The sequence below is a fragment of the Triticum aestivum genome, chromosome 2B, assembly GCF_018294505.1.
Source record: "Triticum aestivum cultivar Chinese Spring chromosome 2B, IWGSC CS RefSeq v2.1, whole genome shotgun sequence".
NCBI lineage: Eukaryota > Viridiplantae > Streptophyta > Magnoliopsida > Poales > Poaceae > Triticum > Triticum aestivum.
Window position 1 is genome coordinate 22,997,794 of NC_057798.1, and position 72,089 is coordinate 23,069,882.

At 42.7% G+C, this 72,089-nt stretch overlaps 1 protein-coding gene across 3 annotated transcripts; it reads right to left on the reverse strand.

Annotated features, from left to right (window-relative positions):
• Positions 1 to 52,088: 52,088 nt before the first annotated feature.
• On the reverse strand, positions 52,089 to 53,210 carry LOC123040076 (uncharacterized). Of its 3 annotated transcripts, XM_044463017.1 has the most exons (3): positions 52,669 to 53,166; positions 52,490 to 52,542; positions 52,089 to 52,381 (listed from the first exon to the last, which is right to left on the reverse strand). In XM_044463017.1, exons 1-3 carry the CDS (start codon positions 53,099 to 53,101, stop codon positions 52,346 to 52,348), a joined length of 522 nt encoding a protein of 173 aa, XP_044318952.1. In that variant the 5' UTR covers positions 53,102 to 53,166; the 3' UTR covers positions 52,089 to 52,345. The 3 variants fall into 3 exon arrangements, with proteins under 3 accessions (XP_044318952.1, XP_044318950.1, XP_044318951.1); XM_044463015.1 differs by lacking the exon at positions 52,490 to 52,542 and having other exon boundaries at positions 52,669 to 53,210; XM_044463016.1 differs by lacking the exon at positions 52,089 to 52,381 and having other exon boundaries at positions 52,393 to 52,542; positions 52,669 to 53,172.
• Between the last annotated feature and the right edge of the window lie 18,879 nt (positions 53,211 to 72,089).

Genomic DNA, 72,089 nt, shown 5'->3' on the forward strand with positions numbered 1-72,089 from the left:
ACTTCATCTAGAGATGGTCGTCGACAAAGTCACCTATGTTAGAGTATATTGACTTAGGAGTCAAGTGAGATCACTGTTGGGGAACATTGCAGAAAATTAAAAAATTTCCTACGGTTTCACCAAGATCCATCTATGAGTTCATCTAAGCAACGAGTCAAGGGAGTGAGTTTGCATCTACATACCACTTGTAGATCGCGTGCGGAAGCTTTCAAGGGGATGGTGATGATGGAGTCGTACTCGACGTGATTCAGATCACCGATGTCCAAGTGCTGAACGGACAGCACCTCCGCGTTCAACACACGTACAGGACGGGAGACGTCTCCTCCTTCTTGATCCAGCAAGGGGGGAGGAGAGGTTGATAATGATCCAGCAGCACGATGGCGTGGTGGTGGATGCAGCAGAACTCCAGCAGGGCTTCGCCAAGCGACTACGGGAGGAGGACGAGGTGTAGCAGGGGGAGGGAGGCGCCAAGCACAAGGGTGCAGCTGCCCTCCCCCCTGCCCTCCTTTATATAGGCCCCCAAGGGGGGGCGCCAGCCCTGGGAGATTGAATCTCCCAAGGGGGCGGCGGCCAAGGGGGGAGGAGTGCCCCCCAAGGCATGTGGTGCGCCCCCCCCCCCCACCCTAGGGTTTCAACCCTAGGCGCAGGGGGTGGGCCTAGGGGGGCGCACCAGCCCACTATAGGCTGGATCCCCTCCCACTTCAGCCCATGGGGCCCTCCGGGATGGGTGGCCCCACCCGGTGGACCCCCGGGACCCTTCCGGTGGTCCCGGTACATTACCGGGTGACCCCGAAACTTTCCCGATGGCCGTAATACCACTTCCTATATATTATTCTTTACCTCCGGACCATTCCGAAACTCCTCGTGACGTCCGGGATCTCATCCGGGACTCCGAACAACATTCGGTATGCTGCATACTCATATTCATACAACCCTAGCGTCACCGAACCTTAAGTGTGTAGACCCTAAGGGTTCGGGAGACACGCAGACATGACCGAGACGACTCCGAACAACATTCGGTATGCTGGATACCCATGTTGGCTCCCACATGCTCCTCGATGATTTCATCAGTTGAACCACGATGTCGAGGATTCGATCAAACCCCGTATACAATTCCCTTTGTCAATCGGTACGTTACTTGCCCGAGACTCGATCGTCGGTATCCCAATACCTTGTTCAGTCTCGTTACCGGCAAGTCACTTTACTCGTACCATAATGCATGATCCTGTGACCAACCACTTGGTCACTTTGAGCTCATTATGATGATGCATTACCGAGTGGGCCCAGAGATACCTCTCCGTCATACGGAGTGACAAATCCCAGTCTTGATCCGTGTCAACCCAACAGACACTTTCGGAGATACCTGTAGTGCACCTTTATAGTCACCTAGTTACGTTGTGACGTTTGATACACACAAAGCACTCCTACGGTATCCGGGAGTTACACGATCTCATGGTCTAAGGAAGAGATACTTGACATTGGAAAAGCTCTAGCAAACGAACTACACGATCTTAGTGCTATGCTTAGGATTGGGTCTTGTCCATCACATCATTCTCCTAATGATGTGATCCCGTTATCAACGACATCCAATGTCCATAGCCAGGAAACCATGACTATCTGTTGATCACAACGAGCTAGTCAACTAGAGGCTCACTAGGGACATATTGTGGTCTATGTATTCACATGTGTATTACGATTTCCAGATAATACAGTTATAGCATGAATGAAAGACAATTATCATGAACAATGAAATATAATAATACTTTTATTATTGCCTCTAGGGCATATTTCCAACAGTCTCCCACTTGCACTAGAGTCACCAATCTAGTTACATTGTGATGAATCGAACACCCATAGAGTTCTGGTGTTGATCATGTTTTGCTCGCGAGAGAGGTTTAGTCAACGGATCTGCGACATTCAGATCCGTATGCACTTTGCAAATATCTATGTCTCCATCTTGAACATTTTCACGGATGGAGTTGAAACGACGCTTGATGTGCCTGGTCTTCTTGTGAAACCTGGGCTCCTTGGCAAGGGCAATAGCTCCAGTGTTGTCACAGAAGAGTTTGATCGGCCCCGACGCATTGGGTATGACTCCTAGGTCGGTGATGAACTCCTTCACCCAAATCGCTTCATGCGCTACCTCCGAGGCTGCCATGAACTCTGCTTCACACGTAGATCCCGCCACGACGCTCTGCTTGCAGCTGCACCAGCTTACTGCTCCACCATTCAACATATACACGTATCCGGTTTGTGACTTAGAGTCATCCAGATCTGAGTCGAAGCTAGCGTCGACGTAACCCTTTACGACGAGCTCTTTGTCTCCTCCATAAACGAGAAACATGTCCTTTGTCCTTTTCAGGTACTTCAGGATATTCTTGACCGCTGTCCAGTGTTCCTTGCCGGGATTACTTTGGTATCTTGCTACCAAACTTACGGCAAGGTTTACATCAGGCCTGGTACACAGCATGGCATACATAATAGATCCTATGGCTGAAGCATAGGGGATGACACTCATCCCTTCTTTATCTTTTGCCGTGGTCGGGGACTGAGCCGAGCTCAATCTCACACCTTGTAACATAGGCAAGAACCCCTTCTTGGACTGATCCATTTTGAACTTCTTCAAAATCTTATCAAGGTATGTGCTTTGTGAAAGACCTATGAGGCGTCTCGATCTATCTCTATAGATCTTGATGCCTAATATATAAGCAGCTTCTCCAAGGTCCTTCATTGAAAAACACTTATTCAAGTAGGCCTTAATGTTGTCTAGAAGTTCTATATCATTTCCCATCAAGAGTATGTCATCTACATATAATATGAGAAATGCTATAGAGCTCCCACTCACTTTCTTGTAAACGCAGGCTTCTCCATAAGTCTGCATAAACCCAAATGCTTTGATCATCTCATCAAAGGGAATGTTCCAACTCCGAGACGCTTGCACCAGTCCATAAATGGATCGCTGGAGCTTGCATACTTTGTTAGCGTTCTTAGGATCGACAAAACCTTCCGGCTGCATCATATACAGCTCTTCCTTAAGATGTTCGTTAAGGAATGCCGTTTTGACGTCCATCTGCCATATCTCATAATCATAGTATGCGGCAATTGCTAACATGATTCGGACGGACTTCAGCTTCGCTACGGGAGAGAATGTCTCGTCGTAGTCAATCCCTTGAACTTGTCGATAACCCTTAGCGATAAGTCGAGCTTTATAGATGGTAACATTACCATCCGCGTCCGTCTTCTTCTTAAAAATCCATTTGTTTTCTATTGCTCGCCGATCATCGGGCAAGTCTGTCAAAGTCCATACTTTGTTTTCATACATGGATTCTATCTCGGATTTCATGGCTTCAAGCCATTTGTTGGAATCTGGGCCCGCCATCGCTTCTTCATAGTTCGAAGGTTCACCGTTGTCTAACAACATGATTTCCAGGACAGGGTTGTCGTACCACTCTGGTGCGGAACGTGTCCTTGTGGACCTACGAAGTTCAGTATCAACTTGATCCAAAGTACCTTGATCATCATCATTGTTTTCCTCTTCAGTTGGTGTGGGCATCAGAGGAACATTTTCCTGAGCTGCACCACTTTCCCGTTCGAGAGGTAGTACTTCATCGAGTTCTACTTTCCTCCCACTTACTTCTTTCGAGAGAAACTCTCTTTCCAGAAAGCATCCGTTCTTGGCAACAAAGATCTTGCCCTCGGATCTTAAGTAGAAGGTATACCCAACAGTTTCCTTAGGGTATCCTATGAAGACGCATTTTTCCGACTTGGGTTCGAGCTTTTCAGGTTGAAGTTTCTTGACATAAGCATCGCATCCCCAAACTTTTAGAAACGACAGCTTAGGTTTCTTCCCAAACCATAATTCATACGGTGTCGTCTCAACGGATTTAGACGGTGCCCTATTTAAAGTGAATGTAGCTGTCTCTAGAGCGTATCCCCAAAATGATAGCGGTAAATCGGTAAGAGACATCATAGACCGCACCATATCCAATAGAGTGCGATTACGACGTTCAGACACACCGTTACGCTGAGGTGTCCCAGGCGGCGTGAGTTGTGAAATGATTCCACATTTCCTTAAGTGTGTACCAAATTCATGACTTAAGTATTCTCCTCCACGATCTGATCGTAGGAACTTTATCTTTCGGTCACGTTGATTCTCTACCTCATTCTGAAATTCCTTGAACTTTTCGAAGGTCTCAGACTTGTGTTTCATTAAGTCGACATACCCATATCTACTTAAGTCATCAGTGAGAGTGAGAACATAATGATATCCTCTGCGAGCCTCAACGCTCATTGGACCGCACACATCGGTATGTATGATTTCCAACAAGTTGGTTGCTCGCTCCATTGTTCTGGAGAACGGAGTCTTGGTCATTTTGCCCATGAGGCATGGTTCGCATATGTCAAATGATTCATAATCAAGAGACTCTAAAAGTCCATCAGCATGGAGCTTCTTCATACGCTTGACACCAATGTGACCAAGGCGGCAGTGCCACAAGTATGTGGGACTATCGTTATCAACTTTACATCTTTTGGCATCCACACTATGAATATGTGTAATATTACGCTCGAGATTCATTAAGAATAAACCATTGACCATCATAGCATGACCATAAAACATATCTCTCATATAAATAGAACAACCATTATTCTCGGATTTAAATGAGTAGCCATCTCGTATTAAACGAGATCCTGATACAATGTTCATGCTCAAACTTGGCACTAAATAACAATTATTAAGGTTCAAAACTAATCCCGTAGGTAAATGTAGAGGCAGCGTGCCGGCGGCGATCACATCGACTCTGGAACCATTCCCGACGCACATCGTCACCTCGTCCTTCGCCAGTCTCCATTTATTTCGCAGCTCCTGCTGTGAGTTACAAATATGAGCAACGGCACCGGTATCAAATACCCAGGAGTTACCACGAGTACTGGTAAGGTACACATCAATTACATGTATATCAAATATACCTTTGGTGTTGCCGGCCTTCTTATCCGCTAAGTATTTGGGGCAGTTCTGCTTCCAGTGACCCTTCCCCTTGCAATAAAAGCACTCAGTCTCAGGCTTGGGTCCATTCTTTGACTTCTTCCCGGTAACTGGCTTACCGGGCGCGGCAACATCCTTGCCGTCCTTCTTGAAGTTCTTCTTGCCCTTGCCCTTCTTGAACTTAGTGGTCTTATTGACCATCAACACTTGATGTTCTTTCTTGATTTCAGCCTTTGCTGACTTCAGCATTGAGAACACTTCAGGAATGGTCTTCACCATCCCCTGCATGTTGTAGTTCATCACAAAGCTCTTGTAGCTTGGTGGGAGCGACTGGAGGATTCTGTCAATGACCGCCTCATTTGGGAGGTTAATGTTCAGCTGGGTCATACGGTTGTGCAACCCAGACATCTTGAGTATGTGCTCACTGACAGAACTGTTTTCCTCCATCTTACAACTATAGAACTTGTCGGAGACATCATATCTCTCGACCCGGGCATGAGCTTGGAAAACTAGTTTCAGCTCTTCGAACATCTCATATGCTCTGTGATGCTCAAAACGCTTTTGGAGCCCCGGTTCTAAGCTGTAAAGCATGCCACACTGAACGAGGGAGTAATCATCAACACGAGTTTGCCAAGCATTCATAACGTCTTGGTTCTCTGGGACGGGAGCGTCACATAGCGGTCCTTCTAGGACATATTGCTTCTTGGCAGCTATGAGGATGATCCTCAGGTTCCGGACCCAGTCCGTATAGTTGCTGCCATCATCTTCAGCTTGGTTTCTCTAGGAACGCGTTGAAGTTCATGTTGACATGAGCGTTGGCCATTTGATCTAAAAGACATATTTGCAAAGGTTTTAGACTAAGTTCATGATAATTAAGTTCATCTAATAAATTATGAAACTCCCACTCAGATTAGACATCCTCTAGTCATCTAAGTGTTACACGATCCGAGTCGACTGGGACGTGTCCGATCATCACGTGAGACGGACTAGTCATCGTCGGTGAACATCTTCATGTTGGTCGTATCTTCCATACGACTCGTGTCGACCTTTCGGTCTCCGTGTTCCGAGGCCATGTCTGTACATGCTAAGGGCTCGTCAAGTTTAACCCTAAGTGTTTTGCTGTGTAAAGACTGTCTTACACCCATTGTATGTGAACCGTAGGAATCTTATCACACCCGATCATCCACGTGGTGCTTCGAAACAACGAACTGTAGCAACGGGTGCCACAGTTAGGGGAGAACACTTCTTGAAATTGTTGTAAGGGATCATCTTATTTACTACCGTCGTTCTAAGTAAACAAGATGCTGCCGGGGAAAATTGATCCACGGACACCTATGGGACCGGCGGACTGGGCCCCTTTCGATTCGGCGGGGGGCGGAGATCGCGCGAAGAGCAGATCAAGGCGAAGCACACGAGCGGTTTACCCAGCTTCGGAGCTCTCCGGAGAGATAATACTCCTACTGTTGCATGTCTGATTGTATTGAGTTCTTGCTCGGGAGCGAAGAGTGCTACAGTACACTCTAGCTGCTAACAAGACCGAGCGTGAGTGTTTTCTGCCTTCGAACCCCCCCTCCTCTACGTTGCGCATGGGCCTTCTTTTATATGCTCAAGGGGTCACCGACAGGTGGCAACATAGACAAGGGTAAAAATGGAAAAGAGTTGCGGTTGGTACAACTACTTGTATAGTGTATCATACCTAACCCTGACGGCAGGGGACAAAGGCATTAAATGCCCGTCTGCGTCGCCCAAACAGTGCAAAAAGGGACCGTCAGGGGCGCCACTGCTTGCCACGATGGCAATCTTGCCAGTGTCGCTTGCCACCTCGCACCGCTGGCTGCACGGCCTCTTGCCACGCACACCTGGAAAGTTCCCAGGGCGACACGTTGGTGGATGTGCTGGAGCGCGGGTACAGAGTGGTAGCTTGCCGCGGCAAGTGCCTTGCCGCGGTCGTTGTCTTGTCGCGTCTGGAAGCTTGTCACCCACCGGGCCTTGCCGGGACGCATGGCGCGTCGCGGCAAGTTCCTTGAGATGCCTCGGTTGGCCTTCCCGGCAAGCTCCTCTTGCCGGGGTCTTGTCTTCTTGGCTTGAATACTTTGTTCTTGAATGGCTCCAAAGGAACCACGGAGGACCTTGGCGGTCACCCGGCAAGCCTTGCCGCGGGGTGCTACGACTGCCCGTGCACAAGTTCGGGATACTAGGGTACCCCTACTCTAGTACACCGACAGGAGCCCCCGGGCCTGGGCCACACACGATGCCGAGCGCTGTTGGGCCAGGCCCAAAACAGGGCACAGGCACGCGCGGCCTGGGTTACGCCGTATCTTACTCCGTATCCACCGCGCCCTCCCCGAACGGCACGTGTTGAATGCGGCGTCGTGGGAGAGATCGTGGGTGGTTTCTTTATTCGGAAAAACGGAACGTCCGCTCCCTCCCTCTTTATAAGCAGAGGAAACAGGGGTGGTTCGCCCATCTTGCCAGTTGTTGTTCCAATCTCAGAAATCTCCACCACTCCCCCCTTTCTTCCCAAAGCAGGAAGAGAGCGGCGCTCCGCCCCCCGTCGCCATCAGCACCACCAACACCGTCGATCTCCCCCACCACCTCCGCCATGGCTCCGAAAGCCGGCAAGGGGAAAGCCGTGAAGTCGACCGAGGCGCAGCAGCTCGCGGCGCTGCGAAGGGAGCGGACAACCTTCCCCCCCCCCCAGCTCGCCGCGAAGGAGCTAAGGGAGTACTACTACCTCTTCTGGTCGACGGAGACGCGAGTGAATCCGTGCAAGAAGGTACTCTCCGCCGCCGCTTCGGAACGGGCTCCGAATGCATATCCCTTCTTTGCGTTGTTCTTCTACTGCGGGCTCTGCCCGCCTTTCTCTGAATTTTTCTGCGACATTATGAACACCTACGGGTTCCACCTCCTTGACTTCACCCCCAATGCCGTTCTGACCATGGCAGTTTTCGCACATCTCTGCGAAAACTTTGTCGGAGTCCACCCAAATGTAGCTCTTTTCCGCCACTTCTTTATGCCCCGAGTTGAGAGAGGGGAGCCTTTATCTGGCGGAATCGCCTGGATCTCGAGAGCCGGCAAGAAGGAAGCTTATCTGGAGGGAGAGCTCCGCGGCAAGTGGGAGGAATGGAGAGCAGACTGGTGCTAGATTGTTGAGGAGAACCCACAGCCATTTACCGCCCAGCGCCAAGCTCCAGTAGCGTGCGGAAATGATTGGAGCAGCGTGGCCCCGGAAGACGATAGGTTGAAGATTGCCATCACCCGGATCCTACGCCTTAGGCTTGCCGGGCTTACTGTAGGCGCCGTTGGCGCAGATTTTCTTCGCCGCAGCATCGCCCCCCTGCAGGAGAGGAGGAGACCCGCCTGGGAGTTCGGGGGTGCGGCGGACATCATGAGGCTGCGCCCGGGCCTCAACTTCAACTTCACTGTCCTGGAACTGGACGCGATGCTCAAGGAACTGTTCAAACACGACCCTCAACATCCCGAATGGTTCAGGCTGCCGAAGGGTGTCGTTTCGCTGTGCAACAACTCCTCGCTCGACCGCATCCGTGCAATGATGCCGCTGTGCGATTCGCATGGAATTGTCCCAACTTGGCAAGAGCCTGCAGACGACGTCGTGCAGGAGTTCTTCGATGGCTTGGTAGAAGTGCTGGTCCGCTCCGATGAGCAGAAAAGCCTCACCCGCGACACCACCGATGCGGAGATGCAGCGCATCGCCACTAGGGCGGAAGAGGCGGCGGCAACCGCTGCCGCGGGCGAGTTTGGATTCACCTTGGAGGAGGCAGAGGCAGCAGAGGCGGCAAGCCTTGCCGAGTGAGATGAGCTTGCCGGCGAGGGAGAGCTTGCCGGCGAGAAGTCGAGTCGAGCGAGCCCGCCGAGGGTGCGAGCGGCTCGTTGGAGACCGACTCCTCTTCCTCCTCATCTTTAGATAGCCCGCCGCAAGCAGAGCCCCCAGCTCCACCAAGAAGGCGTCTCCGCAAGGCCAGGGACGTAGCGGGGCGGCAGACGAGTCAACAGCCGCCGCGCCGCGCGACATGCTCCACCGTGACAAGCACTGTTGCCACGGGAGCGCCTCACGCCGCTGCGGCAACTGGAGCGGGGTCCTCCCGGACCGCCGCTTCTGCTTCTGCCGCTGCCCCCGCCAAGCGGTTAAGGGAACCCACTCCTCCGCCTCGTCGCGCCGAAGGTGGGCCGGACTTCGACCTCTCCGCGCTTAGCTCCGACGAGGAAGAAGAAGAGTAAGATTCTTTGTTGTACTTGTAGTTCTTCAATTCTTGCTGTTTTGTCTTGTATCTGACTTGCTTTACTCTGAACCCATTCCTTTTCAGGACTCTGGCCCAGAGAGCGGCAGAGAGAGCCAAGGTCCCGGTGATTGTCATCGAGGACGAACCCACCGCGACAACGGGGGGTGTGTGCGAGACCATCTTGCCGGACCCGACAACTATTCCCCAGCGCAGCCCCCAGCGTAAGCATATGGTTTACTTCGCGCTGTTAGGCGCGCATGGGTGCCCTTCCTTTGCTGATATCTGGCTATTGGTTTGTGTAGGAGCAGAGCAGCCTCACCAGGAGCGCTCGGAAGCCGCCCCCGACATGACATCTGCTTCGACTACACCGCCAAGGGAGGATTCCCCGGCAAGGGAGCATTCTCCGGCAAGGGAGAAGTCTCCGGCAAGGGGGAGTTCTCCGGCAAGGGACAGCATCAGCGACCCCCCGATGGCGGAGACCACGACCACGGAGCCCAGTACAGGTAATCCTCTTACTTGAAAACTTCCCTTGAGTTCTTCTTCTTCTGATCTTCTTTTTGGATATTTGCTTGACTTTTCTCCCTCTTCCGGCCTTCAGATCCACCTATCACGGAGCCGATGGAGACCGAGGTCGCCGGCGAGGAGGACGCGCGCGGCAACACCGACAACGCCGCTGCCACCGAAGAAGCAGTTGGCGCTGATGAGCCCGCCGGCGAAGAGGCCACCAAAGCTGCCGCCGCAGAAGCTGGTGAAGGATCTGGCGATCGAACTGACGGCCCTGAGGCCGTAGGAGCGACAGGCGCTACACCGACCGCCGATCCCTCCGCCGCTGCCGCAGCGTCAGGCTCCGAAGAGCCCCAGCCCGGCGCCTACTTGAAGGCCGGCGACGGCGTCTTCATCAAGCTCCCCTGGGTGTCAAGCTCCAGGGCGCCGGTCGAAGGAGAAACCTTTGATGGAGAGGTGCTCGCCTCCGCTGGGCTAACGCTGGTTGATGCACCGAGCAGCAGCGGCGGCGAGTCTGAGGAGGAGCAGCTGCTGCGGAAGCTAGTGTCGCTCTACCGCGCTCGACAGGCCAAGCCGGAATCCCGAGAAGCGCTTGTCGCGAAGGCGGGAGTGGACATCGAGAAGCACGCGGAGGAGCTCCGGGGCCGCAACCAGGAAGCTCTCCGGTCCCTTGCAGAGGAGCGGGTGCAACTCGCCGAGGCGCGGAAAGCCTTCCTCCTTGAGAAGGCCGAAGCTGAAGAGCAACAGCGGCTTGCCGCCGAGGAGCTGTTTGCGCGGGAGGGCGAGTTGGCGCAGCGGAAGGTCAACCTTGACAGCCACGAGGAGGAGCTTGCTGCGCGCGAGCAGACATTTGGCGGGGCTCTCAAGGAAGCAGAGGACGCGGCCGCAGCTGCCGAGGCCGCCAAGAAGGAGTTGGAGACGAAGGTGGCGCAGCTGGAGGCCGATCTCAAGACGAGCGGTGAAGAGCTTGCCGCGCTCAAGCGTGAGCGCGAGAAGGACGCCTACACTCTTGGCGAACTACAGGGTCGTCTCGTCGAGAAGGACAAGGAGCTTAGCGCCGCCAAGGACTCCAACGCAGATCTTGAGTTGAAGCTGGCTACTTTGACCAAGACGCTGGACGGCGCCAGGGAGCAGGAGGTGGCCTTGAAGAAGTAGATCAAGGCCGACGAGGCGCTGCTGGCGAGTGCTGCTGCCACCCAGAACACCTTTAGGGAGAATGTGGAGCACTAGACGGAGGGTCTCATGGACGTTGCTGCAGCCATCGACAGGGAGCTGGCGTAGCTGGGGATGGAGGATTTCGGGTATCCCTCCGATGAGAACCTCCAGCCCAGCGCCAAGCTCAGCTTGTTCTTCAAAGGCGTGGCGACGGCCCTCCAGCGACTCCAGGAAAGGATCCCAAAGCAGCTGGCCGACGAGTCGCGCACGATATGCGCGGGAGTTGTTCAAAAGGTGTTGGTGAAGGTGGCCTTCCGCAACCCGGGTCTCAACCTCACCAATGTCCTCAAGAAGCTGCCGCCGGATGCTGATCTGGAAGCGCTCAAGACCCTTGTCGCACCCATTGTGGACAAGGTGAGCGAGATCAAGAGGGTTGAGGGCGATCGCATAGATTAGGCCGCCCGTTTTCTCCTTTTCTTGTCGCTGCTGGTCATGTTACGAGAACAATCTATTAGAGCTGCGACAAGCTATCTTGTAATATAACTTTATTTTGGGTAGTGATGGCTATGTTATTTCCTTTACTTGATTCCTTCCTTTGTATGTTTTTGCCCTATGCTTTTAGGGAACTTGCCGGTGCAGGCACCTTAGCCACGAGCGCTGAGTGCGGGACGTCAGCAGCCTCCTGGCAGTACCGCTACCGACAAGAAACCTTGTCGCAACTAGTCGCAGCTCACTTAAGTTGTTGAGCGGACTCGAAACAAAGTAAGGGCGCAACTAGCTACGAGTTGGTTCCTCCGCGCACAGGTTTTCCATACAAAGCATGGTCGTTCGAGGAAGATAACTTAAAAATTTTAAAACTGATTGCTCAAACTTTGGCAACTTAGCTTTTCTGTCGTTTGCTTCCCGGCAAGGCGAAACTTTTCTTGAACGACGTCTGGTCCACACCATTATATTCTCCTTTCCCCCCAGCAAACTTGTGGGCGTGGGAACCTTCCTTTCTTTGAGAAAGAGAAAGAAGAGAAAATAAAGATATGGAGCCTTACGGCTCGTTATTGCTTACCGGGGGTAGGTGCTGCACAAAGTGTCAGATAACACATGCAAAAAATAGAAAGCATGAAATTGACAAGATGTGCGGAGCACATGAGCTTTACTTATGCACGGGGTCTGCGCCCGGCTTTGTACAAAGGATTACATGCAACAGCGGCAAGACTTGTACAAAAGGTGGTTGCCGGAACAGGTTCCGGCAACCGCGCCCTACGGGTAAAACTTACGAAGATGCTCAATGTTCCAGGAGTTGCTCACCGGAATGCCATCTTCGGTCTCAAGGCGGACAGCGCCAGGCCTAGTGACTCGTTTCACCCGGTAAGGGCCTTCCCACTTCGGCGTCAACTTGTTGGAATTCTTGGCGGACTGAACGCGCCGAAGAACAAGGTCGCCTTCCTCGAGACTTCTGGCATTAACTTTGCGGCTATGGTAGCGGCGCAAAGCTTGCTGGTATCGAGCAGCTCGTACAGCAGCCTGAAGACGGTCTTCCTCAAGGAGCAGCGCGTCATCTTGTCGCAGCTGCTCTTGCTCAAGCTCATCATAAGCGAGCACTCGAGGCGACCCGTATACGAGTTCCGTGGGGAGAACTGCCTCTGCTCCATAGACTAGAGCGAAAGGTGTCTGGCCAGTGGCTCGATTTGGCGTCGTCCTGATCGACCAAAGAACCACCGGCAGCTCCTCAATCCAGTTCTTTCCGCACTTGCGCAGCCTGTCGAAAGTCCTGGTCTTGAGCCCGCGCAGCACTTCAGCATTTGCCCTCTCCGCTTGACCGTTGCTTCTCGGATGAGCAACAGAAGCGAAGCAGACCTTGGCGCCAAGATCTTGGACGTACTGCATGAAGGTGCGGCTCGTGAATTGCGTGCCGTTGTCGGTGATGATCCTGTTAGGGATCCCGAAGCGGCAAACAATCGACCTGAAGAACTTGACTGCTGACTGTGCTGTCACCTTCCTCACTGCTTCCACTTCCGGCCACTTTGTGAACTTGTCGATTGCAACGTACAAGTACTCAAAGCCCCCGATAGCTCGGGGAAAGGGGCCGAGGATGTCGAGCCCCCAGACCGAAAATGGCCAGGATAAAGGGATCGTCTGGAGAGCTTGAGCTGGCTGGTGTATCTGCTTGGAATGGAACTGGCACGCTTCACACTTGGTTACTTGTGCAGTTGCATCCTGGAGGGCTGTCGGCCAAAAGAAACCTTGCCGGAATGCTTTGCCGGCAAGTGCTCTCGCGCCAATGTGGTGACCACATATGCCTCCATGTATCTCTGCCAACAGCTTTTGTCCGTCTTCCCGGTGAATACACTTCAATTTCACACCGTTGAGTCTTCTTCTGTACAGTGTGTTGTCGACAAACTGGTACATACTTGACTGCCGGGCTACTCTTTCCGCTTCTTCTTGCTCTTCGGGAAGTTCTCCTATCTGAAGGAAACGGACAATCTGCTGTGCCCATGCTGGAGCTTGCGGCTCGACAACAAGGACTAAAGGCACATATGCTGCTGCGGGAACATCCGCTTCTACAGCAAGAAGCTGTGGCTCAGCCGGAGCTTGACGTTCCCCGGCAAGCTTGCTGGAGCAAAACTTGTCGGGAGTGTCTGCTTCAACGGAACAAACCCTAGGGCTTGCCGGAGCAGACTGCTCCTCAGCATCCTTGGTGTTGATCTTGGGGACCTTCTTGGCGGCGGCTTCGAGGAGCTCTGCCGGAAAATAGTCACCAGAAATCAACTTCCTCTTCTTGCTCTGTCCAGTTGATGGCGTTATAGATGGTTGAGTCAGTTTGAGCACAAAGATCCCTGGTTCCACAGGTAACTTAAGTGCGGCGCACTTCGACAGGCCATCGGCAATGTCGTTCTGAGCTCTTGGAACATGTTCCATCTATAGGCCGTCAAAGTGCTCTTCTAACTTTCTCACTTCATCAACGTAAGCTTCCATTAATGGACTCTGATAATTCTTGTTCACTTGGCGGACGACAAGCTGTGAGTCACCCCTGACAATGAGCTTCTTGATCCCAAGGTCTGCTGCGATCCTGAGACCGGCAAGCAAACCTTCATACTCTGCGGTATTGTTTGTTGCTTGCTCCTTGGGAAAGTGCATCTGGACTACGTACTTGAGGTGCTCTCCGGTGGGCGCAACAAGTAGCACGCCCGCACCAGCGCCTTGCAGCGAGAAGACACCATCAAAGTACATCAGCCACTCTTTGCTCGCTTCCTTGACGGGGATGCTCATTTCTGGAATTTCTTCATCTGGTGTTGGCATCCACTCTGCTATGAATTCTGCCAATGCTCTGCTTTGGATAGTTGAAGTGCTCTCAAACTTGAGGCCGAAGCTTGACAGTTCCAGTGCCCACTCGACAATCCTGCCTGTTGCTTTTGGATTCTGCAGTATCCTCTTCAGCGGAAAACGAGTGACAACTGTGATCTCATGTGCTTGGAAGTAATGGCGCACCTTTCTCGAGGCCATGAGGAGGCCGAAAAGCAATTTCTACACACAAGAATACCTTGACCTAGCCCCCTACAGAAGGGAACTGACAAAGTAAACTGGGCGCTGCACCATTCTCTTCTGTATTTCCTCACGAGGCTGCGCAGATCCATCTTTGTCGGGACCAGAGCTTGTCGGTGAAGTCCCCTGCTTGTCGCTGGATGCATCTGCCGTGGTTGCTGGCTCATCATCTGCCTCCCTCTCCGCTACTAACGCAGCACTAACCACTTGATTGGTTGCCGCTATATACAGCAGCAACTTCTCTTGTGGCTTAGGTGCGACAAGTGTTGGAGTGGAGGACAGGTATCTCTTTAAGTCCTGCAGCGCAGCCTCCACTTTTGGAGTCCATTTCATTGGACCTGCCTTTTTCAATATTTTGAAAAACGGCAGGGCGCGCTCAGCAGACTTAGAGATAAACCTGCTGAGAGCCACCACGCAACCGGCAAGTCTTCGTACATCCTTGACGCGCTTTGGTGCTTCAATCTGCTCAATGGCCTTGATCTTGTCGGGATTGGCTTCAATTCCCCGCTGAGACACGAAGAACCCGAGAAGCTTGCCGGAGGGGACTCCAAACACACACTTCTCGGGGTTAAGCTTGAGGTTGATCTTGTGCAGATTTGCAAAGGTTTCGTCTAAATCCTGAATCAGAGTTGCCTTGTCCTTGCTCTTGACCACTATGTCATCCATGTAGGCTTCCACATTTCTGTGCATTTGCAGCTCAAAAGCGTCATGGACTGCCCTTGCAAATGTTGAACCAACATTCTTTAAACCGAAAGGCATCCGTATGAAATAGTATGTGCCACATGGAGTGATGAATGCGGTCTTCTCCTCATCCTCTTCTGCCATGAAGATCTGATGGTATCCTGAGTATGCGTCAAGAAATGAAAGCAAGTCACATCCGGCCGTGGAGTCAACAATCTGGTCAATGCGCGGTAAGGGAAATGGGTCTTTGGGACAAGCTTTATTAACATCGGTAAAGTCGATACAAAGCCTCCATTTCCCATTTGCCTTGCGCATGACTACAGGATTGGCCAACCACGTAGGATGGAGCACTCCTCTGACAATGCCTGCTGCTTCCAACTTCTTGATTTCTTCTGCGATGAATTCTTGGCGCTCCACTGCTTGTTTCCTGACCTTCTGCTTGACGGGCCGCGCATGAGGACAGACAGCAAGATGGTGCTCGATTACTTTCCTGGGAACACCGGGGATGTCAGACGGTTGCCACGCAAACACGTCGACGTTCGCCCGCAGGAAAGCAACGAGCGCGCTTTCCTATTTAGGGTCGAGAGTGGCACTGATGGTGAAGGTACCACCAGTGCCGTCCTCCTTGGCGGACAGCTTCTTGGTCTCTGGCGGAGCTGCCATTGTCTTCTTATGCTTGCCGGTGGAGCTCGATGGTGCATCCTCGATGGTAGCGCAGCACTCTGAAGAGGTGCGCTTGCCGGACTGGGCATCAGAACTCTTGCCGGACTTGGTCTTCTTCTTTCCCCCGGGAGCTTCAGCGGCAAGTGACTTGCGATCTGCTGCGGCTGCTGCTTCTCGGTAGATCTTGTCGGCGCAGATAAGATCATCCTTCTTGTCGCCAGGGAAAGAGATGACACTTATCGGGCCTGGCATCTTCAACATGTTGTATGCATAGTGAGAGGCTGCCATGAATTTGGCGAGTGCCGGATGGCCGAGTATCCCATTGTAAGGCAATGGAAAGTCAGCGACGTCAAAAGTGACCTTCTCAGTCCTGAAGTTCAACTTGCTGCCAAATGTCACCGGCAACGTGATCTTCCCCTTTGGCTTGCTCCTTCCCGGATTGATTCCTTGGAATGTGCCGGTCTCTTCGAGCTCGCTGTCAGGGATCTGGAGTTTCTGGAGTACCGCGGAGGAGATCAGGTTCAAGCCGGCCCCATCGTCAACTAGCATCTTAGTGACCTTGAGGTTGCGGATAGTTGGTGAAACCAACATCGGCAAGCACCCGACCACAGTTATGCGATCAGGGTGGTCCTCAATATCAAAGATGATAGGCGTGTTGGACCATTTCAGAGGCTTGCGTGACTCGACAGGTGGTTCTGCCGCATTGACTTCCCGCACCCACTGCTTGAGCTGGCGGTGTGAAGTATGCAGAGAAGCACCGCCGTCAACGCACAGGACCTCTGTGGCTTTCTGGAACTCCTGCTCATCGGCCTCGTCATCATCCATATCTTCGTCGTCGTCGTCATCTTCATCCTTGTCGCGGCCGCGGGGAGGTTTGTCTCCTTGCCGCTGCTTGGCCTTGCCGCGGCATCCTCCCCGGCCGGGGCGCTTCTTGCCGGATCCTCCAGTACCTTCTTGGGCCTTCTCCTTGTCGCGTCGCTCGTATTCAGCCTTTTGCTGCTCGACAAGCTGCTCGACCTTCTTGCAGCTCTGGAGGTCATGGCCCTTGGTGCGGTGGATCTTGCAGTACTGCTTGTTGGTGCCGTCCTGCTTGTCGGCGACCGCCACAGCTTCGGCTTCCTTGGCGGCACCTTCGTTGCCGGACTGCTCAACGACTAGCACGTCTTTGCCTTTCATTTTCCTGTTGTTCCGCCGCTGGTTTTTCTTTGCCGGGGCAGCATCCTCGCTATCAGATCCTCCTGCTCCTGTATTCTCTCCGGGAAGTTTCCTCCCTTCCTCAGCACGTGCACACTTGTCGGCCAGGGCATATAGCTCACTGACGTCTCTGATCTTGCACATCGCCATCTCCTCCCGCATCCTGCGGTTTCGCACGTTCTGATGGGACGCGCTAATGACTGCGGCAGGGTGGACATCTGGGATGTTGTGCTGTACACGGCTGAATCTCTGAATGTACTTGCGCAGGGGCTCTCCTTCCTTCTGGGCGAGCAGATGAAGGTTGCTCTCTTGGCCATGAGGTTTGTGGCCACCCGTAAAGGCGCCGACAAACTGATGGCATAGGTCTGCCTAGGAGGATATGGAGTTGTCCGGCAAGTGCATGAGCCAGGATCTGACATTGGGCTTGAGCACCAGCGGGAAGTAGTTGGCAAGGATCTTGTCGTCCCACCCCCCGGTAGCTTGCACCGCGATGGTGTAGATGCTGAGGAACTCCGACGGATGCGACTTGCCGTCGTACTTCTCTGGTACGTCTGGCTTAAAATTCTTCGTGCTGGGCCACTGGACTTGCCACAGCTCACGAGTGAACGCAGGGCAACCTACCGCATACGGCAAGTCGCCTGGTTCCCCTGGCGCATGCATGTCGACAGAGGGCCCAGCGCGCTGGTCCGATTGATGCCGTGCTTCTCTTCGGCGCTCGATGCGAGTACGAGCGTCTTCTTGCTGTCGTTCGTGAAGAACTTGGCGCTGATCGCGACGAGCTCGTGGATCTGATGATGCGGTGGAGTCGCTGTCGAGGTGGATCCGGCGAGTCGGCGATCTTGGCCTTCAGGGTGGAGAGTGCACGGTGGTTGCACCCCCACCGGTTTTGTCGCCATCGGCTCGTGCCTGGCAGTCTTGCCGCGGCTGCGATGTGCTCGGTTGCTGTGGGGTGTCACTGTTGGCGAAGCCGATGAGACTCTGAATGGTGGCCCTCCATTCATCGATCTTGTCTGCCGTTTGAGGGTAATCCAGGAGCAGTTGAGCTCGTGCCAAAGCTTCTGCTGGAGTGGTGGGTGGCAGTGGCGAACAGTGCGAGGAGCGGGATATGCTCGGACTATGTTAGAAGGAGCAGTATCCCGTCCAGGCGACCGTGTCTTGCTCGTGCCAGCATGTTGGCGTGCATGCTGGTCTTGAGCATCCCGAGATCCACCAGCTCGATCTTGGTCCAACGAACGTATGGTACCGCGAATACCATGACGTTGTCGGTCCCGCGCCTCCTGAGAAGGGCGCGGTGCATGTACGGACGCCGAGGTATGTGCAGCCTTGTCCTTGGACCTGGCAGCACCGTGAGCTCCCTCGTCGACGCCCGTTCTTCCGTCGGCGTCTACCCCACCACCCGTTTGCTCCGGTGGCGGTGGGATCGACGTGGACGGAGCCGCCACCTCCGAAGCCTTCTTCTTCGGTGGCATGTCGATGAAGAAGATGAAGATCTAGCTCGTGTGAACGTCGGATCAGGTTCACACAACCTCGACGCCCCCTACCTGGCGCGCCAAAGATGCCGGGGAAAACTGATCCACGGACACCTATGGGGCCGGCGGACCGGGCCCCTTTCGGTTCGGCGGGGGGCGGAGATCGCGTGAAGAGCAGATCGAGGCGAAGCACACGAGCGGTTTACCTAGCTTTGGAGCTCTCCGGAGAGATAATACTCCTACTGCTGCATGTCTGATTGTATTGAGTTCTTGCTCGAGAGCGCTGAGTGCTACCGTACACTCTAGCTGCTAACGAGACCGAGCGTGAGTGTTTTCTGCCTTCGAACCCCCCCTCTACGTTGCGCATGGGCCTCCTTTTATATGCTCAAGGGGTCACCGACAGGTGGCAACGTAGACAAGGGTAAAAATGGAAAAGAGTTGCGGTTGGTACAACTACTTGTACAGTGTATCATACCTAACCCTGACGGCAGGGGACAAAGGCATTAAATGCCCATCTGCGTCGCCCAAATAGTGCAAAAAGGGACCGTCAGGGGCGCCACCGCTTGCCATGATGGCAATCTTGTCAGCGTCGCTTGCCACCTCGCACCGCTGGCTGCACGCCCTCTTGCCACGCGCACCTGGAAAGGTCCCAGGGTGACACGTTGGTGGATGTGCTGGAGCGCGGGTACAGAGTGGTAGCTTGCCGCGGCAAGTGCCTTGCCGCGGTCGTTGTCTTGTCATGTCTGGAAGCTTGTCGCCCACCGGGCCTTGCCGGGACGCGTGGCGCGTCGCGGCAAGTTCCTTTAGATGCCTCAGTTGGCCTTCCCGGCAAGCTCCTCTTGCCGGGGTCTTGTCTTCTTGGCTTGAATACTTTGTTCTTGAATGGCTCCAAAGGAACCACGGAGGACCTTGGCGGTCACCCGGCAAGCCTTGCCGCGGGGTGCTACGACTGCCCGTGCACAAGTTCGGGATACTAGGGTACCCCTACTCTAGTACACCGACAGATGCATAAACATAATAAACATCACATGCAATTATATAGTAGTGACATGATATGGCCAATATCATATAGCTCCATTGATCTCCATCTTCGGGGCTCCATGATCATCTTGTCACCGGCATGACACCATGATCTCCATCATCATGATCTCCATCATCGTGTCTTCATGAAGTTGTCACGCCAACGACTACTTCTACTTCTATGGCTAACGCGTTTAGCAATAAAGTAAAATAGTTTACATGGCGTTCTTCAATGACACGCAGGTCATACAAAAAATAAAGACAACTCCTATGGCTCCTGCCGGTTGTCATACTCATCGACATGCAAGTCGTGAATCCTATTACAAGAACATGATCTCATACATCACAATTCATCATTCATCACAACTTCTGGCCATATCACATCACATGAACAATCGCTGCAAAAACAAGTTAGACGTCCTCTAATTGTTGTTGCATCTTTTACGTGGCTGCAATTGGGTTCTAGCAAGAACGTTTTCTTACCTACGAATAACCACAACGTGATTTTGTCAACTTCTATTTACCCTTCATAAGGACCCTTTTCATCGAATCCGCTCCAACTAAAGTGGGAGAGACAGACACCCGCCAGCCACCTTATGCAACTAGTGCATGTCAATCGGTGGAACCGGTCTCACGTAAGCGTACGTGTAAGGTTGGTCCGGGCCGCTTCATCCCACAATACCGCTGAAGCAAGAAAAGACTAGTAGTGGTAAGCAAGTTGACAAGATCCACGCCCACAACAAAATTGTGTTCTACTCGTGCATTAGAGAACTACGCATAGACCTAGCTCATGATGCCACTGTTGGGGAACGTTGCAGAAAATTAAAAAATTTCCTACGGTTTCACCAAGATCCATCTATGAGTTCATCTAAGCAACGAGTCAAGGGAGTGAGTTTGGATCTACATACCACTTGTAGATCGCGTGCGGAAGCTTTCAAGGGGATGGTGATGATGGAGTCGTACTCGACGTGATTCAGATCACCGATGTCCAAGTGCTGAACGGACAGCACCTCCGCGTTCAACACACGTACGGGACGGGAGACGTCTCCTCCTTCTTGATCCAGCAACGGGGGAGGAGAGGTTGATGATGATCCAGCAGCACGACGGCGTGGTGGTGGATGCAGCAGAACTCCAGCAGGGCTTCGCCAAGCGACTACGGGAGGAGGACGAGGTGTAGTAGGGGGAGGGAGGCGCCAAGCACAAGGGTGCGGCTGCCCTCCCCCCTGCCCTCCTTTATATAGGCCCCCAAGGGGGGGCGCCGGCCCTGGGAGATTGAATCTCCCAAGGGGGCGGCGGCCAAGGGGGGAGGAGTGCCCCCCAAGGCATGTGGTGCGCCCCCCCCCCACCCTAGGGTTTCAACCCTAGGCGCAGGGGGTGGGCCTAGGGGGGCGCACCAGCCCACTATGGGCTGGCTCCCCTCCCACTTCAGCCCATGGGGCCCTCCGGGATGGGTGGCCCCACCCGGTGGACCCCGGGACCCTTCCGGTGGTCCCGGTACATTACCGGGTGACCCCGAAACTTTCCCGATGGCCGTAATACCACTTCCTATATATTATTCTTTACCTCCGGACCATTCCGAAACTCCTCGTGACGTCCGGGATCTCATCCGGGACTCCGAACAACATTCGGTATGCTGCATACTCATATTCATACAACCCAAGCGTCACCGAACCTTAAGTGTGTAGACCCTACGGGTTCGGGAGACACGCAGACATGACCGAGACGACTCTCGGGCAATAACCAACAGCGGGATCTGGATACCCATGTTGGCTCCCACATGCTCCTCGATGATTTCATCGGTTGAACCACGATGTCGAGGATTCGATCAAACCCCGTATACAATTCCCTTTGTCAATCGGTATGTTACTTGCCCGAGACTCGATCGTCGGTATCCCAATACCTTGTTCAGTCTCGTTACCGGCAAGTCACTTTACTCGTACTGTAATGCATGATCCCGTGACCAACCACTTGGTCACTTTGAGCTCATTATGATGATGCATTACCGAGTGGGCCCAGAGATACCTCTCTGTCATACGGAGTGACAAATCCCAGTCTCGATCCGTGTCAACCCAACAGACACTTTCGGAGATACTTGTAGTGCACCTTTGTAGTCACCCAGTTACGTTGTGACGTTTGATACACCCAAAGCACTCCTACGGTATCCGGGAGTTACATGATCTCATGGTCTAAGGAAGAGATACTTGACATTGGAAAAGCTCTAGCAAATGAACTACACGATCTTAGTGCTATGCTTAGGATTGGGTCTTGTCCATCACATCATTCTCCTAATGATGATCAACGACATCCAATGTCCATAGCCAGGAAACCATGACTATCTGTTGATCACAACGAGCTAGTCAACTAGAGGCTCACTAGGGACATATTGTGGTCTATGTATTCACACGTGTATTACGATTTCCGGATAATACAGTTATAGCATGAATAAAAGACAATTATCATGAACAATGAAATATAATAATACTTTTATTATTGCCTCTAGGGCATATTTCCAACAATCACTTGATCATAGGTCATACTCATTGTTTAAGCTCAAAATGGGGTTGCCATTTTTCGTTTAAGCATCTTGATGTATTCACATCTTGTCGAGTTGCTTTAGCTCATGACTTGGAGTAAAGCTTCTCTAAGATGGAATGACATACCTTGGTTGGTGGTGTTGTCCATGTAGTTGAACTTGTGTGGGTTGCTCAAGGTTGATGTAGCTCATCAAGAATTTGGAGCACCACTTGGAATTTGAGTCCATCTACCTACATGGGTTAGTTCTTGCAAGGAAAATCACTTGTGTATCCAAAAATGACAATCATGAAGCTCAACATAGAATTTGTCAAAGAATATGTTTGAATGGTTCTGTGCTTCCTTGTCTTCAACCACCATAGTGTAGAGACTTGATGATGTAGAGATTGTTCAAGATGTGAGTAGAGTACAATCTCATGGAGTTTGATTCCACCAAGTACCTACATGGGTTAGATAACATGCAAGATGCAAATATATCCAAGACATAAGATTTTCATCATAAGAGAAATATCAAGGAGTAGTCATAAGTTCATGTCTTGCATGTATCCAATGGAGTTTCTACTCCAACTTTGAAGCATCAATGATGTTCAATTCTCCTCTTAACCTGCAAAACACTTTCTCATCAAGGGGTTTAGTGAATATATCCGCTAATTGCTTTTCGGTGCGAACATGCTTAAGATCAATGTCACCCTTAGCAACATGATCTCGAATGAAATGATGACGAACTTCAATATGCTTAGTTTGAGAATGTTGCACAGGATTATGACCAATTTTGATAGCACTTTCATTGTCACAAAGCAATGGAACATGTCTCACATATATCCCATAATCTTTAAGAGTTTGGGTCATCCAAAGTAACTTAGCACAACATGAACCAGCGGCAATATATTTCGCTTCGGCGGTGGATAAGGATACCGAGTTTTGTTTCTTGGTGGACCAAGACACAAGAGATCTACCAAGAAATTGACAAGTACCCGAAGTGGACTTTCTATCAACCTTGTCTCCGTAGCCAACAAGATCAAAAGAGGCCCTCTTAGGATACCAAATTCCAAAATTTGGTGTATGGATTAAGTATCTCACTATCCTTTTCACGGCCTTCAGATGACATTCTTTAGGAGCAGCTTGATATCGTGCACACATGCACACGCTCAGCATGATATCGGGACGTGAAGCACATAGATATAACAATGAACCAATCATAGAGCGATAAACCTTTTGATCAACCAGTTCACTATCTTTGGTCAAGTCAAGATGTCCACTAGTAGGCATGGGTGTAGTCATACCTTTGCATTCTTGCATATTGAACTTCTTGAATAAGTCCTTGGTGTACTTTGTTTGAGAAACAAAGGTACCTTCCTTAGTTTGCTTGATTTGCAACCCAAGAAAGAATTTGAGTTCACTCATCATAGACATCTCAAACTTCTCTGACATTAGCTTCCCAAACTTTTCACTAAAATGAGGGTTAGTTGAACCAAATATAATATCATCAACATAGATTTGGCACACAAATAGTTCTCCATTAACCCTTTTAGTAAAAAGAGTAGAATCAATTTTCTCAATTTCAAAGCCTTTTTCAATAAGGAACTTGGTCAAGTATTTATACCATGCTCTAGGAGCTTGTTTAAGACCATAAAGAGCTTTGTGAAGTTTGTAAACATGATTGGGTTTCTTAGGATTGACAAATCCGGGAGGTTGCTTAACATAAACTTCCTCATCTATTTCACCATTTAGAAAAGCACTTTTAATGTCCATTTGGTACAAGGTGATATCATGATGATTAGCATAGGCAAGTAAGATGCGAATGGACTCAAGTCTAGCAATGGGAGCGTAAGTCTCACCATAGTCCATACCTTCGACTTGTGTGTAGCCTTGGGCGACGAGACGTGCTTTGTTGCAAACCACTTGTCCATCTTCATCTTGCTTGTTGCAAAACACCCATTTGGTACCGATGATGTTGTGGTTGTTGTCGGGCTTCTCAACCAATGTCCAAACTTGGTTCCTCTCAAAGTTGTGTAGCTCTTCATGCATAGCATTTATCCAATCCCGATCTTCCAATGCTTCTTCAACCTTCATAGGTTCAATGCTAGAGATGAAAGAATAGTTTTCACAAAAGTTAGCTAAATGAGTTTTAGAGCGAGTGATTCTCCCGATTTGAATGTCATTGTAGATTTGCTCGACGGGATGATCTTTAGCAATTCTTGCTCGAACTCGTGAAAGCTTTTTCTTGGGTCTTTGTTGAACATCTTCTTCATCTTGTTCTTCTTCTTGGCCTTCTTCATTGTTGGCGTTGGCGTTCTCTTGTTGTGGTGGAGAAAGAGGTTGTTGACGTTCATCTTGATGCACTTCCTTGTTTTCTTCATCTTGGTGTGTCCCACTTGTGGATGCTTCCGTATCAACTCTTGGTTCACCTTGTCGTGAAGTAGAAGCTTCCACTTGGACGGACGAGGTACTCTCCTTCACCATCGTTGGACGGACCTTGCAATAGACAAGTCTTGGTTGCTTCCGAAGGATCTTTGTCTCCTACATCAATTGGCAATTGCTCTACTTGCGAGCCGTTAGATTCATCAAACTTCACATCTACCGTCTCTTCAACCTTTCGGGTGAAATTGTTGTAGACATGGTAAGTGTGAGAGTTTGAGCCATAACCTAGTAGGAAACCTTCATGAGACTTAGGAGCAAATTTAGAACGACGATGCTTATCAAGAATGTAGCACTTTGAGCCGAATACTCGAAAGTATCCAAGTTGGGGTGTGTTACCGGTGAGGAGCTCGTATGCCGTCTTGCCGAGTAGCTTGCGAAGATACAAGCGATTTGTTGCATGACAAGCTGTCTCAACCGCTTCTGCCCAAAAGTGGTTCGGCGTCTTGTACTCATCAAGCATCGTTCTTGCCATTTCCATGAGCCCCTGGTTCTTCCTCTCAACAACTCCGTTTTGTTGAGGTGTGTACGTAGCCGAGAACTCATGTGAAATCCCTTCTTCGTCAAGAAAGGTGTCCACATTTGCGTTCTTGAACTCCGTTCCGTTGTCGCTGCGAACCTTCTTGATCTTCACTTCAAATTGATTTTGGGACCACCTAGCAAAGTTTTTAAAGATCTTTTGGACCTGCGATTTATCATCAAGAAAGAACACCCACGTAAATCTTGAAAAATCATCAACTATAACTAGACCAAAAGAATTTCCACCGAGACTCTTGTAAGAGTTGGGACCAAAAAGATCCATGTGAAGTAGCTCGAGTGGCCTCCTTGTGGTCATGATGTTCTTCACGGGATGCCTTCCTCCAACCTGTTTACCTGCCTGATAAGCGCTGCAAAGTCTATCCTTATCAAATATGACATCGTTAACTCCAAGAATATGATTTCCGTTAATAAGCTTGTCAAGGTTTCGCATACCAACATGACCTAATCGTCTATGCCATAACCAGCCTTTTGAGGATTTAGCAATGAAGCAAGTTTTAGGTTGGGCCTTTTTAGTGAAATCAACAATGTATAGATCACCTCTACGCACACCGGTAAAGACCATCTTATGATTATCTCGACGAAACACTTGGTAATCACTTCAGTAAATAGGACATTGAAACCGAAATCAGCAAGTCTAGATACTGAAAGTAAGTTGTATCCAAGAGATTCAACGAGCATGACATTTGTATGGAGCTATCATGTGATATGGCCACCTTACCGAGGCCAACCACCTTACCCTCTGAGTTGTCACCGAAAGTGACATACTTTCGAGGACTATCATTATCAGCAAGCTCACGAAACATGTCTTTATCTCCAGTCATGTGATCGGTACATCCACTATCAAGAACCCATTCCTTTCCTCCTGACATATATCCCCGAAGATTTGCCATAAGACCAAAATGTCTCATTGCATCATCAAGATCGAAATCACTATCATCATCCTCATCATAGTATCCATGTTCAACATCGTCATGTGGTGGATCAAATCCTAGAGAGGGTGATTCGTTAGAATGAGTTTGACAATGATCTTGATTATGAATTTTTATAGCTTCGGAAATAATATCACTAATAATTCCAATATCTCCTTTAGCACGCATAAGGTTTGTAAGCTCAAATAGACGATCACCAAACATAGGATCACTAGTATTCATCTTACTCAAGGCAATAGACTTATGGAGAATTTCATCAAGATTTTTCAAGGAATAATTTGGAAAGCATTCCTCAAGAAATTTCCATATAGTGTAGGCACACTTAAAAGTAGGCAAACATCCAATCAAGTTTCTAGACAATCCTCTAATGATAAGTTCGGCAGTTCTAAGATTCCTAATCATGTCAATTGACTCATCATGGGTAGGATGCATAGGATCAACATGAGGTGCACAAGGGCTAGCAATGTACTTGTTCAAATGATATTTATTGAAAATTACAAGCATCTCATTTTTCCACTCATGAAAATACTCTCCATCAAGAATAGGCACTCTATGTCTAAGACTCCCCAAAGTAGACTCATCCATCTTCCTCCAATGGTGATTAAACCAAGGCAATGGAGACCAATGCTCTGATACCACTTGTAGGACCTTGAGAAGAGGTGTCTAGAGGGGGGTGATTAGACACTAAGTACCAAAGTTGTAGTTTTTAAGTTTCCTTAAGTTTAAGTGGAGTTTAGGCACAAGTTTAACATTCACAATACATATCAAGCAAGCATGCAAAGAGTATATGAGCAGCGGAAAGTAAAGCATGCAACTTGCAAGAATGTAAAGGGAAGGGTTTTGAGGGATTCAAACGCAATTGGAGACACGGATGTTTTTGGCGTGGTTCCGATAGGTGGTGCTATCGTACATCCACGTTGATGGAGACTTCAACCCACGAAGGGTAACGGTTGCGCGAGTCCACGGAGGGCTCCACCCACGAAGGATCCACGAAGAAGCAACCTTGTCTATCCCACCATGGCCGTCGCCCACGAAGGACTTGCCTCACTAGCGGTAAATCTTCACGAAGTAGGCGATCTCCTTGCCCTTACAAACTCCTTGGTTCAACTCCACAATCTTGTCGGAGGCTCCCAAGTGACACCTAGCCAATCTAGGAGACACCACTCTCCAAGAAGTAACAAATGGTGCGTTGATGATGAACTCCTTTCTCTTGTGCTTCAAATGATAGTCTCCCCAACACTCAACTCTCTCTCATAGGTTTTGGATCTGGTGGAAAGACGATTTGAGTGGAAAGCAACTTGGGGAAGGCTAGAGATCAAGATTCATATGGCAGGAATGGAATATCTTGGTCTCAACACATGAGTAGGTAGTTCTCTCTCAGAAAATGTATGATGGAAGTGTAGGTTCAGTCTGATGGCTCTCTCCACGAATGAAGAGGAGGTGGAGGGGTATATATAGCCTCCACACAAATCTAACTGTTACACACAATTTACCAAACTCGGTGGGACCGAATTGTTAAACTCGGTCAGACCGATTTAGCAAATAATGTGAACATTAGGTTTTTCGGTGGCACCGATATGCAACTCGATAGGACCGACATGGTTAGGGTTAGGGCATAACGTAATCTCAGTAAGACCGATTACACAAACTCGGTGAGACCTATTTTGGTAATGATCTTTCCAGAGAGTTGGTCAAGCAAACTCGGTTTGACCGATTACTCAAACTCGGTGGGACCGATTTTGGTAATGAGTCAACCAGGAAGTTTGCATTGTAATCTCGGTAGTACCGATTACTCAAACTCGGTGAGACCGATTTTGGTAATGGACATACACAGAGAGATTACAATCCCATCTCGGTGAAACTGAGATCCCTATCGGTAAGACCGATTTGCCTAGGGTTTGTGGCAGTGGCTATGACATTCAAACTCGGTGGCGCCGGATAGAAAGAATCAGTGGGGCCGAGTTTGACTTTAGGTTTTAGGACATATGTGTGGAAGTGGGAAAGTAGTTGAGGGCTTTGAAGCATATCACTAAGCACTATGGAGCAAGAAACTCATTAAGCAACACCTCATCCCTTCTTGATAGTATTGGCTTTTCCTATAGACTCAATGTGATCTTGGATCACTAAAATGGAAAATGAAGAGTCTTGAGCTTGAAGCTTGAGCCAATCCTTTGTCCTTAGCATCTTGAAGGAGTTCCCACATCCTTTAGTCCATGCCACTCCATTGTTGAACTTATCTGAAACATGCTAGATAAAAGTGTTAGTCCAACAAGAGATATGTTGACATTAATTACCAAAACCACCTAGGGAGCACTTGTGCTTTTAAGAAGCTGCTAGAGCTATGTTTGCTTGCAATGATAGATATGCTCTTAAGAAATTATTAGCTAAATGGAAGCAACAGTTTCTTAATGCTAGAATGAAACCTACCCTGCTTTTGCTACTTCACCTATCTGTGTTACTGATAAGGATTATGAATTATCTGTTGATCCTGAGATTATTACTTTAGTTGAATCTGATCCTTTTTATGGCCTTGAATCTGAAACTGTTGTGGCACATGTTACCAAGTTGAATGATATAGCCACCCTGTTTACTCATGATGATAAATCTCGCTATTATTATATCCTTAAGATATTTCCGTTCTCGTTAAAGGGTGATGCTAAGACTTGGTATAATTCTCTTGCTCTTGGTTGTGTGCGTAGTCCCCAGGATATGATTTATTACTTCTCTGCTAAATATTTCCCTGCTCATAAGAAACAAGCTGCCTTGCGGGAAATATATAACTTTGTGCAAATCGAAGAAGAGAGTCTCCCACAAGATTGGGGGAGGCTTCTCCGATTACTTAATGCTTTGCCTGATCATCCTCTTAAGAAAAATGAAATACTTGATATCTTTTATAATGGACTAACTGATGCTTCCAAGGACTACTTGGATAGTTGTGATGGTTGTGTTTTCAGGGAAAGAACAGTCGGCGAAGCTGAATTACTATTAAATAATATGTTGACTAATGAAAATAATTGGACTCTCCCTGAGGCAATTCCTGAACTAATTGAGCCAACTCCTGAGCCTATTCCTAAACCCACTCCAAAGAAAAGAGCTGTTTTATTTCTCAGTCTTGAAGATATGCAAGAGGCAAAGAAATCAATGAAAGAAAAAGGTATTAAAGCTGAAGATGTTAAGAATTTACCACCTATTGAAGAAATACATGGTCTTAATATACCGCCTATTGAAGAAACACATTGTCTTGATAACCTGACATAGGTAGTAAAGGTAAATTCTCTCTATAGATATGATAAAGTTGAAATCCCCTCTACTAAATTTCATAGCCCGTGCTTAGATGAATTTGATGACTTTATGGCTAGACAAGAAAGTTTTAATGCTTATGTTGGTAGAGAGTTAAAGAATAATGCTTTCGAGATAGGATGCATGAGCGATAATATGGCTAGAGTTAAAGGTGAACTCAAACTCATTAGCAAATATGCTTCTATGGTCGCTACTCAAGCTGAGCAAGTACTTAAAGCTCAAAATGATTTGCTTGATGAATTAAATAATAAACATGACTTTGCTGTTAGAGTGGCTACTAGAACTGGTAGAATGACTCAGGAACCTTTGTATCCTGAAGGCCACCCTAAGAGAATCGAGCAAGATTCTCATAGAAATAATTTAGAGGCACCTAGTTCTTCCAAAAAGAAGAAAAAGAAAAACGATAGGACTTTGCATGCTTCTAGTGAACCTACTATAGACACACCTGAGAACCCCAATGATATTTCTATCTCTGATGCTGAAACACAATCAGGTGATGAACATGAACCCAGTGATAATGTTAATGATAATGTTCATGTTGATGCTCAACCTGGCAAAAACAATGATGTAGAGATTGAACCTGTTGTTGATCTTGATAACCCACAATCAAAGAATCAACATTATGATAAGAGAGATTTTGTTGCAAGGAAGCACGGTAGATAAAGAGAACCATGGGTTTAGAAACCCATGCCCTTTCCTCCTAAACCATCCAAGACAAAGGATGATGAGGATTTTGAGCGCTTTGCTGAAATGATTAGACCTATTTTCTTACCTATGCGCTTCACTGATATGCTTAAAGTAAATCCTTATGCTAAATATATGAAGGATATCATTACAAATAAAAGAAAGATATCGGAAGCTGAAATTTCCATCATTCTTGCTAATTACACTTTTAAAGGTGGTATACCAAAGAAACTTGGAGATCCGGGGGTACCACCTATACCATGCTCCATTAAAAGAAATTATGTTAGAACTGCTTTATGTGATCTTGGAGTCAGTGTTAGTGTTATGCCTCTCTCTTTATATCGTAGACTTGAATTGAATAAGTTGACACCTACTGAAATATCTTTGCAAATGGATGATAAATCATTTTCTATACATGTCGGTATTTGTGAGGATTTACCTGTTGTGGTTGCAAATGTCACTATCTTAGCAGACTTTGTTATTCTTGATATTCCTGAGGACGATAGTATGTCAATTATCCTTGGTAGACCTTTTTTGAATACTGCAGGGGCCGTTATTGATTGCAACAAAGGCAATGTCACTTTTCATGTTAATGGTAATGAGCATACGGTACACTTTCTGAGGAAACAATCTCAAGTTCATAGCATCAATTCTATTGGAAAAGTTCCAACTATCATTATTGGAGGTTTTGAATTTCCTCTCCCTACTGTCAAGAAAAAGTATGATATTCTTATTTTTGGGGATTTTCATATCCCCGTTGAGGTAACTTAGTGTTATTCGAAATTTCTCCGGTTCCGTGTTATTCGGAATGAGTTTATTAACAAGTTGATCAACCCTACTAGTGGATTCATTTTGATAATCATGAGATGGATGAAACTAGAAGGCACAACCTTCTATACCCTCTTTTTACTTTTTGTTATTTAGAATAAATAAAGCAAAAATAGTATTATCCGTCTGTTTTCTGAATTATCTGTGCATTAAAAAATATCCCAAAAATAAAAGTGTTCCAAATGCCCTACAAATTTAGTATGATTTTTTATGGAATATTTGAGGATTTTAGGCACTGAAATCACTGCAGGAGGGGCAAGCACCAGGCCACGAGTGTGGAGGGCGCGCCCACCTACCCTGGGCACGCCCCCCTGTCTCGTGGGCCCCTGGTGGACCCCTCCACTTATGCCAGCACCCACACACTCCATCTTATTCCCAAAAAAATCCCCATCCAGCTCAAGCACGAGTTCTAGCTCGTTTTGCTGCGATTTTCGATCTCCTTGCTCAAAGCTCCATTCACAAGACTGCTTTGGGAGATTGTTGCTTGGTATGTGACTCCTCCATTGGTCCAATTAGTTTTTGTTCTAGTGCTTTATTCATTGCAAATTTTTGCCGCATAGGTGACCATGTTCTTGAGCTTGCATGTTAAATTTATGAGGTCCCAAGTAATTCTAATGCATGATATATGCTCTAGGCACTTGTAGGAGTAGTTGCTACCAATCTTGTTTAGTTTTATTCACTTTTTTTTGAAGTTACTTAAATTTCAGAAATTTTCAGAAAATGTTAAGGAGACTTTTAAGGGGCTCTTCTAGCCAAGGCTCTCAAGAAAAACAAGCTAAAGAGAAGCAAAAAGCCAAGTATAATCTTCCTCGCTTAGCGGAAGTACGGCCGTGTGAATGGCCATGTGATAATTTCTTGAAAGAAGTTGGAATTCATGAAGATTTTTATTCTTTGATCGAGAATGCAGACCTCACCGATTTCCTCCATGACCGGATCGATCAGTATCTCTTACTTACCAATACTTTCGTGCAAAATTCTTATTATTATCCTAAGAAGTCACAGCCTTCAGTATCATTTCATTTATATGATGAATTCAGAGAAATGTCTTTACGTGATTTTTGCGAGGTATGTAGGATACCCTTTGAGGGAGAATTAGAGGAACCCGATCGTAAAGATGTGGATGGCTTTGTTAACACTATCACTGTAGAGGGTCCAAAGAAGGGTTCCGATGCAAAAATCTCTAGCATACACTTTCCTGTTTTACGCTACTTTGTCATATTTGCTAGTAGATGCTTGATTGGTCATGGAAATAGTGGAAACTTTAATGTTCCTGATATTATCATTCTTCAACATGCCTTGTTTGGAGATAATAGTTTTAGTATGGGTGTCGTCATTGCTAAACGGCTAAGCCTGAATCGTACAAAAGGCCCCATATTTGGAGGTATCTATGCTTCACGTCTTGCTAGACATTTTAAGATACCCATTAGGCACCATGAGAAAGAGGAGAAAAAATTGCCTCCTTATATTTTAGATTACAAGAGCATGGTAGCACACGCATTTATTGTTGACAACAAAGAGAAGATGCTCTTGTATAACCTTAGATTTAACAAGAAACACAATGAGACTATTATTTTGCCCGCGCCTCTGTTGTTTGATTTGATTGCAGATAATTTTTTTGTTACACCAAAAGCGGTGTACGCTCATCGAGGCCAAGCATCCACTCCAGAACCTGAACCTAAGCCGGAACCTGAATTGGACCCTTATCGTGCATCATCTTACCAGTGGGATCCGGAGATGGCCAGCCAGTGGTATCCTGATTACACCTTGCAGTACACCGGGGAGAGTAGCAGCGGTCCTTGGTATTAGACCAACTTAGGCCAAAATCCCGAAGCTTGGGGGAGTACGTATTTCTCATCGACTTTACAATCATGTTCACACACTAGTCGTTGGTGCTCATACTCTTTCATTGTATTATCCATGCTAGTTTCATTTCCTTTTTTTCTCGCTTTCTTCTTGTGTGTTTGATAAACCTTTAGAAAAAAACCAAAAAAAATAGTTAGTTTAATTTCCATGCTTGTGGTAGAAATTAAAATGAAAACCCCAAAAGATTTCTAGTTCTTCTTCTTACTTGTTGGGAGCTTTCCCGTGTAAATAGTTTTATTTTCTTTTCTTTCCTTTGGGGGTCGAGAAGACCATATTGAAAATGCTTAGTGGCTCTCATATGCATGATTGTTTATTTAATTTAGAGCCCATATTACCTTGTCTTCTCTCTTGAGTTGAATGCTTGCAGATTCCAGCTTAGTCCAATGCACGTGCACTATTATTATTATACACATCGTTCGGTCGTGCAAGTGAAAGGCAATAATGACGATATATGATGGACTTATTGAGATGAGAAAAGCTGGTATGAACTCGACCTCTCTTGTTTTTGTAAATATGATGAGTTCATCGTTTCTGATTCAGCTTATTATGAAGTAAACATATTTGCAATGATATTTAGAGATTATAGTTGCTTGTGCCATGCTTGATTATCTATGAGTTATAATGGTTTACCTTGCGTGCCAACATGCTATTAGAACGATTGTGATGTGGTATGATGGGATGGTATCCTCCTTTGAATGAATTGAGTGACTCGACTTGGCACATGTTCACGCATGTAGTTGAAACAAATCAACATAGCCTTCACGATATTTATGTTCATGGTGGATTATATCCTACTCATGCTTGTACTCGGTGTAAATTAATTTTAATGCATGTTTATGACTGTTGTTGCTCTCTTAGTTGGTCGCTTCCCAGTCTTTTGCTAGCCTTCACTTGTACTAAGCGGGAATACGGCTTGTGCATCAAACTCCTTAAACCCCAAAGTTATTCCATATGAGTCCACCATACCTACCTATATGCGGTATTTACCTGCCGTTCCAAGTAAATTTGTATGTGCCAAACTCCAAACCTTCAAATGAAATTTTGTTTTGTATGCTCGAGCAGCTCATGTTTCAACTAGGGCTGCCTATATCTTCCATGCTAGGTGGGTTATTCTCAAGAGGAGCGGACTCCGCTCCTCATTCACGAGAAAGGGCCGGTAACCGGGATGCCCAGTCCCATGATCCAAAAAGATCAAAGCAAATCAATATAATTAAACAAAACTCCCCCAGGGTTGTTGTTAGTTGGAGGCACTCGTTGTTTAGAGCAAGCCATGGATTGATGCTTGTTGGTGGTTGGGGGAGTATAAACGTTTACCATTCTGTTTGGGAACTGCCTATAATGCATGTAGTATGGAAGATACATCCATCATAGTTGTTGCGTTGACAGTGAAAGTATGCCGCTCAAAATGTTATCCAATCTCTATTTTAAAATCGAGCTCTGGCACCTCTACAAATCCCTGCTTCCCTTTGCGAAGGGCCTATCTATTTACTTTTATGTTGAATCATCATCCCTCTTATTAAAAAGCACCCGCTGGAGAGCACACTATCATTTGCATTCATTATTATTGGCTTATATTGGGTATGACTTGACTGGATCTCTTTTACCATGAACTAAAATGGTTAGTCAGTCCTTGATCTTTAAAGGTGCTCTGCATTTATGTTTTGCGGTCTCAGAAAGGGCTAGCGAGATACCATTTTGTTATTTTGTGTTATGATTGTTTTGAGAAAGTGTTGTCATCCAAGTTTTATTATTATGGCTCGCTAGCTGATTATACTATTGATATGAGTAATTGTGAGACCTAAGTGTTATTGTGAGTATAGTTAGTTCATAATATTTGCTGAAACCTGAATGCTGGCTTTGCATGTTTACAACAACAAGAGCAAACAGAGTTTGTAAAAGTTTTTCTTTATCACTTTCAGTTTATCAACTGAATTGCTTGAGGACAAGCAAAGGTTTAAGCTTGGGGGAGTTGATACGTCTCCAACGTATCTACTTTTCCAAACACTTTTGCCCTTGTTTTGGACTCTAACTTGCATGATTTGAATGAAACTAACCCGGAATGACGTTGTTTTTAGCAGAACTGCCATGATGTTGTTTTATGTGTAGAAAACAAAAGTTCTCGGAATGTCCTGAAAATCCACGGAGGCACTTTTTGGAAAATATAAAAAATGCTGGCGAAAGAATCAAGACCAGGGGGCCCACAACCTGTCCACGAGGGTGGGGGCGTGCCCTCCCCCTAGGTGCGCCCCCCTGTCTCGTGGGCCCCCTGAGGCTCCGCCGACCTCAACTCCAACTCCATATATTCCGTCTCGCGGAGAAAAAAAATTAGAGAGAAAGTTTCATCGCGTTTTACGATACGGAGCCGCCGCCAAGCCCTAATCTCTCTCGAGAGGGTTGGTCTGGAGTTCGTTTTCGGGGCTCCGGAGAGGGGGATTCGTCGCCGTCGTCATCATCAACCATCCTCCATCACCAATTTCATGATGCTCACCGCCGTGCGTGAGTAATTCCATCGTAGGCTTGCTGGATGGTGATGGGTTGGATGAGATTTACCATGTAATCAAGTTAGTTTTTTTAGGGTTTGATCCCTAGTATCCACTATGTTCTGAGATTGATGTTGCTATGACTTTGCTATGCTTAATGCTTGTCCCTAGGGCCCGAGTGCCATGATTTTAGATCTGAACCTATTATGTTTTCATGAATATATGTGTGTTCTTGATCCTATCTTGCAAGTCTATAGTCACCTATTATGTGTTATGATCCGACAACCCCGAAGTGACAATAATTGGGATACTTCTCGGTGATGACCGTAGTTTGAGGAGTTCATGTGTTCACTAAGTGCTAATGCTTTGTTCCGGTTCTCTATTAAACGGAGGCCTTAATATTCCTTAGTTTCCGCTAGGACCCCGCTGCCACGGGAGGGTAGGACAAAAGATGTCATGCAAGTTCTTTTCCATAAGCACGTATGACTATTTACGAAATACATGCCTACATTACATTGATGAATTGGAGTTAGTTCTGTGTCGCCCTATGTTATAGCTATTACATGAGGAATCACATCCGACATAATTATCCATCACTGATCCAATGCCTACGAGCTTTTCACATATTGTTCTTCGCTTATTTAATTTTCCGTTGCTATTGTTACAATCACTACAAAACCCAAAAATATTACTTTTGCTACTGTTACCTTTTTTATCATACTACTTTGCTACTATATACTTTGCTGCAGATACTAAGTTATCCAGGGGTGGTTGAATTGACAACTCAACTGCTAATACTCAAGAATATTCTTTGGCTCCCCTTGTGTCGAATCAATAAATTTGGGTTGAATACTTTACCCTCGAAAGCTGTTGTGATCCCCTACACTTGTGAGTTATCAGCCACAATAAAGAAAATTACATTGAGAAATATGCTAGGTAGCATTCCACATCAAAAATTCTGTTTTTATCATTTACCTACTCGAGAACGAGCAGGAATTAAGCTTGGGGATGCTTGATACGTTTCCAATGTATCTATAATTTTTTATTGTTCCATGCTATTATATTATCTTATTTGGGTGTTTAATGGGCTTTATTATACACTTTTATATTATTTTGGGACTAACCTACTAACCGGAGGCCCAGCACAAATTGCTGTTTTTTTGCCTATTTCAGTGTTTCGCAGAAAAGGAATATCAAACGGAGTTTAGACGGAATGAAACCTTCGGGAACGTGATTTTTGGAACAAACGTGATCCAGAGGACTTGGAGTGGATGTCTACCAATCAACAAGGAGGCCACGAGGCAGGGAGGCGCGCCTGCCCCCTGGGCACGCCCCCACCCTCGTGGGCCCCTCGTAGCTCCACCGACCTACTTCTTCCTCCTATATATACCTACGTACCCCGAAACCATCCAGGAGCACCACGAAACCCTATTTCCACCGCTGCAACCTTCTGTACCCGTGAGATCCCATCTTGGGGCCTTTTTCGGTGCTCCGCCGGAGGGGGCATTGATCACGGAGGGCTTCTACATCAACACCATAGCCTCTCCGATGATGTGTGAGTAGTTTACCTCAGACCTTCGGGTCCATAGTTGTTAGCTAGACGGCTTCTTCTCTCTCTTTGGGTCTCAATACAAAGTTCTCCTCGATTCTCTTGGAGATCTATTCGATGTAATCTTCTTTTGCAGTGTGTTTGTCGAGATCCGGTGAATTGTGGGTTTATGATCAAGATTATCTATGAACAATATTTGAATCTCCTCTGAATTCTTTTATGTATGATTCGTTATCTTTGCAAGTCTCTTCGAATTATCAGTTTGGTTTGGCCTACTGGATTGATCTTTCTTGCAATTTGAGAAGTGCTTAGATTTGGGTTCAATCTTGCGGTGCTCGATCCCAGTGACAGAAAGGGAAACGACATGTATTGTATTGTTGCCATCGAGGATAAAAAGATGGGGTATATCATATTTCTTGAGTTTATCCCTCCACATCATGTCATCTTGCTTAAAGCATTAGTCTGTTCTTATGAACTTAATACTCTAGATGCATGCTGGATAGCGGTCGATGTGTGGAGTAATAGAAGTAGATGCAGGCAGGAGTCGGTCTACTTGTCGCGGTCGTGATGCCTATATACATGATCATGCCTAGATATTCTCATAACTATGCTCAATTCTATCAATTGCTCGACAGTAATTTGTTCACCCACCGTAATACTTATGCTATCTTGAGAGAAGCCACTAGTGAAACCTATGGCCCCCGGGTCTATTTTCTATCTTATTAATCTTCCAACAACTAGCAATTTCTATTACCGTTTATTTTGCTTTCCTTACTTTTAGTCTTTATCATAAAAATACCAAAATTATTATATTATTATCATCTCTATCATATCTCACTTTTGCAAGTGGCCGTGAAGGGATTGACAACCCCTTTATCGCGTTGGTTGCAAGGTTCTTATTTGTTTGTGTAGGTACGAGGGACTTGCGTGTGGCCTCCTACTACATTGATACCTTGGTTCTCAAAAACTGAGGGAAATACTTATGCTACTTTGCTGCATCACCCTTTCCTTTTCAAGGGAAAACCAACGTTGTGCTCAAGAGGTAGCAAGAAGGATTTCTGGCGCCGTTGCCGGGGAATCTACGCACAAGTCAAGACATACCAAGTACCCATCACAAACTATTATCCCTCGCATTACATTATTTGCCATTTTCCTCTCGTTTTCCTCTCCCCCACTTCACCCTTGCCGTTTTATTCGCCCTCTTTTTCCGTTCGCCTCTTTTTCCATTTGCCTCTTTTTCGCTTCTGGTGCTTGGGTACTGCCCTTCCTTGGACAAGCATCCCACTTATGATTAACCCCTATTGCAAGCATCCGCAACTACAAAAGAAGTATTAAGGTAAACCTAACCATAGCATGAAACATATGTATCCAAATCAGCCCCTTACGAAGCAACACATAAACTAGGGTTTAAGCTTTTGTCACTCTAGGAACCCATCATCTACTTATTACTTCCCAATGCCTTCCTCTAGGCCCAAACAATGGTGAACTGCCATGTAGTCGACGTTCACATAATACCACTAGAGGAAAGACAACATACATCTCATCAAAATATCGAACGAATACCAAATTCACATGACTACTTACAGCAAGACTTCTCCCATGTCCTCAGGAACAAACGTAACTACTCACAAATCATATTCATGTTCATAATCAGAGGGGTATTAATATGCATAAAGGATCTGAACATATGATCTTCCACCAAATAAACCAACTAGCATCAACTACAAGGAGTAATCAACACTACTAGCAACCCACAGGTACCAATCTGAGGTTTTGGGACAAATATTAGATACAAGAGATGAACTAGGGTTTGAGAGGAGATGGTGCTGGTGAAGATGTTGATGGAGATTGACCCCCTCCCGATGAGAGGATCGATGGTGATGATTCCCCCTCCCGGAGGGATGTTTCTCCCGCAGAATAGCTCTGTCGGAGCCCTAGATTGGTTTCGCCAGGTTCCGCCTCATGGCGGCGGTGCTTCATCCCGAAAGCTTGCTTCTGATTTTTTTCTTGGGCGAAAGACTTCATATAGTAGAAGATGGGCATCGAAGGCCTGCCAGGGAGCCCACGAGACAGGGGGCGCTCCCAGGGGGTAGGACACGCCCCCACCCTCATAGATGGTGGCTGTCCCCCCTCTAGTTGATTCTTTCGCCAGTATTTTTTATTAATTCCAAAAACTGCCCCCGTGAAGTTTCAGGACTTTTGGAGTTGTGCATAATAGGTCTCTAATATTTGCTCCTTTTCCAGCCCAGAATTCCAGCTGCCGGCATTCTCCCTCTTCATGTAAACCTTGTAAAATAAGAGAGAATAGGCATAAGTATTGTGACATAACGTGTAATAACATCTCATAATGCAATAAATATCGATATAAAAACATGATGCAAAATGAACGTATCAACAACCCCGATGACAAGCCAAGCAATGGGTTCATACTTTTAACATTCTCAAGCCTTTTCAACTTTCGCGCAATACATAAGCGTGAGCCATGCATATAGCATTATAGATAGAATAGAATATGATAGTGGAGGTTGTGTAGAGAAGACAAAAAAGGAGAAAGTCTCACATCGACGAGGATAATCAATAGGCTATTGAGATGCTCATCAATTAATGTCAATGCAAGAAGTAGGATTGCCATGCAACGGATGCACTAGAGCTATAAGTATACGAAAGCTCAAAAGAAAACTAAGTGGGTGTACGTCCAACTCGCTTGCCCAGGAAGACCTAGGACAATTTGAGGAAGCCCATCATTGGAATATAGAAGCCAAGTTCTATAATGAAAATTTTCCACTAGTAATATATGAAAGTGACAAAATAGGAGACTCTCCCAGTGCGCCGGCCTATATGCGCAGGGATTATCAGTGTGGTTCACAAGTTGTACCTTCGTTTCCCTGAAAAAAACAAGTTGTACCTTCGTTCTGTTCCTGTTTTCTCTTGTTTCTTCTTATTTTTTTCCTTTTCTTTTTTCTTTGGTTCTTTTTGGTTTGTTCAACAATTTTCCTCGGTATTCTATTTTCTTCATTATAAATTCCATTTCTTTTGTGTTACACTTGTTTTCTTCTTTTCTCGGTTTTAATTATATTTTATCTTTTCTTCGTCTGTTTTCTCGGCTTTCACAAGTTTTCCTTTTCTTTATTCGTTGTTTCTTTGTTAGATTTTATTTATTTTCTCTGGTTTTCTTCATCTCTCTTTCTTTTTCACTGGTTTTCTTTGTTTCTTTCTTCGGCTTTCATTGATTTTCTTTAATTTTCTTCATTTCTCGTTCTTTCTCATTGGTTTTCTTTGGTTTTTTTTGTTTCTTTCTATGTGCTTTTCTTTGTAATTTTCAAACGTTTTTCTTTGGTTTTAGGACCTTTTTTTGGGTTCTTTCTATGTGTTTGTATCAGTATTCCTCGGTATTCTATGAACATTTTCATGTACATGTGAAACATTTCTTTATACATGTTAAACATTTTTACAATATACAATGAATTTTCTTAAAATAAACGTTTTTATGTCAATATTTTTCCCTACATGAAGAAACAATTTATACATGTTTAACAGGTTTTAGTACTACATGATTAGCATTGTTAAATACAATGATTAATATTCCTTCCAAATACATATTTGACGTCTAATTTTTTTCATATACATTGTATATTTTTCATAAACATCTAAAATATTATTTGATATATGCTTAACATTTTTCATAAACATACAGAACATTTTTCACACTTTATTATAATGTGACATACTTATTTTTGAAACACGTGCACATTTTTCACACTTTATTATAATGCGAGATATATTTTCACACTTTATTATAATGCGACATAGCAGTGTTTGTGAATGCTATCAACATTTTTTCATATACTTTTGAAACATTTATTTTACATATGTTTAACATTTTGGACTATATTATTATATTTATTATTATTATTGTTATTATTATTGTTATTATTATCATCATTATCATTATTATTGTTGTTGTTCTTGTTGTTGTAATATGATAATGTATTTTTTGTAACATGTGAGCATATTTTGAAATGTCACAATGTTTTTAAAATCCTCTATCAACATTAGTTTTGAATTAATCTACATTTGTTTTACTTTTTGTTAACATTTTTATGCTTTTAAGTACATATTCATTTACAAGATTTTCGAAAATAAGAATAAAAAATTAAAAAAGAGGGAGAAAGACAAGCTTACTTGGAACCTACATAGGCCGGATCATTCGTGACGCCCTCACGTGGGCGGTCGCTTCAACTTGAGTCACGCGCTTTATAGCTGCCCCCAAAGAAACAAAGGAGAGCAACTATTGAGAGGTAAACCTCGTGGGAGCTCCTCTAGGGTCAGCTTTGATGGACGGAGAGCGTGCGACTTGGCACGCTCTCAGTCGCCGCCACGTGTCGCACGCTTGGCGTTACCTCGGGATTTTGTTTTTTAATATTCTGTGCGTGTGTTCTGGTTTAGATGGTTTTTGCCTGGTTTTTTTCCTTTTCCCCGATTTTTCTTAGGTTTGAAAGAAAACAATTCAATCATTTTTTGCGCGAGAAAACACGTTTATTTTTCTTCCGCGAGAGGCGCAGGTTTTGCTTCTGCGCCCTGTGCTATTCAAAAAATGGAAAAAAATATGTTTTTTTTCTTCCGCGAGAGGCACATATTTCATTCTTGTGGATGCACAGGTTTGCTTCCGCGGGAGGCACAGCTATGCCTCTTGGAAAGAGGAAAATATTTTTTCATTCCACAAGAGACACGGATTTGCTTCCACAATTTCGCTTCTGAGAGAGGCCCAATGCCTCTTGAGAAAGAAAGAAAAAATAAATACATTTTTGTCTTCCGTGAGAGGCACACTTTTGCTTCCGCGAGAGGCACAAAGTTGTGCCTCTCATAAAGTAAAAATTGTGTTTCTTTCTTTCGCGAGATGCACAAAATTTGATTCACATAGAAGCACATATTTGCTTTCGCGACAGGCACATTTGCGCCACTTAAAAAATGGATAAAAAAAGTGGGAGGGAGGATCGTGCTTCCTGCTCTTTTTTCAGGGATTTTTGTGGAAAAATAGTTTATCGAAACCTATTAACATGGGATAGCGCGAATCCAACCATGTAAATGGTTTACAATTTGGAAGCACGGTTTAAAAGATAAAACATGTTGAATAAATGAATATACAAAAAACGAAATAATACCAGGTTGAAACAAGTGGTGCACATACAATGTGCCGCTTGTCATAACCTCGCAAGGTGGGAGTGACCCTTGCAAGGTGTTCCCCTTAATTAGTGATTTCGAGAACATAGCCACGTTAAGCGTACCCCTAGACCCTAGCGCGTGTTGCAATGGATATGGGCCAGCCTAATTACTCACCTTTCTCCACAGGTTTTTTTTTTATGAAAACACCTTTCTCCACAGGTTAGATGTGCATTTCTTCGTGCTGGTGCAGTACTATTCTAACTATGTTGCACTGTTTTGCAAATATTATTTTGAGTTTTTCTTTTGGTTCGTTTTTGTTTGTCCTCTTTGAATTTTTTTTTTCTTTTGATTTTTTTCTTTTTTCTTTTTTCTTTTTGTTTTTTCTTCGTGGCCTTCTTTGTTTTTTTTTGTTTTCTGCCTGTTTTCTTTGTTTTCTTTCAGGTTTTTACCTTTTTCTTACCTTTTCGGTTTTCTTCTGTTCTTTCCCGTTTTCATTAGTTTTTGTGTTTCTCCTATTCTCTTTAGTTTTCTTTATTTCTTTCATGGTTTTCATCAGTTTTTTTGTTTGTTCCTGAATCTTTTTTCGCTTTTCATTATTAAAATTTATGAGTAACATTTGTGAAATCTAATAATTTCTATGACTAAAAGTTTTCATACACACTTTACATTTAATTTATAAATCTAGTTCATTTATATATATGTGGTTGACATTTTTCAAATAAAAGATTAACTTTCTTATTACATGATCAATAAATTTGTATACTCCAAGAACATTTTTTGTACACATTAACATTTTTGGAAAACCTGATCAGCATTTTTTCAAACGCGATGTATTTGTTTTGTCTATATTTTTCATATACATGACGAAAAAAACTATACACATTTAATCTTTTTTTGATTGCTTGATTAATATTTTTCAAGTATTTGTTTAACATTCTTTCTAAATGCTTGATTAACATTTTCTAAATATGTGATAGACATTTTTCATACACATTGCACATTTTTTGTAAACATTTGAAACATACTTAATATACTTGTTTACAATTATTAATATATATGATTAGTATTCTGCAATCCAATATTTTATGACTAATTTTTTTCGTACACATTGCAAATTTCAATTATATATATATATATATATATATATATATATATATATATATATATATATATATATATATATATAAAATACATCTTTATATACGTGATTATCATTTTGCAAATACTATTATTATTTTAATAAATGATAAATAATTTTTGTATACTCCAGGAACATTTTTTTGTACACATTTCTCATTTTTTCAAAACCTGATCAACATGTTTTCATACACATTGTATTTATTTTGTATATATATTTTGTACATGACCAATATTTTCAATATACATCTTTAACATTTTTAAAATGCTTGATTAATATTTTTCAAATACTTGATTAATTTGTTTCTTGAAATGCGTGATTAATATTTTTTTTTTAAATACCTGATCAACATTTTTCTTACACGCTGAATATTTTTTGAATACATGAGATACATTTTCTATATACATATTTAACATTTCTAAGACAGATGATCAACATTTTCTCAAACACATTGGTTTTGTTTTGTCAATTGTTGTTGTATACATGACATACATTTTTTATACATACTTAACATTTTTCAAATTATTCATTAATATTTTTTAAATACTTAATCAATTCTTTCTTGAAATACTTGTTGTTTAATAAAATACATGATCACATTTTAGTATAAAGGAGAAAAAAATAGATTTTGGAAATACATGATCAATATATATATAGTAACGCCAAACTAAACATGAATGTATGATAGCTAGTTCTACACCCCAATAACGGTACATACGAAATATAGTAACAGATTATGTAAAAATACAGTAGTTTTCGATATTGTCAATTACAAACTTGCATAGTAATATATATTTTTCGGATTAATCAATTTTATACACCATTTTAGTAGATTTTATATATAGGGTTACTAGGGGTGTACAATAAGGCATTATTCACCCCACCATTGCCCCCCCCCCCTATTTTTTAGCATCATTCCATTGTAATTTTACGTTTCGTAAATTTCGCCTTATTTCATACGTAAAAAGAAAATGTAAGAAAATATATAATCGCCGTAAAAATTACTGACATAAGAACATAATGTAAAATATACATAAAATTTATTTATTTTCTTCCTGTGACTTATATTTTTATTTTCTTATGCCAAATTTTATGTAGTGAATGAATATGAATGTAACAATTTGTATTTCAAATGTAATTTATTTATAAAATAATCGAAAGATTACCTGGGAAGAAAATAACTATTTCTGCACGCGGGGTGATGAATAGTCTCTGTGCGCGCGCATAGAGGTCTGTGTCAAATGCTTGGGTAATATTTTTTAAATACTTAATTAACATTTTTTCCAATAATTGATTAATATTAATTTAAAATGTGCGGTCAACATTTTCCGTACATAATGTATATATTTTTCTTATATATGCGAAACGTTCTCTTAATACACATTTTACATTTTTGAAACACATAATGAATACTTTTTTCATACACATTGTTTATTTTCTCTACACATAGATATATGTGTATTCATGACAACAAAATTTATACACAGTGTACATTTTCTCAGATGCATGATTAACATTTTTTAAATACTCAATTATTTTTTTCAATTGCTCTATTAGTTTTTTTAATATGTACACAACATTTTTCATCCACATTGAAAATATTTTTTTACATTTTTTGACTTGAAAATATTTTCTCTCTCCAAATTTTACATTTTTAAAATATTTGGTTATATTTTCATAAAATTATTTATGTAAAGTGTTTTTTAATATATATATATATATATACACACACACACACACACACATATATATATATATATATATATATATATATATATATATATATTAAAAAAACACTTTACAAAGAGAGTCGTGTAAATCCAGCTAGGCTACAGAGCTATGATAATGGACCAGTCCGAGAAACATAGCTGCTTCATTGTGTTTTTTATATCGCTCGATTGTTTCAATTTGTTTCTTTTCCCCTTTTTATTTATAATTTTTTTTTCATATTCTGAATTGTTCTAGTATATAAATATTTTTATTTCAAATGTTTATGCTCTGTTTATGCAATGGTAAAATATGTTCGTGTAACTTTAAAAATATTGATGTGTTTGAAAAGAAATACATAAAACACTGTTCATGCATTATGAAAAACTGTTCTTAAAATTTGAAAATTGTTTCCACAATCTAAACGAATATACGCGATATTTGAAAATAAGGCTCACACATTTCAAAAAAATATATGCATGACATAGATAAAAAAATGAATATACTATATAAAAAATATTCAAGTGGTTTAATAAATTGTTTTGTATCTCACTAGGAAAATGTTCAACAGGTATTTGAAAATGTTTCAAAATTGTATAAATATGTATTTTGAAAAATGTAAACCATGAATTTTCAAATGTTAAATGTATATAATGAAATGTTTTACTTGTATACTAAATATTTACAGTATCTATAGACAAAGTAGACGTCAAAACATATACTATATGAAATATAATAATGTATTTATAGAATGTTAAACGCGTATCCAAAAGTAATCCTGATGTATAAGAAAAATAAACATTCTATATGAAAATAAAAGAAGTGTGTTGAAAAATAAAAATAAAAAGCCAGAGAAAACCGAGGAAAAGATAGAAAATAAGTGAGAAAACCCTTAAAAACCAATAATGACATGGGAAAATGTGTATATAAACACAAAGAAATAAAAGTAATTAAAACAATGAAAACAAAGAAAAGACATTAATAATCATATAAAACTAAAACAAGAAAAAGAAACTACAAATTATAAAAGCCCAAAGAAAATTGATGAAAACCCTAAAAAAACAGAAAATTAAAGAAGTTAAAAAAACCCTACTAAAAACTGGACCAATGCAGATAGTTCGACAACAAAAGAAGAAAAACCCCGGACGTATGCAACGACCCGAGCAGCGACCGCACGAGTGATCCGAACAGCGATCTAGTTGCTGGGCTGGACCAAGCGCGCGGACGCCAGAGGCGAGATGTAATAGGAATCAGTACGAGCAATATATAGCTCTGATTGTTTCCTTACCGGTGTTGGGAAGGTTTTAGAACCCTCCTTCAACCATTTTTTATGGATTTTCTTATGGTTTTCTCATCTATCTTTACTGTTTTCAAATCTTCAACTTTTTTTCAAACTCATGAACTTTTTCAATACCATGAAGGTTTTTTTTTCAAATTTATGAACGTTTTTCAAAATCATGAAAAAATTTCAACATAACGACTAATTTCCAAATTCACATACTTTTTTCTCAATTCCATGAAATATTTTGAAATTCATAAAAAATAAATTTCGTGAACGTTTTTTGAAATTCCGGACATGTTAAAAATTTATTAACATTTTTGAAAATTATAATTACTCTTGAAATTTAGGAACATTTTCCAAATTTTTGCATGCCTTTTGAAACTTATGATTTTTTTTAAAATCCATGACATTTTCTTCGAAAAAAATTCTTGGGACATCATGAATTTGTTTTTTGTACCTATAAAATGGTTCATGAATCTCAAATTTGAAACCTCTTTTAAATAATCCTTTCAAACATCTTTGAAAGAATCATTTGGTTTTTCCCATAGGATTGTTCATGTTTAGGATGTTTTTATACTTAAAATTTGTTCATGTTTACGATTTTTTTTTACTACATCTCATAGGATTTCGAGCATCCATTGAAATTTGTGTGAAAAAATCTTTTGTTTTTTTATATGCAATAAAACAATTAAAAATCTTGTAGAATTGAGATTGACATGACATTCCAATCATATATTTTTCTATTCCCCTGTTTTTATATTTCCGCAAATCAAAGAGGCTCTGAATAATAAAGACCGTCGAAGCTCAAAGACAAAAGCCATGTGGTGTGTTTTTCGGTCCTGAGGAAAAACGATTGTATCCCATTTTTTGATAGATTTTAAAAATATGTTATTTAAAATCAGTTCATATATGTAAACTTAAAATATTTATTACATTAAAAATATTCGTATTAGAAAGCATATATTTTTAGAAGCATGTATTAGAAACAAACGGGCTGAACTTTTCTCATGTGTGCACGGTGTTTGGAGTCTGCGCCTTAGCAGCATCCTCTAGCCTTCAAATAGTGTAGGTCAAGCTTTGTATGACGACTCAGTTAGATGCATTTTTTCAAGCCTCGAACGCTAAATGGTTGATTATTATAGTGATTTTATGATGACTTTGCTATACTTGCTCTTACTATAATTGTAATACTTGGGCGTGTTGGATGATAAACCTTTGTATTTGTGACAGATTAGGCTATTGTATTTCTTATTAAACTAATAATTGTCCTTGCGTTGCAAGGGGACTTAAATATTCTAATACGTTATACCATGATTTACTTGATAATATAAGTGTGATTTTTTAAATAAATATTTACCGAATTCCCTGTTGGTGATATACCTACATAAATGTATTTTAGGATTTTTTAGTCACTTTGTTGGTTTATTACTAAAGGAAATGTATTTTTTTTGTAGGGAAATATAAATTTATTTGATAAATCAATAAAAGATGGGACGATTAATACGATTCATAGAAATGATGCTCGAACGATGAAAGGTTCGACGAGCACTCTGTTTGACAGAAAAAGGAACGCCATTTCTTCAAGAGAACTTTTCCTCTCTATGAAAATAGTATATTTGCTAGTACTAGCTGATTACGCTGATTACACAACACCAGTGATTTGTTCAAAAAAAAAAACACCGGTGAATCGAGCAAGGGAAGTCCACGGAAGGACAGACGTACGTACGTGCGTAAGTGCGTTGGTGACCTCTCTCGCTCGCTACGATAATTTTTTTTTTTGAAAGCTACGATAATTTTGACTTCCGCAGGTGCTTGACGAACATTGCTCGGTTTGATTTGTTACGTTCCGTTTTATCACTTGGCGACGTCCGACTTTATTGTTAGAATTAACTAGCAAAGTGGCCCGCTCGATGCGCGGGCTAGAAAATTTATAAAGTTGATTGATGAGAACATATTACTTTATTAGTCCAAATATAAATTGGAATTACATGGGATGTCGTTTTTAAATAGAACACTTCTGTGAACATAGTTTTATCTTTGGTATTTTGAGTTTTTACCGAGAGATAAATGTATTTATAAATGGTACAGATACTTTAACATGCTTTAATAACATATATAATGAGGAGCAAAGATCAATAGATTACTATCCATGAAAGTAACAATTTATTCTGGAAAATATATACAATCAATTTTGTATCTTCTATATAAAAAAGTAATAATGCCATGATCTTAGATTAGTTAGTTCAATGCCGCATAATATAACCTTTATTTTGGTGTTTGTTTCATTTAGATTCACATACATTTTTCAATTCAGTTGTGGTGAATTAGTGGGAAATGATGTTTGTCACATATTCGCCGAAAGAAAACAAATATTTCAGTATGGCTAACCCGACGACTATGTGATCTCCTACCAAGAATTGGTTGCGAGGGCGTCATGTTTTAGTGTGCCAAAATATGTGCTACTTATTTGTCTTAGTTCAATAATACGTGATATCTTAAACATTGATACATTTTTATAGGTGTATATGCATATATAATTGTATTCATAATAAAATATAAAAAACAATGATAGACTATTATTTACAATAAATTAAAGATATTGATCCATGTATTCAATAAACTCTACGCAATTAGGCGTTGAGTTATAAGAGTACCAACCACTCAAGATTAGTTCTGGTATCCATTTTAGTGTAGATCTGCAACTCGATGCATGTTTGCCAATTTTGTGCATGGCGATAAAGATTGATTTGGTTATGTGCTTACCTGGTTTCCTCATATCTAGTTCTTGCTTACATATACAACTGGATTAATATTTTATAAAAATATTTCCACAAATAAATGGCCAACACTTTCTCATCATTTGGTTTCACTAATCAATGCTCATTTATGCACTTATCCATCGATGCATGTGAATGTACACGCTTATATATAACTACGGCGATCTATTTTGACTGTGATTATTGGGTATAATTATGAAAAATTCTTATTTATGATTTCTTTCAGTATAACCAATACGTGTAGGTCTAATTATACATGTATCACACACGAACTGTTTATATACATGCTTGATAACAATCAAAAGTGATTCATTCAAGTATAATTATGAAGATAGGTCAAACATGATACGTTTAGGAACAGTTGGGAAGATTCGTCCATATATGCTTTTCTAAGCGGTCACTTAGAACTATTAAATAATAGTATAATATAATATTATGTGTTTGTTCTATATATTGTGGGATTTGCTTGCTATTATGTGGGCTAGAACTTCTATTGTAATATTTTCCCATGACTTTAGTATCCATGCAAGTTCAATCTCTCACGAATTTTTTTTCAGTAAGGGTATTAATGGGATTTCACTTAGAGAGAATCTGAATAGATTGCTAGGTCCTACCTGGAAGAACACAAAATTGCAGAGTTCGCTAGCCGTACTTGGCTGTTAAAATCTAATAGATGCTTGTAATGTAAGCATTGTATTTCTGGTCGGCTAACTTATATAGTAACTACATTTATTTAGCTCAATTTGATTTTTAACAATCTGCATCAATGACATTGTAGGAGTTGTTGTGAAGTTTGGAACACCCAGTAAAAAGGATGTACTTGTACTTCAGAATCCTGAAAATACATTAGAATAATATCTAAAATGAGATGGAATTCAGTGGATCTATTACATATGACCCCGAAGTTCTATAATAGGATAATTCAAAAGCACTCAATAGGTAAAGCTAGTGAAAATATGGCCGATCTTATATAAACTGTCACACAAACTGTCATACAGTTGGGAATGCTTAGAGAAGCATGTTTCTTAAAGGATAAGTCTTACAGTTGTATAAGATGTCCACCACAATTACATTAAGTTTCATGTTATTATAATGTATTTATCATGGATAAAACTAACTGCATAATTTCTTTTTTATGGGGCAACTGCATAATCTTTTTAGGTGCACGTAATATTATTACTGAACCAATTCGTTGGAACCACCAAAAAGAGGAATGCTAGCATCAATAACTTGTGGCATAAATATTGGATATGTGAATTGTGCAAAGGAAGGCAGAGTCTGTTGTGCTAAAATTATTTCTCCTGTTCAAATGTGTTTTACTATTGGGACCAAGTAATACTGTGCACAGGACCCAATCACACTACATCAACAACCGATGTAGTTGAGAAAGGTAATCTTTAATGCCTACTGTGTAACTGCATATAATAAAAAAAATTGAGGGTAATAATATAAATATGCAGTGGTGAACGACATGAGTTTCTGAAGCATAGTGTTTACATACGCTTCAATGCATTACAGACATGAACAGCTTATCTCCTGTAATTAGAGTAATTACATTGTTTCAACTCTTCTAGCTGATCACGCGAACACACCAAATTACTGAATTTTCTTTTATGTATTTTGGCGGGTAGCTGAAACATATGTACATTACTTTTCTGATCAATTTTGTCCCAATGTTCATGCAGTTGCCTGCAGCATTTTTTTTATTGTAAGACTTGGCTTGACGGTCCCTTGTGCTACTTGACGTACAAAAATCTTTTCCTCCCATATCCATATAAATCCATCTTTTGTCGATCTGTATCACTCAATCTTGAACAGAAATAGTACCCAAGATGGAAATTTTAACTTATCAGAAGAAGAGTGAAATACCTAGATATTAGATGATGTGTTCTAGATAAGCCAAAAGTCTCGGCAGACCAATCAAGATGAATATACATGCATAGCAGAGTAGCTCCAGCCTCTTGATTGTGTCTGTGCATGAAATTTTCGATGTTCCTTCACCCCAACAATTTACATGCAGAGGTTGGATCCCATCGGCCACCGACGCAGACTGCTCTTAGAGGTGGCCGGCGGCAAACGCGGGCTTGCAATTCGGCAGGGAGATAGCAAATCAGGAAAATAGCTATGTTGTGTTTTTTATATCGTACTCCATCGGAACAGAGTTGAAGATTTGAAGTTTCTATTTTTTTTCAGTATCTCTATCAATTTATCTTTTTTTCTACTTAGCCTATCAAGTACTATTAGTATCTAATAGAGATAAATAAATCTTCAACAACAATCCAAGATGCAGTGATAATATAAAAATTATAGGTTAAACACGTGGTTACTTTAGTAGCCAGCCGCAATTCACTTATTAGAATATATGTAGAAGAAAGCAAGCCAAGAGAAGACAATGGGTAATATTTTAGATTTCCAAAGAAAAATAAATAAAGATTCTCACCGCCAGAAAAAATTGATAAGTCGCAATGGATCTCTGCTAAAGGATCAACTGTATATGTGGTTCTCTTCTCCATGTTAGGGCTTCGGTTGAAAACTCATGTTTACTTTGGACACAGCGGCGACGTATAGCGCCATCTTCCCTCCTGAGGGTGTTGTCGTGGAGCTTAGGTGTGCTAGGGCGTAGTGTGGTCTTGTATCCAATCTTTCCTGTGTTCTTGATCGGTAGCATAGTCGTGTTCGTTCTGTGTGACCCGATTATCCCAGGATCTGCTTTGTAAGAGGGCTAGTTCGCCATCTTATATCATTTGATGTTGTATTCTGTTCTGGTGAGAAGGAGGAAGCCGCACAGTGAAATTATATCCCCGAGCAATATGCTTTCACCTGTCGCTGCCGGCAGCGTCACCTCCGGCCGGTTTGGACCTTGAGTGGCTACTCATCAACAGGGAACATGACACGATCAGGCAATCCATCCAAGCTTTTTATCTCGTTGAGTGCATGCATGCATGCATGTAGCGCCATGCATATCTGAAGGGCAGATCACGTCATTTTTTCCCACCCAATGCGTGCATGCATAAGAAAGGCATCAATATGCATGTACGTCCTAGCTGTGGCGTTTACAAGTGGACGTCTTGGTGCGAGCCATGTTCAAGCGGTGGAGAAAAAATAAAAGAATAGATGAAACGTTTTTTGCATTGTAATGGCAAAGGTGGGTAAATTTTTCCACTTAAATATTATCTAATGGTTGTAGATTTTTAGTCTATTGAATTAACGGTCAGATGTTTCTAATTTTTATGGTAATTTCTAGCATAATTCTCTTTTTTTTGGTTAACCCATCAAGTACTTTTCTAGCATAATTCTCTTTTTTCTGATTAACCCATCAAGTACTTTTTATATATAAATAGATTAACCATGTGTTAATTATGGGATTAATCCCTGCTTGTACTAACCGCAGGCAGTTGTAAACTGCCGCGTCGGTTCCTGCCGAACAGGCACCTCCTCTGAACAGACACCTTTTCCAATGGTGTCATTTCCCTTGTATAAATAGCAGATGCCATCTAGTAAAGAAGAGAGTTGATTCATTTTTCCTCTCAACACGTTATCAGCCCTTTGCTCTCCGACGAGAGAAATAGGCCATCCCAGGCAGCGGTTATGTATGCCTGAAACGCCTGCCCGCGGAACCCGGTGCCTCCCCGACTACGGCCCTCGAACAACAACGGCAAGCGGCCTTGGCTTGCCCCGGCGGCGTGGCTTCCGAGCGGCCGGCGTCACTACACGATGTGACGAGTCAACCGGCAACCGCCGTTCTGCATAGAGAAGGGAATTTGTCAATAGATTGCTTATTTGATCTTCTCTGCTTGTGATTAATCAAAGATTCAATTATTGATTGCTTTTCCTAACGTCCTTGCACTTACGAGAATTGCTTCATCCGAGCATGTGGGCATGGAATCAGGACAATGTTCGCAACCTTCCATCGGAAAGACATCAACGAAGGAAAAGACGAACGGAAAAGGCACCTTTGATCAATGGATTGAAAACCCAAACAAGAACTGTAAGCGTGCAGGTAGTCTTCTACAATTCGGGGTGTTCTTACCTCTTAATGGATCGACGCTGTCGATTTTGAACGGCACGAGCGGCCTACGGCCGGCAAGAAGCACGTCGGCCCTCTCCGTCCGCGCTACGGCTGCAGACTGCGTGAGCGCGATTGGCCGTGACGGCGCGGCCGCATCTGACGCAGCGCCTGCGACCAAGGCCTCACTTGCAGAAGGCATGATGGCGGCCTCTGGCCGGCGCTGGCTGAAGCGCGCGCGCCGCGGTCGCTCCTCCCTCCGGCCATGGCGCAGCCTTCCAGGCCGTCGTTGAGGGTCCCCTTCCCCCGCGCGGCGCTCGCGCCCGTTGTACCCAACGAAAGCAGAGGCACCTCCGGCCGGCGAGCCTATCTCGAATGGCTGCATAGAAAAATTCCCCATTGGGATTTCATATCCGCACATGAAAACAAGAGGATAAGGAACCTTATCCCTCGACATTGTGCATCAAGGTCCTCGCAGTTGCATGAATTTGCAAAACAGGTCGAACAGTGGTCCAGACCGATTGTGCACCGTATCCTATTTCTGGGATTTTGCACATCGGATTCTGTTAACAGTACTATTTACTAATAGTATTTACCTGTTTTAGACCCTGTTAATTGCTGCATTTTCTGTTGAGTTTCAACATTCCAAAAAATATGTGGTTATTATATGTGGCATGTTCAGTGTGTTTGCTTTTTAGCAATCCCTATAACATGTCCTATTATTACAACAATATTGATTTGCGATTGAGAATATTTTTCTCTCGCAAAATAATCTCATAGCGATTGAGATTAATTTTCTCTCGGAAAATATTAATTCACCCTGCTGAATTATCTTGCAACTTGATACAATATCATCTCATTTAATTTGAGGCCTATATAATTCAAGTTTTTCACTTGAACATCAAGATTGCAACATCATTACTATTCATTATGATAGTGGTGTATTTCTGTTGAGTACGATGTATTCCGGAATGTACGTATCTCCATGTTCGCTACATGTCGAGATTAATACGTCTATTTGCAATTGAGATTTTTAATTTCTTGCAAATAAGAATGCAAATTTCAAAGTGATTTCTTCAAATTGATGTATTGGGATCACAAGGTAGTCATATAGATCCAATGTCTTCATAGATTATCAATGACTACTGTTAAAGCCTATATTTTGTCATTTTGACATTATAATTGCTTTACAAAGTGCTCTCCCACACATTTTACTAAGTCATGACATAAGACATTATGAGTGAGTATCTACTGATTTCATCAGATTATACTCTCTAGTGTTGCGAGATCTACTCCATTTTGGAGATTATCTTCAAGGTGTCATATTTAGCAATTTGAGGTTCACGCTAATGGTTTCAAAATAACTTCTTGAAATACCCATTGTTTTTGCTAAGTTCATTACAACATCAACTATGATGGTCCTTAATTTACTGGTTGTAAATTAATTATCTCTGGTTTACCCATAGCGGTAAAATATGGCTATAGAATTTGAGGCATTTGCTCTCAACGGCCACCACTGCCCTATCTGGGCCATGGACATCATAACCGCTCTTGTGTCCCGTGGGATAATGCCTCTGGTCAGGATCACACCGCTAATAGAAAAATGGTGTCTTATATATCATAAGGCATTAGATTCAGATCTCGACATCTGATTATTCTGTATCAGCAATTCCTGGGATACAATGAACCTCAAGGGCAAAGGTTTGAATCTTACTTCAACCTTCAATCCGACATCACCAGCTGTGACGGGACCCTATGAGCATGGAGAATGTGATGGTTGAATATGCCTCAACCGACATGTTTGGAGACTATGAATAGTCTTTCAATCTCCTGAGTGGTCAATATAATTAAGGTACATTTATGATGTTGTAACAACAACATAAGTATTGTTGTCATCGTCATATATTGTATATCACAATATATTGTATCAGCACTTTGGTACAAATACATTTGTATGTCTATATATCTGACAGTGATTTTCATATTGAGAATCTTCATGTCTATATATAGATTTCTATGGGAGTCAATCCAATGAAAAATGATATGTGCCTTGTGGACATATGCACCACAAACTCTATACTCAGGGAAGTTCAATGTTTCCACTCTCATTGAGAGAAAGGAGATATTTTAAATCGCTAGACGCGATGAGGTATTTGTTGGCTCAACTCGAGTCATATTTACTATCCCTGTGGGTACTTGAGTAACGTCAGGATGCTTTATTGCTTCCCAGGTTTCACTCGTACCCTACTAAACTATGGAGGTATCTGTCAAAATAGTTTCCATAGCGAAACTTATGATGACAACAAAGAGGAATAACTTCTCTTTACCATATGCAATGGATATGGCAAGCACATTCTATGTGTATCATCTGGATTGTACTACACATATGACACAACCCGTAGCACATGTTGTGTACGAGATAGTTTTCCAGAGTGTCTTGTACATGACAAACTTGGCATACTCGCCTTGGTCATCGAGACATTGGGTTGAAACCGAAACTATCAACAATTCCAATAGTTTATGATTATTATGATGCTAAATTCTAACATCATTTGGATTTTATGTGCACTACAAGTGACACAGGGAAGCTAATTTAAGGCTCGCACACCTTAAAGTCTACGCTGAACCGCTCAAACTCCTTGAATGCATTAAGTTGAGGTAAGTGGCTCTTCCCATCCATTGACTAGACTATTCAGGTATTCCATGGTTCTAAAAGACATATCTACATGATGGTCTTAAGTGTGTGCTTTATTCACACGAAACCATTGGCTCATTATCCTGACATCGATTTCAAGCAAATCGAATGGATAACATTGCAAAATTCTCCTTGAGTGCCTTCTCTATGGCCCTTGGATTAAGTTTAGCAATTTGTCCTAAGGTCTAGACTCAAAATGGTTTGGTAGAATCCTATCCAAAGAGTTAAGCTCATTGCATTATCTTTACTTTGGAATTGCAACTTACCAACTTTACGTTGGAGTCATGCAGTTTTACACGCTCATGACAGAACTGCATAATATTATTCCCCTCTATCTTTGATATGTGGATATCTACCAAGTATTTCCTATCTGCGGTAATTCGGTTGCATACCGATATCACCACCCCGGCATACATCATTGGCCCCTCAACATATAGTTGGGATCTATGTGAGGAATAACTGTATTTCCGTCAATACCTCAAGCCCCTCGCATGGGGAGTTATTCAAGGCCAGTATGCTGATTCAATGAGGAATATTTCCAGGCATTAGGGGGAGATTTCAAGTACCATAAAGAATGCCAGGAAATTAGTGGAATGTTCAACACAGTTCTGCCTCAAATCCACGTACTCAAAGATCTGAACTATGCGTTCAGAAGATTTGCAACACATTGCAAATAACCTGCCAGATTCATTTACTGACTATAAAGGTGTCACACAATCCTACAATCCTGCAAAAGTATGCCTGAAAGAGTGGAGGTACCAACAAAATCCACTCCACTCCCCGTTCAAAGCAACAGGGGGAGATGTATGGCAGAAGTACATCAGGATTCAGCTTCTCACAAGCAAGGATATCAAGGCCTGTGAATCAGTAAATGCAAGTCAACTTCATGTTGGCAGACACCTAATGGGTAGTATACACCCAGTGGACGGGAAACCTCCACCAACCCAGGTCATAGTGCACACAATGACCGGGACATCGAAGTACCCGACTCAATCGCATTGGGAAATCGCGAGCAGTCACCATGGGTAATGATATTTCCATCAACTATATATTGATATATAGATTCTGGAGAATCATATAACCGGAAGTCTACAATTGTCGACATACATTTCTCAACTAGATTGCAAAAACCTTTCAAATGATTCAGATCCAAAGACCATGGCCATGGCAAAGTGTGAACAACACTCAGACTGAACTCAAGCAAAGGGTATAATCTAGGTAGAAATGATCTTGCTCAATAATGGGAAGGTATTCATAAGCAATACCTACACCAGTTTTCTTCTGGAAACAGAATTGAGAACAATGAGGTGGTGAAACAAAGAGCAAGTATTGTAGCACAAGGGTTCATGCAGATACCCAACTATTCTCCGGAGGTGGAATCTCATTCTGATAACTTATATAATTGGCAGTACAAAATCGTCTATCTCTACAGTTGATAGATGTAGTGATTACATATCCATGTGGATCACTAGATTCAGACATATATGATGATTTCTGATGGAATCTCAATTCTGAATCGAAATACAAAATGCAACATACATTGTGTAAAATCAGTAAGTCACCATACGACTTATTGTTGTCAGTACATATGGTACAACTGACATAGTGAGATCCTTATGCACAAGGATTACTCCTACAACGATGATTATCCATGCTTGTGTGTCTGCAATGATGACACATGTAATCATCTAAATGACGGAGTTTAAAATGAAGGATTTGGGTAAACCAAAATACCGCTCGTTACTACAACTTGAGCACCTTCATTCATACATTATGGTTTACTATGTTGTCTATATCCAAAATATATTGGAGAAATTCATTGTGGACAAATCTTATCCATCCATAACTCTCATGGTAGTTCATTCTCTAGACGTAGAGAAAGATCGATTTAGACAAGGAGATGATGGAAATGAGATATTGGGACTCAACGTTCCATAAGCCATTGGATCCACCAAATACGATTGGTTGGTACTCAAGAATATCTTTCGATATATCCAAGGCATCAAACATTTTGTCCTGGTTTTTCAGTTTCATAGAAATGTGAACACCGATATCATTGGATACATCGATCAGATCCCCACTATGTCAGATCGTAGACAAGCTTAGTGTTCCTACTAGGTGTGGTAGCCCTCTCATGAAGAGTCTTCGGAACATACATCATGGCTACATCCACCAACCATTATCTCAAAGATAATGTTGCTTGTGTTGCCCGGATGCAAACAGGTTACATAATAAGCAATATCACTATATTGCATATCTTGTAAGTCAAATCATGTGACTGATTTGTTCACCAAGTCTCTACCAACTTCTACATTCCGGAAATATGTTCATGGAATTGGTATATGACGGCTTCGGAATTTGCAAGAATCAGGGGGAGTATCTTCCTGAATTGTTCCTGTTGAAAGCATCATATTATACTCTTTTTCCCTTCATGAGTTTCCTTTATAGGTTCTCATGAAGGTTTTTAATGAGGTAATATCAACACAAGATCATATGTCATATTTTCTATTTTCCCCACCGGGGTTTTTAAGAAAGTATATACGACATATTTATTGTCCTTTAATTCTATTGGTTTTTCTCATATTGAGTTAAACAGACAATAATCATTATATGTTGCGTCATTTTCTCCTTATTTTTCGTACTGGGTTTGAAGGAGTTTTTGGCAACATATCAAACACCTCTATCCTCATTTTTCCCACAGGGTTTTGGAGGAAACCTTTTGGAGGAAACTTTATCAAGATGATGTCTGCTCACAAGATCAAGCATTGATTAGGGGGAGTGTTAGAATTAATTAACCATGTGTTAATTATGGGATTAATCCCTGCTTGTACTAACCGCAGGCAGTTGTAAACTGCCGCGTCGGTTCCTGCCGAACAGGCACCTCCTCTGAACAGACACCTTTTCCAATGGTGTCCTTTCCCTTGTATAAATAGCAGATGCCATCTAGTAAAGAAGAGAGTTGATTCATTTTTCCTCTCAACATTTATTATACTCCCTCTTTTTATAATATAAGACCTTTTAGCTATTTCAAAATATTGACTACATATATATACTAAAACAAGTGAATGTACACACTAAAATGTGTCTATATACATACGAATTAAGGAAATGTTAAAATATCTTATATTAGGAAGAGGGAGTAGAGGATAAAAGGGCAACTCCAAATGGGCAGGCGTATTCCGTAGGCACGTTTCTGTTTAGGTCGAAATGGACAAAAACGCCGGCGCGTTCCCACATCTGATCCGCTTGCTGTCCGTGTGAACACATTGCCGATTTAAATTTGCATCCACATGGACACAAGTCTGACGCGTCGGGCATCCGCTCGATGTCTACCTCGGACCCACATGTCTGCCGCCCAGTTACCCCACATGGTTTAATGCGTCCATCTATCTTGGACCCGCATGGAGTGGATGGAAGCATCCAGAGTCATCGTCTTTTTAAATGCAAGCGAGGGGCGGGGGGAGGAGGGCATCCACTTCTCCTCCCACTTCCATCCACATCTAGCCACCCTTGCTCGCTCGCTTGCGACAGAAAACCCTAGCCCACACATACGCCATGAGGTTCTTCAACAAGGGGAAGGGGAAGTGCAAGTTCAACGCTGGCGTAGGCTCATCCCGAGCGTCGGCGCCGGACGCTTTTGCTTTGGTGCCGTGGGCAGGGAGGGCTCTTCGGCCATGGGACCAACTCTACATTTCCGGTGCACGGGACTGCATACCACTGGCAGTTCTGTGTGTCACCATTATGGCATGATGTGAACCTCCTACATGGCTGGCACCTCGACCCGCACCTCATTCCGGTATTTGCCGTGCCGCAGTCCGAGCGGACGCACGCAGAGAAGATCTGCCAGCGGCTGGCTCTCCTCACGCCTGAGCAGCGCCATGACTCGCCATACGTGCCAGACTTCCCCAATTGGAACGTGTGATTCACCACCAAGCATGACATGCGCCGCCGCGGCGCCGTCCAGATCGGTGCGCCTAATCCACCGTCACCCCGATGGTGGCGCATGAGGACGAGGAGGCCGAGGTGGCATACCTAGTCGCGCTCGAGGAGGCATACCAGAACGCCCTCGATGAGTCTGATGATACGTCTCCAACGTATCTACTTTTCCAAACACTTTTGCCTTTGTTTTGGACTCTAACTTGCATGATTTGAAGCTAACCCGGACTGACGCTGTTTTCAGCAGAACTGCCATGGTGTTGTTTATTGTGCAGAAAACAAAAGTTTTCGGAATGACCTGAAAATCTACGGAGATAACTTTTGGAAAATATAAAAAATACTGGCGAAAGAATCAAGGCCAGGGTGCCCACACCCTGTCCACGAGGGTGGGGGGCGCGCCCTCCACCCCTGGGCGCGCCCCCTGTCTCGTGGGCCCCCTGATGCTCCACCAACCTCAACTCCAACTCCATATATTCCGTTTCGCGGGGAAAAAATCAGAGAGAAAGTTTCATCGCGTTTTATGATACGGAGCCGCCGCCAAGCCCTAATCTCTCTCGGGAGGGCTGATCTGGAGTCCGTTCGGGGCTCCGGAGAGGGGGATTCGTCGTCATCGTCATCATCAACCATCCTCCATCACCAATTTCATGATGCTCACCGCCGTGCGTGAGTAATTCCATCGTAGGCTTGCTGGACAGTGATGGGTTGGATGAGATTTACCATGTAATCAAGTTAGTTTTGTTAGGTTTTGATCCCTAGTATCCACTATGTTCTGAGATTGATGTTGCTATGACTTTGTTATTCTTAATGCTTGTCACTAGGGCCCGAGTGTCATGATTTCAGATCTGAACCTATCATGTTTTCACGAATATATGTGAGTTCTTGATCCTATCTTGCAAGTCTATAGTCACCTATTATGTGTTATGATCCGACAACCCCGAAGTGATAATAATCGGGATACTTCTCGGTGATGACCATAGTTTGAGGAGTTCATGTATTCACTATGTGCTAATGCTTTGTTCCGGTTCTCTATTAAAAGGAGGCCTTAATATCCCTTAGTTTCCACTAGGACCCCGCTGCCACGGGAGGGTACGACAAAAGATGTCATGCAAGTTCTTTTCCATAAGCACGTATGACTATATTCGGAATACATGCCTACATTACATTGATGAACTGGAGCTAGTTCTGTGTCACCCTATGTTATAGCTATTACATGACGAATCGCATCCGACATAATTATCCATCACTGATCCAACGCCTACGAGCTTTTCACATACTATGTTTTGCTTATTTACTTTTCCGTTGCTACTGTTACAATTACTATAAAACTGCTATCTTTACTTTTGCCACTGTTACCATTACTATCATACTACTTTGCTACTAAATACTTTGCTGCAGATACTAAGTTATCCAGGTGTGGTTGAATTGACAACTCAACTGCTAATATTTAAGAATATTCTTTGGTTCCCTTGTGTCGAATCAATAAATTTGGGTTGAATACTCTACCCTCGAAAGCTGTTGCGATCCCCTACACTTGTGGGTTATCAAGACTAATTTCTGGCGCCGTTGCTGGGGAGTATAGCTCTATTCTTTGAGTCACTTGGGATTTATATCTGTTGATCACTATGAGGAACTTGAAAGACGAAAGAACCAAGATTTTGCCCTCAACTACGAGGGGAGGTAAGGAACTGCCATCTAGCTCTGCACTAGATTATCCCTCCGTTATTAGTAAGCTCGCGACACCTAAACCTGCTACTACTTTGAATTCTGATATGTCGCACGTTATTGATGATGCCACTTCTTCTATGCATGATACTTATGATGAAACTACTTCTGTGCGTGATGCTACTTTGCCATTAGGTGAATTTCTTGATGAACAACTTGCTAGGGTTAGAGAGAATGAAATTACTGAAGATGCTATTATCGATGATAGTGATGATGAAAGTTCTCCCCCTGATTATGAATTACCTGTTGTTCCTGAGGGTTATGTTATGGATGAGGAAGCTGCTAGAGCTATCTTTGCTTGCAAAGATATATATGATCTTAAGAAATTATTAGCTAAATGGAAGCAGCAATCTCTTAATGCTAGAATGAAACCTGACCCTGCTTTTGCTACTTCACCTATCTGTGTTACTGATAAGGATTATGAATTCTCTGTTGATCATGAAATAATTACTTTGGTTGAATCTGATCCTTTTTATGGCTATGAATCTGAAACTGTTGTGGCACATCTTACCAAGTTAAATGATATAGCCACCCTGTTTACCAATGATGAGAAGTCTCGCTATTATTATATCCTTAAGATATTTCCGTTCTCATTAAAGGGTGATGCTAAGACTTGGTTTAATTCTCTTGATCCTGGTTGTGTGCGTAGTCCCCAGGATATGATTTATTACTTCTCTGCTAAATATTTCCCTGCTCATAAGAAACAAGCTGCCTTGCGGGAAATATATAATTTTGTGCAAATCAAAGAAGAAAGTCTCCCACAAGCTTGGGGGAGGCTTCTCCGATTACTTAATGCCCTGATCATCCTCTTAAGAAAAATGAAATACTTGATATCTTTTATAATGGACTAACCGATGCTTCCAAGGACTACTTGGATAGTTGTGCTGGTTGTGTTTTCAGGGAAAGAACAGTCGACCAAGCTGAATTACTATTGAATTATATGTTGACTAATGAAAATAATTGGACTCTTCCTGAGCCAATTCCTGAGGCAATCCCTGAGCCAGTTGAGCCAACTCCTGAGCCTAAACCAACCCCGAATAAGAGGGGTGTTCTATTTCTCAGTCCTGAAGATATGCAAGAGGCAAAGAAATCAATGAAGGAAAAAGGTATTAAAGCTGAAGATGTTAAGAATTTACCTCCTATTTAAGAAATACATGGTCTTAATATACCGTCTTTCCAAGAAACACATTGTCTTGATAACCCGACACAGGTAGTAAAGGTAAATTCTCTCTATAGATATGATAAATTTGAAATTCCCTCTACTAAATTTCATAGCCCATGCCTAGATGAATTTGATGACATTATGGCTAGACAAGAAATTTTTAATGCTTATGTTGGTAGAGAATTAAAGAATAATGCTTTCGAGATAGGACGCTTGAGTGATCATATGGCTAGAGTTAAAGGTGAACTTAAACGATTCTGCATCTACTACTATTACTCCACTCATCGACCGCTATCCAGCAGGCATCTAGAGCATTAAGTTAAAACAAAGTAACGCCTTAAGCAAGATGACATGATGTAGAGGGATAAATTCATGCAATATGATAAAAAAACCCATCTTGTTATCCTCGATGGCAACAATACAATACGTGCCTTGCTGCCCCTTCTGTCACTGGGAAAGAACACCGCAAGATTGAACCCAAAGATAAGCACTTCTCCCATTGCAAGAACTACCAATCTAGTTGGCCAAACCAAAAGGATAATTCGAAGAGACTTGCAAAGATAACTCAATCATACATAAAAGAATTCAGAGAAGATTCAAATATTGTTCATAGATAAACTGGATCATAAACCCACAGTTCATCGGTCTCAACAAACACACCGCAAAAAGAAGATTACATCGAATAGATCTCCATGAGAGAGGGGGAGAACATTGTATTGAGATCCAAAAAGAGAGAAGAAGCCATCTAGCTACTAGCTATGGACCCGAAGGTCTGAAGTAAACTACTCACACTTCATCGGAGGGGCTATGGTGTTGATGTAGAAGCCCTCCGTGGTGGATGCCCCCTCCGGCGGAGCTCCGGAACAGGCCCTAAGATGGGATCTCGTGGATACAGAAGGTTGCGGCGGTGGAATTATGTTTTTGGCTCCCGTTCTGATCATTTGGGAATACGTAGGTATATATAGGAGGAAGGAGTACGTCGGTGGAGCAACAGGGGGGCCACGAGGCAGGGGGCGCGCCCTAGGGGGGTGTCCCCACCCTCGTGACCACCTCTGTTACGTCTTGGAGTAGGGTCCAAGTCTCCTGGATCACGTTCGGTGAGAAAATCACGTTCCCGAAGGTTTCATTCCGTTTGGACTCCGTTTGATATCCCGTTTCTTCGAAACACTGAAATAGGCAAAAAACAACAATTCTGGGCTGGGCTTCCGGTTAATAGGTTAGTCCCAAAAATAATATAAAAGTGGAAAATAAAGCCCAATATAGTCCAAAACAGTAGATAAAGTAGCATGGAGCAATAAAAAATTATAGATACGTTGGAGACGTATCAGGCATCCCCAAGCTTAATTCCTGCTCGTCCTCGAGTAGGTAAATGATAAAAAAGAATTTTTGATGCAGAGTGATACTTTGGCATAATTTCAATGTAAATCTTCTTAATCGTGGCATGAATATTCAGATCCGAAAGATTCAACACAAAAGTTCATATTGATATAAGAAATAATAATACTTCAAGCATACTAATCAAAGCAATCATGTCTTTTCAAAATAGCATGGCAAAAGAAAGTTCAACCCTACAAAATCATATGTTAGGCTATGCTTGATTTTCGTCACAGAAAGATGTTCCCAACTTCTATACCCCCGATGACAAGCCAAGCAATTGTTTCATACTTAAATAATCTCAAACTTTTTCAACCTTCACGCGATACATGAGTGTGAGCCATGGATATAGCACTATGGGTGGAATAGAATATGATGATGGGGATTGTGTGAAGAAGACAAAAAAGGAGAAAGTCTCACATTAACGAGGATAATCAACGGGCTATGGAGATGCCCATGAATTGATGTCAACATGAGGAGTAGGGATTGCCATGCAATGGATGCACTAGAGCTGTGAATGCTCAACAAAAGAAAACTAGTGGGTGTGCATCCAACTTGCTTGTTCATGAAGACCTAGGGCATTTGAGGAAGCCCATCGTAGGAATATACAAGCCAAGTTCTATAATGAAAAATTCCCACTAGTATGAAAAGACAACTTATGAGACTCACTACATGAAGAACAAGGTGCTACTTCGAAGCACAAGATATGAGACTCACTACATGAAGAACAAGGTGCTACTTCGAAGCACAAGATATGAGACTCACTACATGAAGAACAAGGTGCTACTTTGAAGCATAAGTGTGGAAAAGAGATAGTAGCATTGCCCTTTTTTGCCTTTTTTGGCCTTTCTCTCTCTTTTTTTTGTTTGGGCAATGCCCTAATAATGATGATCATCACACTTCTATTGATTACAACATAAGGATTACAACTCGAAACTTAGAACAAGATATGACTCTATATGAATGCCTCCGGCGGTGTACCGAGATGGTGCAATGAATCAAGAGTGACATGTATGAAAAATAATGCATGGTGGCTTTGCCACAAATACGATGTCAACTACTTGATCATGCAATGGCAATATGACAAAAGTAATGTATGTCATGATGATGATGATGGAAGTTGCATGGCAATATATCTCGGAATGGCTATGGAAATGCCATGATAGGTAGGTATGGTGGCTGTTTTGAGGAAGATATAAGGAGGTTTATGTGTGATAGAGCGTATCGTATCACGGGGTTTGGATGCACTGGCGAAGTTTGCACCAACTCTCAAGGTGAGAAGGGGCAATGCACGGTACCGAAGAGGCTAGCAAAGGTGGAAAGGTGAGAGTGCGTATAATCCATGGACTCAACATTAGTAAAAAGAACTCATATACTTATTGCAAAAATTTAGAAGTCATCAAAAATCAAGTACTATGTGCATGCTCCTAGGGGGATAGATTGGTAGGAAAAGACCATCGCTCGTCCCCGACCGCCACTCATAAGGATGCACAAGCCAGGTACACTTCATGTTTCAAATTTGTTACACAACTTTAACCATACGTGCATGCTACGGGACTTGCAAACTTCAACACAAGCATTTCTCAAATTCACAATTACTCAACTAGCATGACTTTGATATTATCACCTCCATATCTCAAAACAATTATCAAGCATCAAACTTATCTTAGTATTCAACACACTCAAAAGAAAGTTTCACATATCTTGAATACCAAGTGTATTAACATTAAGCAAATCACCATGCTATTAACGACTCTCAAAATAATCTAAGTGAAGCATGAGAGATCAATAGTTTCTTTAAAACAAATCCACCACCGTGCTCTAAAAGATCTAAGTGAAGCACTAGAGCAAAAATTATCATGCTCAAAAGATATAAGTGAAGCACTATGAGCAAAACTATCAAGCTCAAAAGATATAAGTGAAGCACAAAGAGTATTCTAACAAATTCCAATTCATGTATGGCTCTCTCAAAAGGTGTGTACAGCAAGGATGATTGTGGTAAACTAACAAGCAAAGACGCAAATAATACAAGATGCTCCAAGAAAAACACATATCATGTGGTGAATAAAAATATAGCTCCACGTAAATTATCGATGGAAGTGGACGAAAGAGGGGATGCCTTCTGGGGCATCCCCAAGCTTTGACTTTTTGGTGTCCTTGGATTATCTTGGGGGTGCCATGGGCATCCCCAAGCTTAGGCTCTTGCCACTCCTTGTTCCATAATCCATCAAAAGAATTCACCCAAAACTTGAAAACTTCACAACACAAAACTCAATAGAAATCTCGTGAGCTCCGTTAGAGAAAGAAAACAAAAGACTACTTCAAGGTACTGTAATGAACTCATTCATTATTTATATTGGTGTTAAAACTACTGTATTCCAACTTCTCTATGGATTATAAACTATTTTACTAGCCATAGATTCATCAAAATAAGCAAACAACACACACAAAACAGAATCTGTCAAAAACAGAACAGTCTGTAGTAATTTGTAACTAACGCAAACTTCTGGAACTCTAAAAATTCTACCAAAATAGGAAGTCCTGGAAAATTTATTTATTGATCAGCATCAAAAAGAATCAACGCAAAAGCACGTTCCTGTGATTTCACAAAATTATATTCATGCGTGCAAAGTTTCTATTTTTCAGCAGAATCAAATCAACTATCATCGTAGGTTATCCTATAGGTTCTACTTGGCACAAACACTAATTAAAACATAAAACCACATCCAAACAGAGTCTAGAGGGATTATTTATTCCTAAACAGAAGCAAAAACAAAAAAACATAAATAAAATTGGGTTGCCTCCCAACAAGCGCTATCGTTTAACGCCCCTAGCTAGGCATAAAAGCAAGGATAGATCTAGGTATTGCCATCTTTGGTAGGCAATCCATAAGTGGCTCTCATGATAGATTCATAAGGTAATTTTATTTTCTTTCTAGGGAAGTGTTCCATGCCCTTCTTTAAGGGAGATTGGAATCTAATATTCCCTTCCTTCATATCAATAATTGCACCAATCGTTCTAAGTTAAGGCCTACCAAGAATAATAGGACATGAAGGATTGCAATCCATATCAAGAACGATAAAATCTACAGGCACATAATTCCTATTTGCAAGAATAAGAATATCATTAATTCTTCCCATAGGCTTTTTAATATTGGAATCCGCAAGATGCAAGTTTAGAGAGCAATCATCAAAGTCACGGAAATCTAGCAAATCACACAAAGTTTTGGGAATAGTGGAGACACTAGCACCCAAATCACACAAAGCATGAAACTCATAATCTTTAATTTTAATTTTAATAGTAGGTTCCCACTCATCATAGAGTTTTCTAGGGATAGATCCTTTCAACTCAAGTTTTTCTTCATAAGATTGCATCAAGGCATCAACAATGTGTTCGGTAAAGACCTTATTTTGACTATAAGCATGAGGAGAATCTAGCATGGATTGCGACAAGGAAATACAACCAACTAAAGAGAAATTTTAATAATTAAATTCCTTGAGATCCAAAATAGTGGGTTTAGCAACATCTAGGTTTTTGTTTCTTTCAATCCCACTCTCACCAATTTCATCATCAAGATCTAGAAACTCCGAATTCTTAGAACGCCTTCTAGGTAAGGGAAGATCATATTGAGTTTCATCAAGATTCATATTTCAAAACAAAGATTTAATGGGGGACACATCAATAACTTTTAGATCTTCATCTTGATTTTCATAGGAATTGGAAGAACACGCTTTAATAAAGGCATCTTTGGAAGCACGCATCCTAGCGGTTCTTTCTTTGCACTCATCAATAGAAATTCTCATGGCTTTGAGAGACTCATTGATATCATGCTTAGGAGGAATAGATCTAAGCTTTAAAGAATAAATTTCAAGAGAAATTCTATCAATGTTCCTAGCCAAATCATCAATTTTAAGCAATTTCTCTTCAAGCAAAGCATTAAAATTCTTTTGTGAATTCATAAACTCTTTAACACTACTCTCAAATTCAGAGGGCATCTTATTAAAATTTCCATAAGAGTTGTTGTAGGAATTTCCATAATTATTAGAAGGATTACTAGGATAAGGCCTAGGATTAAAATTCCCTCTATACGCGTTGTTTGCAAAACTATTCCTACCAACAAAATTCACATCCATAGATTCATTATTATTCTCAAGCAAAGTAGACAAAGGCATATCATTTGGATCAAGAGGAGTATTTTTAGTAGCAAACATCTTCATAAGTTCATCCGTCTTTTCACTCAAAACATTGATTTCTTCTATAGCATGCACTTTTTTACTAGAAGATCTTTCGGTGTGCCATTGAGAATAATTAGCCATAATATTATCAAGCAATTTTGTAGCATCTCCTAACGTAATTTCCATAAACGTGCCTCCCGCGGCCGAATCTAAAAGATTTCTAGAAGCAAAATTCAATCCGGCATAAAATTTTTGTATGATCATCCATAAATTCGAACCATGAGTAGGGCAATTGCGAAGCATCAATTTCATTCTTTCCCAAGATTGGGCAACATGCTCATGATCAAGTTGTTTAAAATTCATAATATCGTTCCTAAGAGTGATGATCTTAGCGGGAGGAAAATACTTAGAGATAAAAGCATCTTTGCACTTGTTCCAAGAATCAATACTATTTTTAGGCAAAGACGAAAACCAAACTTTAGCACGATCTCTAAGTGAAAACGGAAATAACTTCAATTTGACAATATTGTTATCTGTATCTTTCTTCTTTTGCATATCACACAAATCAACAAAATTGTTTAGATGAGTAGCGGCATCTTCACTAGGAAGGCCGGCAAATTGATCTTTCATAACAAGATTCAGCAAAGCGGTATTGATTTCACAAGACTCATCATTATTAAGAGGAGCAATCGGAGTACTAAGGAAATCATTATTATTGGTATTCGAGAAGTCACACAATTTGGTATTCTCTTGCGCCATGGCAACAAGTAATCCAACACACAAGCAAACATAAAGGAAACGGGAAAAGGCAAACGGGAAAGAGAGGAGGAGATTGGGAAAGAGAGGGCGAATAAAATGACAAGGGTGAAGTGGGGGAGAGGAAAACGAGAGGCAAATGACAAATAATGTAATGCGAGAGATAGGGATTGTGATGGGTACTTGGTATGGTTGACTTGCTTGCATGAGCCTCCCCGGCAACGACGCCAGAAATTCTTCTTGCTACCTCTTGAGCACTGCGTTGGATTTCCCCGAAGAGGAGAGGATGATGCAGCAAAGTAGTGTAAGTATTTCCCTTAGTTTTTGAGAACCAATGTATCAATCCAGTAGGAGACCATGCACAAGTCCCTCGTACCTACACAAAACGATAGCTCCTCGCAACCAACGCGATTAGGGGTTGTCAATCCCTTCACGGCCACTTACGAGAGTGAGATCTGATAGAGATGATAAATAATATTTTTGGTATTTTTGGTATAAAGATGCAAAGTGAAAAGTAAAAGGCAAAGTAAAAACAAAGCAAGTAATAAACTAATGGAGATTGATATGATGAGAATAGACCCGGGGGCCATAGGTTTCACTAGTGGCTTCTCTCAAGAGCATAGATATTCTATGGTGGGTGAACAAATTACTGTTGAGCAATTGACAGAATTGAGCATAGTTATGAGTATATCTAGGTATGATCATGTATATAGGCATCACGTCCGAGACAAGTAGATCGAAATGATTCTGCATCTACTACTATTACTCCACTCATCGACCGCTATCCAGCATGCATCTAGAGTATTAAGTTAAAAACAGAGTAACACCTTAAGCAAGATGACATGATGTAGAGGGATAAATTCACGCAATATGATAAAAACCCCATCTTGTTATCCTCGATGGCAACAATACAATACGTGCCTTGCTGCCCCTTCTGTCACTGGGAAAGAACACCACATGATTGAACCCAAAGCTAAGCACTTCTCCCATTGCAAGAACTAAGGATAATTCGAAGAGACTTGCAAAGATAACTCAATCATACATCAAAGAATTCAGAGAAGATTCAAACATTGTTCATAGATAAACTGGATCATAAACCCACAATTCATCGGTCTCAACAAACACACCGCAAAAAGAAGATTACATCGAATAGATCTCCACGAGAGAGGGGGAGAACATTGTATTGAGATCCAAAAAGAGAGAAGAAGCCATCTAGCCACTAGATATGGACACGAAGGTCTGAAGTAAACTACTCACACTTCATCGGAGGGGCTATGGTGTTGATGTAGAAGCCCTCCGTGGTGGATGCCCCCTCCGGCGGAGCTCCGGAACAGGCCCCAAGATGGGATCTCGTGGATACAGAAGGTTGCGGCAGTGGAAGTAGGTTTTTGGCTCCCGTTCTGATCGTTTAGGAATACGTAGGTATATATAGGAGGAAGGAGTACGTTGGTGGAGCAACAGGGGGGCCACGAGGCAGGGGGCGCACCCTGGGGGGGCGCCCCCCACCCTCGTGACCGCCTCTGTTACGTCTTGGAGTAGGGTCCAAGTCTCCTGGATCACGTTCGGTGAGAAAATCACGTTCCCGAAGGTTTCATTCCGTTTGGACTCCGTTTGATATTCCGTTTCTTTGAAACACTGAAATAGGCAAAAAACTGCAATTCTGGGCTGGGCCTCCGATTAATAGGTTAGTCCCAAAAATAATATAAAAGTGGAAAATAAAGCCCAATATAGTCCAAAACAGTAGATAAAGTAGCATGGAGGAATCAAAAATTATAGATACGCTGGAGACGTATCATATGTCGATTATCCTTGGTAGTCCCTTTTTGAATATTGCAGGGGCTGTTATTGATTGCAACAAAGGCAATGTCACTTTTCATGTTAACGGTAATGAGCATACGGTACACTTTTCGAGGAAACAATCTCAAGTTCATACCATCAATTCTATTGGAAAAGTTCCAACTATCATTATTGGAGGTTTTGAATTTCCTCTTCCTACTATCAAGAAAAAGTATGATATTCTTATTATTGGGGATGTTCATATCCCCGTTGAGGTAACCTAGTGTTATTCGAAATTTCTCCGGTTCCGTGTTATTCGGAATGAGTTTGTTAACAAGACTTGATCAACCTTGTTAGTGGATTCATTTTGATGATCATGACATGGATGAAACTAGAAGGCATAACCTTCTGTACCCTCTTTTTACTTTCTGTTATTTAGAATAAATAAAGCAAAAATAGTATTATCTATCTCTTTTCTAATTTATCCGTGCAATAAAAAATATCCCGAAAATAAAAGTGCTCCAAATGCCCTGCAAATTTAGTATGATTTTTTATGGAATATTTGAGGATTTTACGCACTGAAAACACTGCAGGGGGGCAAGCATCTGGCCACGAGGGTGGAGGGCACGCCCACACCCCCTGGGCGCGCCCCCCTGTCTCGTGGGCCCACGGTGGCCCACCTCAACTTATTCCTGCACCCACACACTCCATATTCCTCCCAAAAAAATCCCCATCCATCTCAAGCACGAGTTCTAGCTCATTTTGCTGCGATTTTCGATCTCCTTGCTCAAAGCTCCATTCACAAAACTGCTTTGGGAGATTGTTGCTTGGTATGTGACTCCTCCATTGATCCAATTAGTTTTTGTTCTAGTGCTTTATTCATTGCAAATTTTTGCTGCATAGGTGACCCTGTTCTTGAGCTTGCATGTTAAATTTATGAGGTCCCAAGTGATTCCAATGCATGATATAGGCTCTAGGCACTTGTAGGAGTAGTTGCTACCAATCTTGTCTAGTTTTATTCACTTTTATTTTGAAGTTACTAAAATTTTAGAAATTTTTCAGAAAAAGAAATATGTCTAGGAGAATGTACCAAGGTGGTTCATCTACAAAGAAAGGACCCAGGCGTGCTATGCATGAGCAAGACGAAGAACCGCCAAGGGATGCCGAAGTGCGAGCTTGTGAGTGGCCATCAGACGAGTTTATGGTTAAAGCAGGCTTCAAGGATGAATTTGACACATATGTGCGTAATGCTGATCTCGAGGACTTATTACAAGATAAGTGTCCTCAGTATTATCAATTGATTGATTCATTCATAAGAAGGTTTAAATATAAATGTTCACGTAATTCTCAGAGTGTCCTGTTTGATATTTATGATAAATCTTATACCATGGACTTAGAAGATTTTACAACTGCCTGGAAACTCCCGCAGTGGGGCAATGTTAATGATCCCCACAGATCTGAATATAAAGACTTTCTTACTAGTATTACTGTGGGAGAATCTAGGGATATAGCATAAGCTACCATAGGGAGCATTCATTTTCCTGCTATACATTATTTTGCTCTCTTCATTGTTAGATGCATTAACGGTAAAGATGAAGCATGTCACATGTGTGTCCCTGATCTTTGTGTCCTCAAGAGTGCTGTGTTAGGTAATAAAGATTACAACTTGGGGGCAATAGTTGCATGTAGGTTGCATAATAATGGTATGTCCGGAGATTTATTTGGAGGGATTTATGCGACCCGTGTTGCTAATTATCTTGGTATAGCTCCACGAGAGGGCGATATGGAGTTGCCTCCTGCTTATTTAGATTATGACGTAATGGTCAAACATCGTTTTCTTTTGAGTAAC

Bases quoted from the DNA above. Each gene is read 5' to 3' on its own strand.
- LOC123040076 (XM_044463015.1), bottom strand. From the start codon at position 53,101: ATGTCGAGGGATAAGGTTCCTTATCCTCTTGTTTTCATGTGCGGATAT. The intron at 52,382-52,668 runs GTAAGAACACCC...TTCTCTATGCAG, and splicing joins CAGCGTCGATCCATTAAGAG to AACGGCGGTTGCCGGTTGAC.